Raw genomic sequence first — 70633 nt, 5'->3', positions numbered from 1 at the left:
GCCGATTTTCGGAAAGAAAGGCAAAGCGGAAATACGGGTGCAAAGTGAAGCGATTATAGAGCCAGGGGATTAGGCGACCACGTGAAATATTTTGGGCAAAATTTTCAACGGGGGCCCTTTAAACGGTGCCCTCCTTGGGCCGAGTAATCCCTTAAGGCGCCAAATTATGCCCAGGGCGAAAGAAAGGCTCCCGAAAAAAAGATTTCGCTTATAATTCATCCCGCTAAGTTGAAGTGCGAATGGAATCAATTCAATCTTGCGAATTTTCAGAATACGCCTCGAGAGCTCAGTAAAACCAAGTCAGCCATATTGAATTTTAACGTCAAGGGCGTGTAAATTGCGTGAAATTCCCAACGGGTATTTCGCTGAATTTTTCACGATATTCTCAATGTGTGGATGCACTTGAAATCGATGAATATGGAAAACATATCAGTCCTTCCGTACTTGGTTTAACATTGTATTCATTGTCGGATCGTCGCCTCGGAAATTGAAGACTGTTAAAGAGAAATATTGAAATCTTATACAACTTTCGTTGGAAGTTTAATTCGGACATGGTGTAATAATTTTATAACATTTCCAAACAATATTTATATCGCATGTTATAAATTTAAGACGTTTGTCTCACTTTTTCTACAAAACTTCAGACACTTACAATATTGATGTTACAAAGTTACAAATTTATTTTCAAGTTTATCATGAACGTACAGCAATTCACATTTGAGACGTGAAACTTACAACTTTACCGTAATCTTATGTACCAAAAGTGTATGAATTTTATGAATATTTTAAATAGTGTAACCTCGCCAACGGGCCACTTTTCTCATAGGGATATCTAATTTCGTAGTCTTTATTCGTAAATGTTATTCGCTTCTCATGATATTAGAATTTCACGCAATTTCCCTACTTCTAACGTCAAAATTCAAAATGGCCGACCTTTATTAGCCAACCCTTAACGCATTTTTATCTGGAATAGAGTGAAACGATTATAATAAATTATAATTAGGCTCGTCATCGCATCAATTATATTTTCATTCCACAGAATAATTTTAATTTGACAAGACGATCCTGATTTCACAGGGTAGGAAGGTTTGCAGGACTCGAAAGGACGATGGCCGAGTCATGTATTCGCGGAAATTCTCGTTTCTGCCAGGTAAAATTAATGCCGAAGGCAATTCGCCTTTCGGGCCCCTTGCCGCCTTGAATTTGGGATTATTACTGCACACTTTTGAAGTTTCGTGCTCGGTGCGTCCAGGGGTCCTGGGAATTACCCGGGAGCCTTCTCAGGATATCGAGGTGCGTCCACAGAAGGACCGGAAGACCGATCCTTCCACCTGTTCTCCACGCGTCCACCTGAATCAATTTCGGGCCAATCAGGTCAATTTACTAATCCAAAAATCCCATTTCTAACGCTCTTTCGCGGCCCAATGAGAATTAAAACCGACCATTCGACTTGGGAATGAAGAAAGATAAAAAAGTGATACGAATAAAAATAATTTTTCATACATCTTTCTTTAGCAATTGGTTGAGACATCGAAATCGGATGTTACCTTCGATTGCACATCCAAAATGGGAGGATGTCAATCGATTATCCATTTTCATTGTTCCCGTTATTCTTAGCCACTTGGCTCAAGTAACGGAGGGTCGGAGAGAGAGAAAGAGGAAAGGCAGGTAAAAGGTATTACGATATGTCATTCATCAGGTTTTCACCTGGCGAGTCCACGGACGTGTCCGGACAGGTAATCGCACAGCATGGTTCCTTTTCTACAGTCGACATTGTGCGTAGTATTACTCTGTTTTATAGTACTTCCATTAAGGAACTCGCACCAAAGATGGCCGACTGAGGAACAAGGGAATTGCCAGAATCCCATTAGGAGTTCCGACAACGTTTCTATTAGGCCAGTTTATTTTCATGTATGGTTCGACTTATTTCAGGTGACCCTCTTGTTAGTCTCTGTACATCGCTATCATTACTTTCTAGACATGTCTTGACAGCCGATGTGCAAAGTCGAGGCGTGCCCAATCGAGTTTGCTTGGAAATCGCGGAAGATGATGCCGGGGCATGTTTCGCACTTCATCGTGTAGTATTAATAAATCATTAAAATCCTTTCCCTGAACGTGCAAAAGGAAAATCAAGAATTACACGTATTTTTTACATCACAGGTATTTGTATATCAGTACAATGATAGGTACAATATTTTATTAATAAAATCCGCATACACCCTTCTCCTAACCTGTAAAGTCGCCATTAGGGAAACGCTGTAGCGTTAACTCGCTCTCCAAGAGACCTAAAGTAAAACTCATACAAACGATCATAAAATTAAAACCTTATCTAAAAAGAATGATAAACCATACGTACTAAATGACTTTCGAATATCAAATGTATAAATTTTCTACGCAATTTCATAAAATTCCAACATGATGTTATAAAATTATAAGTTTATTTAGAATCGTATAATAAATGTATGTTAATTCACTGTTAAGACATCAAATTTAGAATTTTACTATAACCTTACGAACTAAAAGTGTATGATATGTATGAATTTTTTGTTAACAGTGTAGTATTAAGAAAGTATTATAAATCCGTTCCCTGAACGTTCAGAAGGAAAATCAAGAATTCCACGTGTCTTTTACATTACAGGCATTTATATATCAGTACAATACTTGACAGATACAATATTATACTAGTAAAATCCGCGTACACTCTTCTCTTAACCTCTAAGCCCGCCACTAGGGAGACGGTCAAGCGTTACCTCGCTCTCCAAGAGACCTGAAATAAAGCAGAAGCTTAAACGTAAGAGTATTCCCTCAAAAGTACCAACACGTAACTCACGTATACCCATACGGGCCTCTGGAAACATCAATAATTCAGCAGATTCTCCGGGAGCACGGTGTGTGCCGTTTACCATTTAACGCCATCCGCGTTATCGAGATTCGAGGCTCGCCGGACAACGGGTTTTCCGAAGAATGGCCGCGATTCGCCCAATGAAATCAACGTTTATTGTCCTGAGATTCTTTTTTCTCGCCCGTTACGGGCGTCCCTCCGATATTTTCGTGCACGCCGAGGGACGTAAAGTAAGGCGGAGACTTAACGATTATGGAACTCTGTTATAGGCACGGAGGCACGCAACCGTGCATGCACGCGAGCACGCACGCACGCGGCCAGGCACGCAGGCACGCAGGCACGCAGGCGGCTACGCACGCACATAGCCCGACACGGCACGCACGGCCCTCCTCGCTCCGTTTTAATTTAACTCTCCAACGGCACGACTCTGGCCTGTCCTCCGTTTCGACGTCCCTTCCGCGAGTTCGCCGAGAAAAGGAGAATCCACGCGATCTCTTCAGACTGCCGAACGCCATTCGGCGGCCATCCTTCAGCCACACTTCAGCGTCTCTCCGCTCGTCGTTCTCTGCGAGGTGCGCACCAACATCCACGTATATCGCCCTACGCCTGATCTAAAGTCAAGATATATACAATCTGGAACACGAGGGAGCTTTTTATCAACTTCTCCTCACCGGTCGTACCCCTGATCAGGGCCCTCGGCCATTGTCCTTCGCCGGCACGGATTTCGTTATTTATCTCGCCAGTTTTCTTCTGCTGTGCATTCATTGTGAATATTCACACTTCTTCATGGAAATCCCAGGGCTGCGTCCCTTGATTCGAACTTCAAGACCGGAAATCGAGATCAGAAGTCGCGAGGTGCGCACGCCGATGCTCGATCGGTGACGCCATTTTGATTCGGAGATGTGCGCGATCGCTGCCGTGACCACGGATTTTTAAATGCATTTATGTGAGCGGATGTGAACGCGCATGGTGTCCATGGTTATGCGTGTTAACTCTTTCCTTTCCTTTCCTTTCCAATCTTTGAATACAGTTTTTGTCTATAAATCGGACTCGTGGTCTACCAACCACCTACCACCGTTTTGACTTTCCAATTCTGAAGCATTAACATATTGTTATCGCGGCTTCAATTCCACGAATCTAATTATTTATGGTGCATGTATTTTTATTCCAGATATAACTCCTGCGCAGAAGATTCTTGATATTACCGGTATCTGCGGAAAGCAGGACTTACAGTTTCCGAGGTAAGCGTCGCAGTTTTTATTGATTCTACGTTCCGAGGCATTAAGAGTTCTGTTTAATATATCAGAATGCTTAAGTATTGTTTAATTCACGCTTATTAACCGATTTCTCTTTTCATTAGATCTCTTAGGGCTAATTCTGGGTTTCTTTCGAAATCGCATTTGAATTAACCGCCGCCGGAGCGAGCGCCGCCATCTTGGTTCTCCAGTCCCAGTATGTTTGTGCGCGGTGGCTGGCGTGACTTTTCTTCCGTGGACGTCGCGTAGAGGCGAGACGCGCGACAGCTCGCGAACGGATCGTCCCGAGGAGGTCACTCGTCGGATTCGGCAGGGTGCGATGTCAAGCCAAATATGCCTCAAGTGGAACAGCTTCTTGAGCAACATCGCCACGAGCTTCGAGAGCCTCTGGGAGGAAGAGGGTCTAGTCGACGTGACCCTGGCGAGTGACGGACAGTGTCTCACCGCTCACAAGGTGATACTCTCAGCGAGCAGTCCCTTCTTCAAGAAGGTTTTTCAGGTGAGAAGTCGTACCTAACCTGTAAATTCCGAGGTTAGAATTGTCAAGAGTTGGTTGTTTCTATCGATTACTCCCTTTTTTGTCGTGTAGCTGCTGATGAAGGTCGAGTTTGACAGCCGGGCATCGGTCGTTTGTTAGGTCGATAAAGCTCGCCACTAGGGCAACCGGGAGGTGACAGCTCGTTTTTAATAACAAATCACCTTCCTGGTCGTCTTGGTGGTCGATAGGAGTGATCCAGTAGAGATCAGAGGATTGTACTTTGGATTTTATATAGAATATGTCCTTCGGAGGAGATAAGATAATATAAGAACTGACTTGGAGCCGCTAATGCTTGTGACCTTTTTGACAGGTTTTGGAAACGAACGAGAATGATAACGTAGATCTTGTTGTTGCAGACCAACCCATGCCAGCATCCAGTGATAATACTTCAAGACGTACACTTCAGCGAATTGGAGGCACTTCTCATATTTATTTACAAGGGCGAGGTGAATATCGAGCAGAAGAACCTGCCAGCCTTGCTAAAAGCTGCAGAGACTCTGCAGATCAGAGGTCTCTCTGGGGGAGATATCTTTGCTAAGGAATCGTATAAGAGGCTCGCCGAACTCGAGCAGCCTTTATCCGAAGAGGCTGCGTCGATACTCGAAGAGACTCCTAAGAAAAAACAGAAAATCAGCAAAGTGCAAAACAATTCTATATTGGAAAAAGCTCTGACGCCACAGATATCGCAGTCTGAAACAGTCAGTGAATCAACAAATAGTGAGAGGAGCTTTAAGGAGCCCGATTTACCTGAATCATTACCGAATCCGGTTAACCAACGATTAGAAATGAAAGTAGGTAGACCTGCATTGTGCTTACGCTAAGTAATGTCATTGTACTCGGTGGTTGTAATGTATTTTTATTTTTAGTTGGAACCATTTGAGATGTCCGTAGAGGATCTTCAAAAACATTCACCAGCAGGAAAAGAACTTGCGGAACGCCTGGACACGGGACAAAGAGACTGCACTATAGGTTGGTTTGAAAAAGATTTCCTTATTCATGCAATATGTTGTAAAAATGTATTTTTTTTCTGGTCTGTGTTGCCTGTCGCAAACATCAGACTAATGTGTTCAATGTTCATGACCAACAATTTATCGAGTGATTTCATTATCTGCATCTTTTGTAATAGTAGAAGAAGTTATATGTAATCGGTGAATATTTTCTCATTGTGATTTATGTCTATTTCGACAGTAATCACTGGGGTAAATTACTTATTAAGCTTTTAAACCTTCATCATTGTAAGAAATATTTATCGAGTACTGTCTTTCCTATTTCTGGTACACGTTTATCCTCTTAACTTAAACTGTGCACAACCTTTCTGTCATTTATCCCTTGTCCATTACATGCACGAAGTGGATTTGGTTTATTTGCCTCCCATGCCTCGCTGCCAGTATTTCGCACAGCCATGCTCCAAAGAGCACTCGGTCACCAAAGCTTCTCTTTGGCACTGTCGCCAAAAACTAGCCAGAGACTTTTAGTTTCGCTTTGGTCAAGCTTACCATTACCTTCGGTTTGTGTCAAGACACTCTTCTTTCATTTGGCATGATTTGGAGAGAATGAGAGAGTGTCTATGAGCAAACGAGAGAATAAGTGTGTGGTAGAGCGAAGCAATGGATGCTATTCAGGCCTCACAGAGAGTTTCCGCTTCTTCCAGATCGTGACACTTTCCCTCATCCCGCTGTAAAATGATCATGAAGTTAAGGTGACATGAAAGTGATATCTAAAAGTATCATCTATGAAACTTTTCTCCAAACTGAGTGTACCGAATCGTTTGAAACTTCACCATGTTAATACAAAGGCCCTAGCGAAAGTCCTGATACCCATGAAATTTTATCCTTTTAAATTTGTTTATAAACAATTTTTTAATTTTCATAAAAAATTAAACCCTTACGGGTGTCGACACCTTCCTTGGAGCCTTAATATTTACATGGTATAATTTCAAACGGTACAGATCGGAGGGTAGTTTCATAAACGATTGGTCCTCCAGATATCACTTTCACATAACCTTAAAATCGTTTCTTAAACTTGTTCGCGTGAGGTAGGAAAATTTGGCAACCGGTGAGGCCTGGAATCTTTAGCATCTATGTTGGCTATTCCCTCCGTCGCCCTGAGCGCTAGTGCGATGCCGCGTCTCGCTAAACCGCTGATGTGTGGCAGGGTCTGGGAACAGCCCTGCTGAAGACATTTCCGGTTTGTCCGGGTTGTCGGGCCTAACCGGATTCTCCGACGTGAAGCCACTGCTTTACGCGTATCAGCAGCTGCCCTACGCGGACCTGCTTCCTAGTCCGGACGTGATCTCTACCTGGGCCTCCTCTCGTCCAATGGACCACCTGGCCTGCGACCTCATGAAGATCCTCTTTACGCCGGAGGAGCGAATACTTTGCAACGTGAATGGCAAGATGGGCAAGCAGCAGTTCGACAGCAACAAGATCCACCTCATACGAGAGGTACTCCTTCACTTTAGTGGCATCGCACCTAACAGCGTAGAATGGGAGGAGGCATGGAAGAACTGCGTCACCAAGATCGACACCAGCAACCGAGGCCTCAAGAGGTATCTGTTTCAGAGGCGCTCCGTCTACCCCCAATGACTAGGGCGTTTCAAGTCAGGGGTCAAACGGAAACGTTTCCACTGGCTGGAATAGAAATGTACCCGTCGTCCTTTCTAGCCGATCTGGATGGGCTTCGAGTGACAGTTTGGTGTCGAGGTCTTTAGGTGGATGTAAGTAACGACTGCAGAGACCGAAGGATTCGCAAGGAGGCAAGTGCAATAGCGTCGACAGGACTGCCAGTTCTGACGGGGATCGGAGAGGTGGTTCCGGTAACCTTGAGGAAGGTGGTGCATCGGTGATCTGGCTTCGTAACAGCAGGTGACAGGTGCTCGCGGAAGTCAGACGTGTTCCGAGGGTGATCGGATTCTTAGTATACGCAGAGGTCGAGTTATTTATACGCTTCCGTTTGCTGCCGATGCAAATGATAGTTCTAAACCCTACGATGTAATTTCTCTCACCGATTTCCTTGTAGTCCTTTGCAAGATGGTAGAATGTTACGCAGTCGTAGACTCGATAGTCTTTTCCTTCGTTCGCTGTGTCTTAGGATGAACTCACCCTTGTGGAAGAGAACAATATAGACTGCATATGGAAACCATGTATATGTATGTGTAGTTTCCTATCTGAATCAGGGCGTTTTATCTAATTTGTATATAATTGAGAGGTTTTATTTAATTTGTAAATAATTTAGAGATTACCAGGAGATTGTTTGGGGAACCGTTTGTATTTTATACGTGAGTTTACACATCTCTGAACACGGATGTGTGGATACGATTATATATGTACGCACGACTTATTTGAAACTCATTTATGGGATACACGTGTTTAGGAAACAACGTATAAATTGTATGCAAATTGGGTATTGCTCTTAGATGATATACTATGAATGAACGTATAAGTATGCTTTGTACACAGGATGCGATGCCAAACTTTATTGTCTCAAATGACTTTCTTATCGTAGCATTGGAAATTTACAGAAAGTCACAAGGTGCAAGTATGTTGTCTTCGGAGCCTCTACTTGGATAACTTGAAATACCTTCCGATGGTTTCCTGGGTGTCGGTTACTTTACATTTGGCTCCATCGAACAACCTTGTGTACGATATGTATTTTTCTACAGTCTGCAACGAGGCGAAAGAGTTATTTGGGGTAATAGGAATTCCACTGGTGATCCTGTAGAATCGACGGGATTTTCTTCTGCACGGGTCGTACCGTCCAATTATTTGTGATCTGGCGTTTCCGAGATTCGCCGAAAGAGACTTGTCCTTCGTTGATCCTTTTTCTAAGGTACCTTAAGTAACGTGTCACATTCCTTTAATGTTTAAAGTACGGTGTTCACGCGAGTATGCACTAACCGTAGAAAGGTATTTTTCTGTAGTACAAGAGGATATACTGCATTCCTTAAGGGGATGTTAAAGTGGCATCCGAAAGATCAATCGTCCATGAAACTTTTCTCCAAACTGGGTGCACCGAATCGTTTGAAACTTTCCACGATAAACATGGAAGCTATAAGGAAGGTCCTGACACTCATAAAATTTCATGTATTATACAAAATTTTGAAAATGTCTATAAACAAATCTAAAAAAAAATTGAAATTTCATGGACGCCAGGATCTTCCTTATAGCTTACGTATTTACATTGCCAAGTTTGAAACGATTTGGTACACCGAGTTCGGAGATATGTTTCATGAAAGAGACCTCTTTGACGCCACTTTCACATCGCCTTAAAGGGGGTTCCTAAATGTATGACGTACATCGGACACATACCACACGAAACGAGAAACTGTTCACGCAGACACAATACGTAGGACACACCGAAGTAAATGTATGCGGGCGCGCGAGCCACTCTGCAAGAGACGTAGGTTGGCTCGGTTAATGTTAAGAAACGTAGCTTTACGAGGAGAATTAGTAACTTAAGGTATGCTTGTAGAATATTTAACTGGAAAGGCGTCTCACGTGTGATGCAGAAACTACTATTAGGTGTAAATGTACAATTCAGTCGCCTCTTTATAAGAGAGCCGGTGTTCTACGTCGCTGTGGAAAGAGCCTAACTTACAAGAGAAACCTTCCGGCATGCGAAAATTAATTTGTGGGTGACAATTTTTATCGTACTCGGCAAAGGATTTATAATTTACAGTCGCAAGATTTGCAGGTTTCGTCGTACGTCGATAGGTTTCCCCTGTGAGTCCCCTCTTGAGGTTATGTTCGGTTATGCCCGACGACCGTTAAAATCGGTACTTGTAGACGAGGTATGGAACTGGTCGCAAATAAACATATTTTACATTTGTAATGGCCTACTCATTTACATCGAGGAGTAGGAGTCAGTCGGTGTGGCCTTTTTTTTCTCACTCTGGAGAGCCATATGTGACGTAACCGAACAATCCTTGCAGGGTCTCCGAAGCCGCAGATAAGCGTGATCGCTGAGGCACGCGAGGTATCGAGTCCAGTTCCTGAAGGAAGTCCTGCAGTCCTGGTTAATGAAAGTGCCCAACAAAATCCTGGAAAAGCTGTTGATCAACCTGGTTCCCTCAACTCTGGTGATGGTAACTCCAGTGAGCTGACGGATTCTCACACGGAGTCGAGGAACTATCTCTTGGAATCCCCGGAGGGTGATCCTGGGGTCTCTGGAACTGTTCCTCCAGGATTTGTCAGTGCCAGTGCTCTTGAGTCGGAGGACTTTCAAGCTATCAGGGAAGGCCCTGTGTACCCGCCGTTTCCTTGTCCCTTTTGTGATAAAGCTTACGCCAGCTGGGGTTTTCGCAGGAGACACATCAAGGCCTGTCACACAATTTCCCCTAAACTCAACTGCAAATGGTGTTTCCAGGTATATTAGTTGGATTGCTTCTAATGAAAATGTACTCAGGGTAGAGATATGGTGAACTTTTTGGATGTCAATTCTCCAGGTCCTTCCGACTCATGCTGCTTGGAGGCGACACGTAATATCAGCTCACAATCTATCAGCCAGTGATGCGCACAATGGACTTCTGATTCTGGAGGAGGCTCACATGGTTCTGCAAAGCTCTCATCCGACAAGACTGGAAACTTTGGTAAACATAATCAAGCAAAGTGCTAAGCATAACTGCGGGCAGGATAGCGGTGGATAAAGTTTGAGGTGATAAGTCTACAGATGGCTTGGAAATGGTGTTTTAACTAACAGCAGTGCACTTAGCCATGTACTCCTGGGTTTTAGCATGTAAAATGTGTATTTGAGGAGCGTTCAAGGTTCGTAAATTCGTCCCTGATAATCGTGGTGGTCTGTTACATCGAAGCTGCTACTGATGAGTATTACTGTACGTACGAGATGCTGTGATTGTAAGGTGTTAGAATAACTGTGATCTGTAAAGCGGATGTGGTTATTTTGTACTTAGATACTTTAGATATATATATACACACATACGACTTTCCCGGTGAAAATGACTGACAATACATTTAGTAGGCTATAATTCGAAGTTAAGTAATTCCTCTTACGCACGGTTTCTGGAGTTCTTCGGCCTCCCTTCCCGTGGCGGAAATAAACGCACATTTAAATTTACAATCGATTTTATTAATTCAACAGCAAGGGGGATTCCCGGGAGGAAGAAGACCAACGCAAGTGGGAGAGAGATCGATTTGAACGACGCAACACCGCCATCCCTGGGAAGTCCGAGGACGGTGTCCTTTCTTCCTTCCGTTCGCGAAGGGAAACCCAGCAGGGGACTGCGTCGAGATGCTCGGCAGAGTCTCGCGCCAAGTACATTTGATTTATATTTGGTTCCGTGCTCAGGAGACCACTTAGAGATCGGCCACGTAGCCTTCGACGACGATCCCCGGGGCTAGTTCCGTGGTGACACTCTCGGGGTTGTTGGACTCGTTGTTCCTCCCCCAGGCCCCTTCCCTGCCGTACTTCTCCGACATCCGGACCATCTCGTTGGGGCTCCACTCGGGGGACTCATCTCGGCGACTTCCACTGCTTCTGTACACGACATTCGACTCGTACATGTCGTCTCGATTCGACGATCGGTAGCCCGACATCGGGGGCGGCGAAGGGGCGTAACTGTCGTAAATGGGGGTGCGTTTCATCGAGGCTCTCTGGTGCGGAGTTTTCCTCAGCATTGCCTGAAATCATTTCCATCCACCACACTCTAACCTTTGTTTCTCGGCAGCACTGAAAGACAAGTGGAAGTAACTGTCTAACCTGGAAGTTAAAAGGCGGACCATCGTTCTCGTGGTTGTCGTTGTTGTTGCGACGTCCCAGCATCTGCAGTTCGTGGATCGGATTCACGCTGTGGATCGGTATCAAACGTGGAATCAGTTATCGATAAGCCTCATCAAGGAACAGAGTCGACCCTGAAAATCCGCGAGTCTTCGGGAACCACTCACCGACTGTTACTAGGGTTGTTCTTGTTGGCATTGTCCTCAAATTCCCAATCGTTGTATCCCTCATTCCTGGCTCGACTGTCCGGATTCTGGCTACGTGCTGAAGGCATCTGGTTGTAGGGTATCGGCGGGGGTGGGGCGGCTTTCCTAGAACGGATTGACCCGGCACCGTCGTAATCATTCTGCAATTAAAAAGGGAATTACTTGCACCATACAGCTCTGTGCCAAGAAGATCCGTTCTAGAGGAAGTTCTAAAGGGATGTGAAAGTGGCATCCGAAAGGTTCATGAAAGTTACCTACGATCTGGGTGTACCGAATCGTTTCAGACTATTAACAAATTAAATAAATAAAAAAAAATTGAAATTTTATGGGCGTCAGGACCTTCCTTATCGCCTAGANTATATCAGAATATTTATAAAACTTATCTCCAAACTGGGGGCGCCGAATTGTAGGAAATTTGAACACGTGATTGTGGAGGCCCTAGGGAAGAGCGCGATACTCATGAAATTTCATTTTTCAAAGGCAACTGATATATCCTAGACTAGAAGCAAGGCCATATTTTTGTTTGAAAAAGTGAAATTTCATGAGCGTAGAGTTCTTCCTTAGGGCGTCCACAATCACGTGGCGAAGTTTCCAATTATACGGTGCACCCTGTTTGGAGAAAAGTTTTATAAATCTTTTTGACGTTTCAGTATATACATACATATATATGCATGTATGTATATACCGAAACGAAAGTGTCATATATATATTTATACATGACACTTTCATATCACCTTAATTCCAGCGATCATTGGAGAATCGCCATCAATCTGGTACACTGGGAGACATCAATGCACTCCCATCCTGCACAGGCGATATCGTATCTGCAGGGGAGGCACTCATGTCCGCTACTGTACTAGCGTTAACGTAGAGGGACTTACTGAGCGAGGAACGTGAGCGTTGGGGCGTCTCGGCGGGCTACTGGGGTTTCGGGGTTGCTGAAAGCTGGGAGCGGCCCTGCCGCGAGACGAGTCTTCCGGGGGACACCGAACGGGGACATTGGGGTCCCTGGAAAACGGAGTGTTGATCAGACTCTGGGCTCCACCGGCGGGCGCGTGGGCTACGCGGTGAGGTGAGTTCGTCGTTTGAACCTCGACGTCTGAAAATCAGAGAATGGTTATGGAGACCCGGGGCGCCCTCCAGGGGGAACCTCTCTCTCGTGCGAGACAGTCGGCAGGAGTCGCGGGGCTGTCTCTGGGAGAGACGCGGGCTAGGAGGGTGATCCGCGCCGGAGAGAGGCGTCTCTACGATAGACCATAATCCGAGCCGGCATACGTTCCGATAGTGATAGGTCTGTACGTATGGCCCAGGCATGCACGATAAGACATTGATTTTTAACATCTCTTTTGTTATCAGGGAATCCCGACCGTCGAATGTGCAACAAGTGATAGGCACCTCTGGTGTGTACGTTGGCGTTGGCCCAAGGCACGGTTTGTCTCCGAAATGGCGTATCCCAGGGCTCGATTTCGTCGTCAGACATCGAGGATGAAATGGATCTGCGGAACGCATTCTCATGGTAACATATGAAGAGGACCAATGTGGGACTTACCAGAGAGAAGAGAGAGAGAGAGAGAGATAAGAGAGAGATAGAGAGAGAGGGGGCTGGGCTGGGTTAGGGTCCAGGTTTGGCCAGGCTCTAGGATCTCGCCCTTTCATTCCTTTTCTACATGTATACTCTCCACTCGCTCCCGATTTCTCGCCTAATCGGCCCGATCATTCTTTCAGGCTCGCCCTCGATGATGTCCTAGCAGGGTCCAGGTTTCCAGCCGGGTTTCGGGAAGAGGTTCTCGTGGATGGTCCGCGACGACACGGGTCGACGCTTACCCGGGACCTCTCTTCGCTTTCGAGGGATCGTTCATGTAGGACGTGTCGAAGAATGGAAGTTCCTGATGCATGTCGAAGGGTAGCTTATGTACTTGCGGTGGTCTCGTCTGGCCTAAGTACGACGACGCCTTTACTCCCGGGTCGATCCTCTCCAGCGGGACGCGTTCATTCGTCCCCTGAAGCGTCCCCACTATCGCCTGATTGAAGAGATGGACCTGAAGACGAGGATAAACGGAGATACGTTAGCTAGGGTTATTTTAAGTGGGGAGTCTCCTGGGACGGAAGAGCACTCACTTGCTGAGAGAACTGGACTAGGTCCTGGTACCGGGCTGCACGGTAGTGTAGGAGGACCTGATAAAGACTCTTCGACCTCCACTTGCTGCTGTAGAACTTCATGAAGTCCTTCGTCTCCTGGCCCATCTGATCCTCTTTCAGAAGGGGGCCGACTTGCTTCCTCGTCGTGTGTCCCCTGTATGCTGTGGAAGCGAGAATTACCGTCGGAAACGAAATCGTGAAGATCTTGAAGAGTACTCTTCACCGTTGTCGGACACATCAGGGCTGATTGCAGATCAAGTGAGCTTTATATTGAATATAAATTTACTATCTGTTTACAGCTCTCCTTGATCCCTGCAATCGTTCGAGTGTCTCTTCGTATTCAAGTTACCTTTCTGCAGGACCAATGCTGCTTCGTCTTGAGACATTTCGCGGCTCTTCTGCCTCTGCATCGACGCTTGCTTCACTGAAAAAATACCCGTTAATCTCATCTAGAAGAGCGAGGCCCGGAGAAGAACCTCGTCTTCTCGGAGAACGAAGGATGGAACTTTGCCCATCCTTTCTATCAAAGTGTTATCGATCTTCCCGTTACCTACCAACTTCCTTTTTAACCTTGACAACTTTCGAGGCCATGCACTTCCTCGCGAGGAAGGCTCTGAGCATGCACTGCACCTTCACGATCTTCTTCACCTGGGTCTCGTATAATCTGGACAAGTACTCCTCGTTGTAGTATTTCAGGAAAACCTTGGTCTTGCCGATTATCCAGCCCTCCATTTTCAAGCGAATCAGCAACAATCGACAATTGTCCTTCGTCAACTCCACGTTCTCGTCGAAGTCAAACGCCAGGAATTTGTACCTGAAGATCGAAATGATTACTCCTAAAAGTAACAAAGATGGCTTGACATTGAATAAATTCAGTGCTCTCTTTAAGGGGATATGAAAGTGGCATCTGAGGCGTCAATCATTCATGAAACTTTTCTATGAACTGAGTGTACCGAATCGTTTCACATTTTACAATGTGAATATAGAGGTTATAAGGAAGGTCCTCACAACCTATGAAATTTCATTTCTTATAACAAATTTGTAAAAGATTTTTATTTCATGGGTGTTAGGACCATTGTTATCACATAAATGAGTTGGGGGCAGAGATGAGGAGGATCCCTGAATTGAGCCCCGTTGGGGGGTATCAGGTGTCAAGTGCGTTAGCCGTCCACATCCTCCGCCAGGGGGTAGTACAGGACGCGATCGCGCGACCCTACCCGTGAGCAATCTCCCAACTCATCTCTGATATTTCTGATTGTCACGTTTTGTCTTGATCAAGTGCTAGTTTTTCACCTTCTTAGGAATTCCTGGAACGGAATCCTATAAGGATATCCACGTTGCCTGGCTTTGGCAGTGTCCAGGACAGCGAGTGCCCTGATTTGTTGTCGGACCACCTCCTTGTAAAATCCTCGGGGACTCCCCTCAAGATCCGCCCTTATGCACCTCACGAAGTGGGTCCCACCACTTCCGCCTCCTATGGAGAGGTTCTTCAGCACCTCCAAACTGGTGGACCTGAAGATCGCCGCACAGGTTCGCATTTTCCGGGTCTGCGAGAACTGCCCCCGAGAAGCCGTGTTGAATCTCTTAAAGAAGGAAGCAAACGTTCTCATTTAGGACAATCATCAATTAGGATAAGATAACCATTAAGGCATTGAATTGATCCTCAAACGATGCCGTTTTTCGCATTTAAAGCAATGTGCAATGAAGAAGTAAAATTGAAGGATATCGATTAATATTGTCTTCTTCGCCGTTGAATTCTTCTCAACGTTCAGATAGTTCTTATAATTCCTTTCCTGAAGAAAATAATGCGATAAAATTTGGATTAAGTAAGCGGCAAAGAAGTTATGGGTCAACTCGATAGGATTTGATGAAGGAACTTTTCTGCTGATCGGCCAAACCTACTCTTAGTTTTGCAACTTCTTGGCCCATTAACGCAGCACCCCATTTGCTCTTGGCAGTGGTCGTCTTCTCCACGGTCTTCGGCTGCTCCACGACGATCGTCAGGTTGCCCGACTTTGACAATTGATTGACGAACAATTGTCGGACGTTCTCCGTCTCGGACAATCTCATGGTCTCGATCATCTCAGGGGGTACGAAGTCTCTGTTCTTTTCGGGCATCTCGCTGGCGTCGTAGATTAATTTCCCGGTGTAATGGGCGACCGTGAACTCGTGGGTACCAACGACTTTTACGTGGACTCCTCGGGTTCTGCTCTTCAGCTTCTCGAGGACATATTGAGCATCCTGGAGCTGGCGCGATGCGTCGTCGATCAGGTGGAACAAGCCATAACTTTTGTCCATCAGCTGATCGATCGCTTCCTTGTTGTCGTAGAAGTGCAACTGTTGCACCGGGATGTCCTCTTCTTGTTGCTCTTGCTGAGGAAAGCGCGAGAAGGATTAATCTCATACCTCTTTAATCCATGAATTAATTCATTTACCATTTCCCAGGCGAAGACTCTCTGGTTGTAATGGCACTGGAGCTGTTCGTTCATGGTGTTCACGACCAGCTGTTCGATCCTGTTCACAGCGAAGCACTCGAAGCCGAAGAGGTCCATGACGCTGATGCTGAATTTGTCACCACTAAGAAAAGAGGCTTTTAAACGTTTCCATCCCTCTTAGGAACTTGAAGAGCTTATATCAAACGTTCATCAGCGAAGGCAGAGTTGTGCCTTTACACTTACAAAAGAGTGCGAGTAGTGGTGAGCTTCAAATTGATGTTGTTGACGACCCAATCAAGGAGTCTCTGATAAATCGTATTTGCCAGGACATCTCTGGCCTCCTTCGCCTCTTCACATGTGTGCTTCCTGCGAACCGCTGCTCCCTTCCTTATCAAGCAATAGTTAACCAGGGACCAGGTGAACTTCTTCGTGTCGACGCTCAACAGATCGGCCACTGAAACGGTTCGTCACTTTCTTATTAACTTACTCGTTTCGATAGAATCCCTTTTTACTGTTGAATTTACCTGCATTGGCCGTGTCCATGTTTTCAATTTCAGCTTCTCCATTGTTGCCCTCCACGAACCTGACCTCACCCAGTATCAGAATAGCCGCCAGGACCTTCCAAACGAACCCTGCGTGTTCCTCCATCTCCAGGACCCTCAAATCCTCCATCAACCTATGGTATTTACTCGTGTTCCCGTGGGGGTCGTTCCTAACTTTGAAGGAACGCTTGTTTCCGGAACTTTTGTCGCCGATTCGAAGATACCGGTACCTTCTTCCGGGTAGAAGAAAATAATTCCGCAACTTTCCAGTGGCGTCCAGGCCGTCGTAGAAGTAGTAGAAGACGTGGTAGTTGGATTGGTTTCTATACAAAGAACATTGGGCTGATTTAGCGATTCTAATCTCGGGAATTACGTTTTATCTTGAATGTTGCAGTTATAAACAATTACCAAACTGTTCTTTCAAGCACTACTCTTCGCAGTTTCCTTACTAAGTAAATTGAATTTCTTGCACAAATGTACTTGGCTCGAAACTCAACCAAATGGTGAAACGCAAGCCCCTGAAAGAGGGCCGTTCATCGTCCTTTCCACAAAGCGTGTGGTATGTTTTTAAGGCGTTAATACATGTATATAATGTAAATATTAATCTATAATGAACATTTTCTTTGTTTGTTTCATTACAGATACTTTCTACCTCCACTGGAATTATCCCCGATTTACATTCTGCACATCCGAATATACCTATCTCTCGTAGAGACCCGCCACTTCTCCATCTGGTAGAGCCACAAAATGGCGCCGGAAGCTTTTCCAGTCGACCCGTAAGTCGTCTGCACTTGCAAAAGGCACCTCGTCGAGTTCGGATTGAGAGGCGTCGCAGCATGCGTGAAGGCCTGGACCACTTTGATCGCCCTCAGGACTCTGGACCCTGCGTCTTGCAAGCTCTGGTAAAAACAGAAATTCATTTGTCCACTTATCCATATCAGCATCTAATTTCCCATCTTGTAATACCTTTCCCAGGTACATGAGGTGCTCGATGATGTACATCATGTTCGTAGTCTTGCCCGAGTTGCTCTCCCCAGCCAGAAGAATATGCTGCGGTTCCTCGTTGTGCAGGACATCCTGATAAGCGCTATCAGCGACCGCATAAACGTGAGGTGCGTTGTCCGACCTGGACTTGCACTGATACTTTGTGTGGAACTGGAAGCACAAGTAAGCTTACAGACCTCTTCGACCTTGAAGACGCCCTCAAATTTAATCATCATCGTAACAAGGTAAATCAAAAAGAAATTATCGTCACCCCTTCTAATAATACTCGTTCTCACGACATTTATATTTTAGGTCTTACATGGGGTCCGTAAATGTCGTGCTCCTCGTTCGGATTAACGACCAGCAAGATGTCGCCTACAAAGGTCTGGAAGTGGCCCTGCCTAAGTCTCTCGTTCATCTCCTCCAAAATGGCGTCCTCGGTGAGGTTCTCCAGGGCCGCGAGGTCCTCGACATACATCTGCTCGGGAGGCGCCGTCTGGTGGGTCTGCAAATATCGATGAATATCATCATTAATAACCGTTAATTCGACTGCGTCTATTCCTTCCTTTAAGAAGGAGACTGGGGGCCGCTGGACGCTTCCTGTACCTTGAGGAACCCTTTCCTGACGATGACTTCCGGCTTCCTCTCGACTCGTCCCTTCTCCTTGACGTTCATCGCCAGGGCCTTGATTTCCTGCGTCAGCTGCGGAAGAATCGCGATCGGTCGTTAATTGCACCTCCACCGATAGTGCCGTAATGCCGGGTTGCACCGTACAAGCCTCTACTTACCGGGTAGTCGTTTTCCGGCAGTTCCGACAGGAACGGATGTTCCATGATTTCCGCCATGAAGGGTCTGTTGTCGGGGTTCTTCTCGAGGCACCTGAAAATGGCCGGGATTAATCGTGTAGATGAAAATTAAGAGCGCGTTGCAGCATCAACAATACTCCTTGTACACGTTTTACAGGTGTCCCACTAACTCGTTGATGAAGTCGTTGAAGTTCTGCGACCAGTTGGCTGGTCTGAAGAGTCCCGGCGGGGGATTCCTGACGATTTGGAAGAGCGCCCTCGTGGGGTGCATATCCTGGAAGGGCGGCCTCCCATCGGCTAACTCGATGGCCGTGATCCCGATTGCCCAGACATCCGCCCGACTTCCGTAACCGGACTCGGGGTCGCCCTTGCTGGTGACCACTTCCGGCGCCATCCAGTTCGGGGACCCTATGCAGGTCTTCCGCTTGCCCATCTCGCCCTTAATCATCCTGGCCAAGCCGAAGTCCACCAGCTTGATCTCGCCCTCCTTCGTCAGCAGGATATTGTTCCCCCGGATGTCGCGGTGGATGACGTTGTTCTCGTGCAAGTGCACCACCGCCTAGAGGAGAAGCGGAGGCTGAGTCGCGGTCAGGCCCAGCAGAAGAGGCCCCACGGGAATGCCACCGGGAGTCTCATGGGGGGACCCAGGGAAACCGGGGAAATTTCGGAATTCGCCGGCCGGCCGGGCGCGGAATTCTCGCGTTTCTCTAGATTTACTGCAAATTGAACGATCTATAATTTGCGGGCCGGGCCTTAACGCGTGTAACAAGCGGGGCCCCGAGGCCCGGGGACGGGGGCTCCACGGAGTGCACCGGTGCAGCATGCGCATGAAATCATTAATACCCGGCTCATCAGCTCGGACTCGAAGGGACCGTTTCTGTCTCCCTCTCTCTCCCCGCCTCCTCTCGGGACTGGGAGGAAGAGAGAGGGAAGAGCGCAGAGAAAGGGGCTCGCAAAGGGGCACCGAGAAGGAGGGAACCACGGAGAAGCGTTCTCTCGGTAACGCGCACTGCACTTCGCGGGGCATTTATTCCGCGTGTAATTTGCCGGCATTAAACGTCAGGGTGGCCTGATTTACCGCAAGAGTGGCCGTGGACGAATCGCTACCGGGCCCCGGGAACACGTAGCGCGGTGCGCATCGTGCCCCGGCATAGCTGGGGCAAACGTGGAGCATAGATGCGCAATAACCGTGGCATAGCTGCGGCATTACCGAGGCATACGAGGATCATAGTTGGGGCATATATAGAATATAACTATGGCAAAAGTATACTGGGAGACATCAATGCCCTCCCATCCTACACAGGCGATGCCGTATCTGCAGGGGAGGCATTCATGTCCGCCATTGTACAGTATACGAGGGTCACCGTCACGAAATATTCAAGACATATTACCACTCATATATTTTGAGACCGTACAAAACGATGACGATACATCTCCTCGAGTAATTTATGTATGTATATACTTAATAGTGCGGAGGATTAGTATACTAAGCCTTCTGAAGAAGTGTAAGAAAAATGTCACAACGGTTAATTCTTTTAAATTAGGAATATTGTCACGTGTCCCAAAGTATATGATCGGTATTGTATGTACAGCATTGCCGCGGCATGTATAGGATCGTAATCAGGGCATATGTAAAGCATGGCATACGACATAGAGCGTAACATCCCACGAAACACGGTTACATAACAATGATATAACCGTTAGATAACGTTTGGAACATATAATGTAACATACATATGACATATAAGGAAAATGTGTATTACCATTTCTTAGACAGCTATATAACACGGTTATAAAGCAAATAATGTAACGTATTCAGAACATATCGTTAACATGTTACATGTTGCCTTAATGTTATATAACTGCAATGCTAACAAGTTTGTAACAATGTTACCGATACGGTAATAATTCGACGTTATATGATATTAATGTATCTTTTGAATATTCGTTATATATCGTGTTATTCCAATGTTATTTCATTGTAACATAAGGTGTTTAGTGGGATAGGTAGACTTGGAAAAGTTTAGGAATATGTCATTTCGATAAGTTTCAAGTTGGGCAAGAAGCGGGTAAATTTCTGGGTCGACTGTAGCCCTGGAGTGGATTGCGCCCGTGGCCTCTCGTAAGGGAGCACGCGAGGTATGGGTTTCATTTGTGAGGAGGTTAATTAGCGGGCCATCTCGGCTGTCTTATTTGTAATTTATACCCGACCCATTGACGCGTCGCTGGGTCCGTCGCGGCCCTAAGATGGCTTCGACTCGGACTTTGATCCGACGCCTATAGGCGTCCCCTGGATGACGAGACAAAGCCCGATGGCCGCCATCGGCCTCGGGACGCACCATCCGGCACGATTATGTTATAATAACCTGGCTGCCGACGCTACCCACCAGGCTCCACGCAGGTGGTATTTATTGCAGGGGGAGCGAGAGAGAAAGAGAGGCCGCGGGAAGACACCTTCGGCTCGTGCTTCGACATTCCTCGGGAGCCATTGGACCCTTGGAGTCCTCCAGACACCCAGGTGAATATTTCCTAGACTTTCGCTACCGACATCCATTTACCTTGATCACTTCCTTCAGGGTGTAGGCTATGTGCTCCTCGCGCATCTTCTTGTCCGCCGCCACCAGACCACGCACCATGTCCATCACCGGCCCGCCCTCGCATAGCTGTGGACAAGTCCTCTCGTCACTCTCTTCTCAATGATTGCATGGTAAGAAATGAATATAAATGAAGAAACGAGGGTGAAAAATGTCCCGCAGGGAGATTACGCCCTGGGAATGCCGTACGATGGCGGAAGCAATCTGGATCTTCAGGGTCTCGGGATTGGATCTTGGTTTGAACTCTTTCCCTCTTCTCGGAGGAATGCATTATTAAATCTCCTTCCTTCCACTCCGGGCATTCCTCGTTTCTTCGTAGCCTAACATCGAGTCGGTTCTTCGGTACTCTTGCGAAGGCAGCGAAATGGAAGGAGAGCGGTCAGGGGGGCCATTTTTTCTTTGGCTATAGCTGTATTGCTGTGCGCAATAATTTTATACAAAAAGAGAAGGAAAAAAGGAAAAAACGGGAAAACAGGCCGTAGGTTTCCTCTCCTTCCGTTTTGCTATCTTCGTAATGTATCGCACAAATGTATTTGGCTCGAAACTCTTACGAGTTTTTTTATCACCCCAGGGGGTGGAATACATATATTCTACGTCCATGCCCATGCATCGAAGTCTCTTCATCTTAACCCCCTACAGGTCCAAAATGGACACGATTATAATTAATTTCTGAAACTCTTGAGAATATGCAAACCGTATAAAGCTTATCGTAACCACCCCTGAAGATTCAGAATTAAAAATTTCGAATCGAGATGAGGAGGATTCGAGCAAAGGTACTCGCACTTAATGGCGGGCTTTGTAAGTCAATCGTTGCAGGCTTGCAGCCGGAGAAAGGAGAGAATCAGGTGGCCGGGGGTAGAAGGGGGTAAAAGGCACGCATAACGACAATGTGGTAGAGATTTATCGCCGGCGATAATTCATATCAAGCGTTTTACGGGCGTACCTGCAACCACGTCGGCGGCGGCGCAACGCCGCGCCAAGTGCACGTCCCGTGCACCTCTTGTGCACTTGGCGCGGCGCGGCAAAAGCAGCTTTTGCCCCCTTCCCCCCAGGAGAGGGGGGGAGGAAAGGAGGGAGGGGGGCCGTTACCTCGCGAGATTTTTAACGTCCCGCAATTAATTCCCGACGACCCCCCCGACTCACCCCGACCCCCTCGGGATCCTCTTTTTACCGGGCGAATCATTCTCCAGAGACATTGTACACCCCGAGTCGTACGTTAAATCGATAAAGAGGAGGGCCAATTACAATTTGCGAGTCGTTATGCTTTTCGACTCCAGCGGAGGTCCGGCTGTAAATTACGACGCGGCTCCTCGGATTTCGGTCACTCTCTTTTCGACGATGTACTCGTCTACCTGGCTGCTGGGATTTACTGGCGACACCTGGGGTTCGATGTTTAGTAAAATTAAATTTAACTTTAACAGGCAGTTCTTTATGTTTCTAGGGTAATGGCGGTTCGAGTAACTTCTTGTGCTTTTGTGAGAAAAAAATTGTTTCATCGGGAGATGAGGAAAGCAAGCGGCCTAGGTCGCGGTCGCGACACTCGGGCAGGGGGTTGGGGGATTTTTTTAAGGTTAAGGGGATGTTTTCACGGGTCGAAGAATTTTTCTCAGGGGGACGGGAATTCTCCGGCACTCCGCGAGTGCTGTCGCGAATTCGTCGCTCGCAATTTAAGGACAAGTCATAATATTTAGGCCCGCCCGTGGAGGTCCGCCCGTAAATTAGGGCCGCGACGTGGCAGGCCTCACCTGCGTATACGAACGAGTTTAATGATTGTTTAATGGCCACGCGTGTCGTAAATTATCCGTGTATTCGACCGTCTCAAATGCTCGAAATTGCCTCGGGCCGAGGGCACGCAGGGGTGGAGGAGCCGCGTCGGACCGAGCGGGGGGAATCCCGAGGGATTACGACGTAAGCTCTCCCGAGCGCGTCCTCCCAGTTCGATTATTATTCCCGGTCACTTATCCCTGTCGAAATATGCCGATTCATGTAGGAGAAAGTATTAATTATGAAAATTAAAATCTGGGGAGAAATTTATCGAGCTCGTTCGTCCTCACGGTTGAAGAAATATGGTCTCGAGGAAAATCAAAATGCGTTCCTGCGATTTTTGTATATATATATATATATATATATAAAAGAAAAAAGGGAAAACAAGCTGAGAATTCGCAACACGTCCTTAGGTTGTTTCACTTTCGATTATTATTCCCGGTCACTTATCCTTGTCGATATATGCCGATTCGTGAAGGAGAATGTATTAATTATAAATATTACAATTTGGAGAGAAATTCATCAAGCTTATTCCTCCTGGCGACATGTGAATTAGAAAATAATGTGAAGTTTTGGGTGAATATGAAAATGTGTCCTTGCAATTTTGTTATACATATAAAAGAAGACAACTGCTCACCTCCATGACGAACCAGATCTGATCATGCTCGGTCTTTTTACCAGATCTCTTCCTGTACATCCCATAAAAGTCCGGGAGATTCGGATGCCCGGCGAAGTCCCGCAGGACTCGGTACTCCTCGACGATCAAGCCCTGCGTGTCCGGGGTTAGTTTTTGGATCTTCACGGCCACCTTTTTATTCCCTGGGTAATCGAAGACAATATCGAGATCATTTTGTATTAATTTCCGACATTTTTTACCCACCAGCCTGAGTGTCAACGGCCTCGTAAACGTCCCCACAGACTCCGGAGCCGATGCAGTCGTTCAGGATGTACCTCTTCCCGGGGTCCTGGATACTATCGAGTCTCTGGAGCGTCCCTTGGCCTTCTCTATTGTCAACTTCTTCCCTCCCCCGCCTGCCGCCCCCGCCACCACGTCTCCCGTAGTCGTCCATCTCTCTACCGACCCTTTACCTCTGCAACGAGATAAAAAATCAATTCAGCACCCCCTTCTTCCTTTTCGCTAATTATTAAAATTCAATACTAGAGTTACCATCCCGGCCTATCTAGAAAAAAATAACCGATGGTCTTACTCCCCGTGAATAGCGAAGGAAAAAATAAAAAATTGAGGAGGTGTGGAGAAGATCAGGGGTGATGATTTGCTACCGGCCCTTTACCTCTGCAACGAGACATTAAAAAATCAATTCAGCCACTCCTTCTTCCTTTTCGCTAATTATTACAATTCGATACTAGAGTCACCATCCCGGCCTACCTAGAAAAAAATAACCGATCGTCTTACACCCCGTGAATAGCGAGGGGGAAAAAAAAAATTGAGAAGGTGCGGGGAAGACCAGGGGCGGAGATTCGGCTTTGTTGAGAGCGACGATATCCAATTTGTTGCATTTACAGAGGTGACATGGACTCGAGAGGATGTTAGAGATGCTGCTTCCGCGTGCAGGGATGCATTCTGCTGCATCCTGGATCGCGAGAGAGGGTCCGGAGGGAACGTGACGAGGTGGAATCCCAAACTCGAGGATCGACACCCTGCGAGAGGGCGAGGAGAGAAAGAGTTACAAAGGCCGAGTGCTAATTATGTATTTCTTCCAGAGTGGCTCGAACACGCCGGGTTACCGTTAATTACCTCGAGAGCTCGGCTCGTTTCCGCCTTTAAGAACCGCCGGGAACCCGAGGATGCACTTCGGGGGCGAGGTCGCCTTGATTTAAGGATGCACATCCCGATTCCCGAGACTCGAGGACACTGCACCCTTTATACAATTCTAACCACAGGTGGATCCATGCCCTTTGAAATCATATTTTCCCTCAAAATTAAAATAACCGTTTCAGTCGAGAGCGTCCTAACATTTGAGACTAGGTTCTTCTGCACAAAATGGCGCTTCTGCATGGATTCAAAGTTAAGGTGGTATGAAAGCGGAATTCCCGGAGTCAATTCTGTGTTTATGAAACTTTTCTCGAGACTAGATGTACCAAATCATCTGAAATTTACCACGTGAATTTGGAGGGCCTTATGAAGGTCTTGACACCCGTGAAATTTAATTTCTTTTTTCTTTTTTATATAAAATTAGAAGACCATTTATGAACAAATGTAAACAAAATAAAATTTCATGGGTATCAGGGCCTTCCTTAGGGCCTCCATAATCTCGTGGTAAGACTTCTTAACGAATCGGTACACTCGACGTGGAAGAAGTCTCATGAAACGCCTCCTTGGGCGTCACTTTCATATCACCTTAAAGTGAAGGATTAGATAAAATATTGACAAACAAATTTGAGGAAACAATGAAATCTCACAGGTGTTAAGACCTTCCTTAAGACCTCCGCATGTCTGTGAAAAAGAAAAAAAAAGAACATGTCAGACGATTCGGCACGCCCAGTTCGCAGAAAAGTTTCATCGCCTTAAGCTTCCTCACTTTTGAGGACGAATCCGATGGGTCATGCAAGTCCTTTTCAGGAACATCGATTGCTTCTTGAAGACCCCAGGACTGGAGGGGTACGGAGAAACAATAATTTCCGAGCTTTCTTATTTAAAAGCATTTTCTTTAGTGAACCGAATTTCTTTAAAGCGCACATTCTTTGCGTCCGAATCGCCAGCCTTGAAGACGTCGCCGCTGTTTTAGACAGCGATCCGCTTATGCATATGCTCGGCGCAAAGCTAATTAGGGGGCCTCTCATTTGCCGACTTATCGTCTGCTTTAATGCGCTTTGAAAGGGCCTCGGGAGCCCCTGAATCCAGAAGCTCGAGGACGCCGTTTTCCCAGGGCCGCGTCGCGACGGCCCGCAAGATGGCGGCGGTCCTCGGCCGCTCGTGCGGTGCACGCCAAGTACGCCGGCAAGTACTTGTGGGGCCTCGTAAACCCATATCCGTTTATCGGCTCTCCGCCGATTACGTAAGGTATTTAGTGCGCGAATCCGTGGTTCTTATTCCCGTTTCCGTGGCCGAGCGAAGGTGCGAGCCCTCGCTCGTTACTTCGAGAAGTCCTCGAGGAGGTTCCCGAGGGACTCGTTCGGTTTGTAGCGGCGAACTACAAGGGACGGGAATCGAGCCTCGTTAATTGGATTCGAACTCGCCTCCCTGGGGAATCCCTCGGCCTTATCGGCACCGAGCACTCGCCGACTCGACCGATAACCAGAGGAAGAGTCGCCGTGGAATCCTCTTCAGGGTGTTCGATCCTCCCTTTCGCTCTTCCGAGTCTTCGCCGACCTCTTCGGCAACTGGCGTCCTTATCGGGGAAGTCCCGACTCCTCCTCGGTCTCTTCCATGCCGGATTAAATCTCGAAGGTCGAGGCCGATTAGCTCCCCCTTTATTGGAGTTCCATTCTTCAAAGTGTCTTCTTCCCTTTGGGTCGCTCACTTAAAGACGTTCAGGAGATCCAGGGAGCTTTGGAAGAAATAATCTATTCTGGATATGCACTGTGGAGAAGTCCATTCGGTGGAGTCTTAAGGGGATGTGAATGTCGCACATGAAGGGCCAATCGTTCGTGAAACTTTTCTTTGTACGAAATTTAATTTTTAAAATTCTTTACGAAAAAGAAAATTTTCTTTATTATTAAGACCTTTAGAATCTCCACGTTAACGCAATAAAGATTGAAACGGTTCGGTACGAAAAAAATGTTTCATAAACAATTGGCCCTTTAAGTGCGACTTTCACATCCCCTTAAGACTTCTCCATAATGCATATCCAGAATGAATTATGTACTGCACTGCTATATAAGCTCATGTGCAGTATGTACATTTCGATATCCTCAACGTATAATCTTAAAACTGCTCCCAAAAGAAATACTAAAATAAATAACGACGTTTAATTTCACTGTTATCAATGACTGCTGTCAGAAATATCGAAAGTGGATTAAATTGCAAAGTTATTGCGTTCATCATTGAAATCTCGAGAAAAGTTCAAATTTAGGGCTCTTTAGGGTTAGGACAAGGGTTATGGTTGAGATAAGAAAAGCGCAGACGCTCTCCTTGAATTCTTCACTGTGAATAATTAATTTTGGGGTAAATTAGAGTTAGAACAGAGCATTAATCAGGCTTAAACCAGGCCTGGAAATACGACTTTCCGATCTATTGCATTTAGGAGACGCTGTTTCTTCTTGGCGCGAATTGCGAAATATACAAAATGGCCGCCTCGTTGGTCAAGACTCTGGAAACTTCTGTCCAGGTTGGCGGGTCGCATAATCCACCGATTTGTCCGCGCGGCGCGTTCCGTGTAACTCGGCTTTTTGCACCTTGTAATCGAGACGCGTCGGTCGGTAAAGAAGGACCCTGTCCCGTTGGTAGCAGTGTCCAGAGCGGTCGCGGTTTCCCGCGCGACGAGACGCCCTCGTCGTCCCGACTCGGCGGGGCGCTAAATTATCAGCGACGCGAGCGCGCGGTCCGTGATTTCAGAAAAACCGATCGCGCCGTTCCGCCGCCCTAACCCCTCGAGGGGATCGCCCGAGGTGTTCGCTTCCCGAAATGCCTGTGGGAAACTTTATATCGGACGAGGTCGCCCGGAATGCACCGCGACCGGTTGCCCCGACCGTGCGAACCCGCCGCCATCTTGCGAGCGCCGCGCGAACCTCCGCGCTTTCTGGGAACGTCTCGGCCGCGTTTTACGGACGATCGAAGATTCGCCGGAGAGTTTGAATTCATTGAAGAGAGTTTCAATTTACGAGGAGGAAGAAGAAGAAGAAAAGGCGAGGAAAAAGAAGCATTCCCCTGAATCATCGAGACAGTTCTCCGTGCTAGATTTGGATCAAGTCTCGTCGATTGGAAGAAGTTAACCTCTCCGAGTTCTTTCAAGAGGAAGATTCGCCGAAGAGTCGGACTTTTCCCGACGAAAAGAGAGAAAAACGAGGAAGAGAAGAAAAATATAAGAAGTGAGGAAGTATTCCCCCGATTCTTCGAGATAGTTCGAGCTATTCGCAGAAATTCTCGTCGGTTGCACGAGGTTGACCTGTCCAATGCGTTCTAGTGGAAGTGCAGAGTGGTGTAGAGGAAGCTTTACAGTGCTCGAAGAGGATCGAACAAGAGGAGGGAAGAAAGCGACCCTGACCCCTGACTCGTGAATTGTAAACGCATTAAACTCCCTGAAGCCCCCAGAAACCGTTGTCGGTATTCTTTCGCGAGGTTATCCCGAGGAACGAGTCCCAAAGAAGTCCGTGGAACCGGTGAACACGGCCGGCGCCGGAATAGGGAGGAAAAAGGGCCAGAATTATGCCGCGAGGTGCGTCGCGCTTCCCAGTCGACGTTTGCCATAATTTTCAAGGAGGCTTAATCGATCCTGGGAATCTCACGGGCCGAGCTCGGGTTCCGCGAAGCTCATGCAACATTTAGCTCGGTGGTAACGCTCGGCTCGGAAATGCCGATATACGTCAAGCGCGTTCTCGGGGGCTGGTGGTCTCCAAGGCCCCGGCGCTGGGCCCGATCGGGCCTCGGTATTGGTATTGGTATCGGTATTGGGCCCGGTATCGGTCCCGGCGTCGGTCTTGGTCTTCCTCTTGCGGACGCGGAGGCAAAACACTGCGGTACACGTGTTCTGGCACCTCTCGGAGACGTATTGCGGAACGCGTAAAACGCGTCCCGCTAGCCGCGGGGGGGACTTGTTAATTGCGGCATTACTGCGATCCGAAAGAGATAAGGTCTTCATGTCCTGTCCTTCCCGAGTCCCGCGGGTCCCGCGGGATTCTTTCACGCGCGCGTCCTCCGCTGAAGAACCCCGTCGCCGAGGAACTCCGAGGTGGACAGCGACTCCGAGGGGTCCGATGGGGGAACTTTTATCGCCAGTGATTAGGCCCTAGGAGGGGGTGCTCGATTACCCTGAGGTATTCGTATTCGTATACACGCATGCCTTGTACAGGTAGTGCAGGTGCAGAATTTCGTCAACGTTCGTATCAAAATGGAAAGCTTCTTATCGTTATTAGACAGTGTTTTACATATCGGCGACGTTACCTATACGTCCAAATATTTTGTTAGAGTCTGATAATAAACGTTCATAACTCTCGGTCGTGATACCGGTAATGGGATATTTAAGTTATTTCTACAATGTTTCGATTCCGATAGGGTGTGGGGCAATATATAACTGAAGTAGTATAAAAAAAGCACCGGTTATCGTTAGTCCACTGAAGTTAAGCTGCCTGGATGAACGATCACCTGGGAGCACCTCACAGGGTTAATTCCATAAAAAGTCAGTAGTACTGGGGCCGGAATTCAACGAAGAAACGGAAATACAAATTTCGGACAAGGTGGTGTTGTACCTACTTCCCCAACGGAACCCTCAGCGACCTCCAGGGTGCATACCCACCCCCGTTAATACGCATGCAGTGCCACTTTGAAACACCATCTACTTATCATAGACTAGAACCAACATGGCGTGGTCCGGGCACGTTTTCGATGTTTTACGCTTCTTGGAAGCTTAGAATCGAAACTGAAGAGTTTCAGGACCTAACTCGAACAATGTAGAATACCGTAGAAATGGAATATTACAGAGTCAGATGGGAAAATGTGGTAAATACTTTCACCAACGATTGCAAGAGAATGCTGGCTTGTTCTGCGGCTAACACGTGGTTTTAAAGGAAAAGTTTAGTTGCAGCTAAACGTCACAGATGGCGACGTTGGTTGGTCAGAATATAAACAGTCATGAATTCATGGGATTTCGGCAGTTTTATGTCCATCTTTTTATCACCACTTCACCGAAATGACACATATAACCCTTCAGTTCGTGTAATTCTCAACGTAGACTGTAAAAGACTTCCCGATAATTATAAATAGGTCGGTAATGGGACGCGCCAGCTTATGTTACCACTTGAGTATTCAAAAGGGCGTTCCCACCAAAAAGGGTACAGATGAATGTTACTTTATCGACGTCGATTAAATTTCTTAGCGCCTTTCATGTCCTCTCGAAGACAGCAACGTTACCAGGGCCGAAGTTATCACAGGAAAATTGAAAAACCGAATTTCGTTCCGAGTAACGATGCACCTACCCCTCGAGCGATCTCGGGGTGCGTGCCCACTCCCGGAAGCACGCGTGCAGTGGCTCCTCGACCCCGCCACCTTGCCGCAGAAGGTGGAAACTTATCTCTGTCCCTGGGGAGGGCTCGGCAGCCGCGAAGGAAGCGGTGCCAGGGCTCGCGAGAGTGCCCTCGGCCCTTCGGTGGTTCTACTCACCTCTAATTAAGACGTCTGGCGGAGCGTCGGTGCAGGCCCCGCGGCGTCCGCCCTCGCAGTGCCAACACCCCGAGGAGTGCGAGCCACCCCTCGTCTCTCGCGGCGGTCCCGCCATCCCCTCTCTGGGTTGGCTTCCATGATCCAATAAGGCCGACTTAATTAACTAACTGCTAACTCGCAAGCCTGTTAGCTCATTGATTCCGTTCCTCGCGCTCTCCTCCGCTCTCGTTTCCTCTCTTCTCGCTTCGCCCCCTCCACCGGGGCGTGACTCTCTTCCGCTCGATTCGCGAGCGAGCAGCGCGCCCGCGAGACGCGATCCGCTCTTTCCCCGGTAAATCCCCTGAGCTTCGACTGCCCGCGGTCTTCGTGTTTGAACCATCCCGACTCCGCTCCCAAGGATCGTCGCTTCCCTAACTGGATTACCCGGAACGATTGCCCGCCGCGGTGAGCGTGCGGTCACCTGGGAGCTTCTTTCTCTATTCGGGAGGGACCTGGGAGGAAATATCAGAAATTCAAGAATTTTAGTGCGATCTTAAGACATTCGCGACCGCTGACGTGAATTCACGTCTTTTCAAATTCTATTCCTGGTTGCCCGCAGACGTGAATTCACGTCATTTTTAATTCCATTCCTGATTGCCGCTGACGTGAATCACGTCCATTACGATACACGATACAAGTTCGCGGCTGCTAGTTTCAGAATTTTATTATTTTCGCCGGTACTCAATAGTTGAGACGGAAAAAATTTGCCGGTCGCGAATGTGTTAACTGATCGAACTAATAATGTGTACAGAACACTGAAGAAAGTTGCCGTGTAAATTTACACCCTAGATCATTGGTTGTTTCGATGCCACTATTAATAACGTAACATTGTCTGGGTAATATCACATCCAGCATCTAAATATATATCGATATATATATGGACGTTCTGACATATATAAATGGCGTTTTTAATTTTTCTTTTTTTTATTTGTTCACACTTAGTTTTAAGTTCTATTTTTTTAGATGAAATAAGAAAACTGTGGATTTTCGTAAACGCATGATTTGAAATGATAATATCATTTTTAGAATAGGCGTACTTGTATTATGTGGAACAAAATGTACAATTTGGCAATAATATCTGATTTGAGTATTTAATAAAATGAAAGTACTAAAATATTTTGTAATTCAAGAAAGAAACAAAAATGTATTTGGTTCTTTCCTATAGCGAATACGTAATTCGGGGAATAAACCCACGTGATACGAAAATGCGAGAAGTGAGCGCGCTCGTCAAAGATACGTAATTAACGCCCAGTTAGTACGTAGGTCAGTGATCTGAAGTTTCGGTAGAGGTGGTAACTCGAGGCTGAAAGGAGTGTCTCTCGGTCTAATAATTATTAAGTACTCCTCGAACTCGTGGAAAAAGCTTCGAGGGTGTCCCTCTGCTTCTCGATCCTGCCGTATGGCACTAAGACCTCGAAAGGTCTCCCTCGGTTCCTCGGTGCCCGATAAATTAACGTGTTTTATCGCGGCTTCTTCGGTCCACCGGCCTGGTAGCTTCTCCTCGTCAAAGGAGCCGCTGCATCGCGGTTAATGTGCGATCCTACAATGCGAAACTACACCTTCTTGTCGTGTAGCCGGCAATGGGACTCCATCCCGTGAATTTGTCGACGAGTATCCCTCCTTACGTTCCCCTGGCCGGCGCTTTTTCTCGGGACCTGTTCCAGGCGCGCGCCATTAGGGTGGCGGGGAAAAAGCATTTATTTTCATTAACCATCGCGACGACGACCTCGCGGTCGTCTTTTCCCTACGTTTTTTTCCCGGGTTAACCGGCCCAATTCCCTAGATTCAAATTGAAAGGAATCTCCCAGCCCCTCTTGACTGAGATTTTCGGGACGCCATTACACAAGAAGCGTTTATTTCTACTAATTAATTACTGACGGATAAACCGAGTAAATGTACTGCAAAATTACTACCTCCAATCATAACCATGGAGAATTACCGGATTTAGAAAAAGAATGGGCAGAGTACAAGTTTCGCCAATTTTCTGGACTCGGGAAAGTCTATGGTGAGGGAAATGCGATATCTGAGAAGTCAATTATATATGATACTTTTCTGCGAATTGGGGGCAATTAATCGTTTTGACGTTTTACTACGCGAATGTGGAGGCCCGAAGGTCTTAATACCTATGAAATTTAATTTCTTATCAAGAAATTCACCTTCTTTAGGGTCTTAGGGACCTTCTTTAGGGTCTCCGTGATTACGTGGGAAAATTTAAAACGATTCTGTACGCTGATTTCGGAAAAGGATTTCACAACGAGACGTCAGATGCTACTTTTTTATCGCCTTAATCCTTTGAACACGGAGCCATTTCGACATATGAGTGAAATTCGTCTCACCGTGCTGGCAATATTGGACCAAACGTCGGGCGCCTTTAGGCACTCTTAGTAGCCAAAGGGTTAAGGTCCTGGAGGTATATCGACGCGCGAGGATCATTTAATTTAATTTTTTATCAATAAACTTAACTATGAAATTAATATTCATGGGTAAGGGACTTTCTTTAGGGTCTCTACGATGGCGTGGTAAAATTTAAAACGATTCTGTACTCTCGAGTCGGAGAAAAGCTTCGTAACGAGGCGTCAGACGGCACTTTTTTACCGCCTTAAAGTCCTGGAGGCATATCGACGCGCGGGGGATCGATCGCCGATTTCCGCGGCGCGGACAAAGTCGCGCCGATACGGCAGCTGCACCTGCGGAGACAAATCGCCGATCCGTCGATAAGCCCTGCACCTGACACTTCGGCGCCCTCCTAAGCGGCGCTGCGAAGAGTCAAAGGCGCGGCGCCGCGATGAAGTCGGGGCCCGATGAATAAACATGACGAACGGAAGTCGTTATACCTTCTGCCTCGGCGTCCTTGCGACCACCGGTGCCGAGATTCTACGAGGAAACCACCGGCGGTGTCGCAGGTGACACTTTTTTTCCCCCACCTTCTTGCACCTGACCCCTTCCCGCGAGAATAATCTCGACACCTGGTTAACTCCTGCGAGAGAACTTTCCCACGGGAAGATTTCCACTCCCTCTCTCTTTCCTGCTTACGATTTTGCAATTTACGCCGTTGAGCGACCATCCTTGAACAAGTAAAGATACCTTGTCTAAAATTTCCCGCAATTTAGAGTGGTGGGTTCAAGACTAAACCGAAAATTGCGACGGGTTTTCCTTTTTTTATTTTCTTTCGTTTTCAGCGTTTCTGCATCTCCCCTCGTTACACATTCGCGCTAAAGCTACTTGAATCTTCAAATTTGGGTTTCCGGATGGGAAGAGCTGCTCTCACCGTCCTCAGCCTCGGTTAGAACCATGATAAGTCCGAAATTTTCAGGAAAATTTGCATTTTCCACAGTCTACCGACCATTCAAATGTTTCTAAAATGCAGTGGGCACAGTTGCGCGGAATTCCGAGCCTTCGTTCGGCAGTGAGACCGAAAACCGCGATGGAGGTCTTCCAGGTCTTGTGTAATTTCTCACTTAGAAGGAAGGTATCCCAGGTCGATCTCTCCGATTTGATTTCTTTTATAATATATTATAGTAGACTAAAAATTAAGCGACACGTATTTTTTTTTCTGCCATTGAACACTTTAAGGGGGCGAAACCACCATCCACAGTAAGGACTATGAGGGGCGGCTCACCCCCGCATTTCTTTTTTTTTTCAATTGAGAAACTTATATTTTTCATTTCTCGTTATGAGAAAGCTTTTCCAGGTGGATTGGTTAAAAAAATATTATGTTCTTGTGGGTGAAACTGCCAAATCGCCCCTTGACATGCCTTACATTGGATCGTGGTTTCACCCCCTTAAAGTATTTAATGGCAGATGAAAAAAAATACGTGTCGCTTAGTTTTTAGTCTACTATGACATATAAAAGAAATCAAATCGGAGAGATCGACCTAGGATACCTTCCTTGTTAGGCGACTAGGAACCTCCGAATTTCTATTTTGAAAGGGGATTTTTAATAGGGGCGCACAAGCGGGCACGGGCCCCAAAAGCCGTCGGTAAACGATACTTTACTCGCATTGGGGGCCCCTCGACAGACTACTCCTGGTGAGCTTCTCTTCGGAGAAGGCGACGTCGTTCGCCCTCGGTCGCCCGAGAAATACCTCGGGGTGGTTCTCTGCACGGATTCGGTGATCCGAGGCTTTGCGATTTCACGGTGGGAAATAGATGTCACGTTCGGTACGGGGATTAAGGTTTCCGGCGGTGATACTTGGAGGGACTCTTTATCGTGCTCGCCGGGTAATGACACTATCGCATTGCACTACTTACTCATTTATTACCGTACAATTTCGTCGGAATAACAAAGTCTTACCCCCACGGCATCGAATCGGCGCACCTGAGTCTTCGCCTAGAAATAGAGATACCCCTAATAATCACAATTTAATATAAAATCAGGGTAATTGAACAGGGGATCAGAAATGGTACTTAAAGGAACTGTTTTATTGTACGTCTTACCATGATACAATTGTGCCGCCCTTTTCTACAGGATTTCATTTCTTTCCCACCTTTTCCTCGAATTTCCACCCCCCTGCGGCTCTAGTAATACTGCGGTGGAGGTGCGCACGGATACTTCCGTGCGCCTCGTTACCTCGGAATTAAATATCAATTAAATAGGCTTCGTTAGAAATAAATTACACGCTTATGTCTAGGGCGTTTAAGGTTAGGTTAGGTCAGTCCCGCGCGCACTTTCGGCCCGTTCCGCGCCCTGCGGTCGATAGTTCACCGATCCGCTGATGGTATCGACATGTTCTTCATGGACATAAGATGTATGGCATTATTTTAATATTCTGAGAGAGAGCGAACAGAGGGGCAATGTTTTCTCCCTCCGGATTTCCACGCGTAACAATTTTATTCAAAGAGAAAAAAGAAAAGAGCAAAAAACAGTTCTTTTTCTTCTCCCATTGAATTTTACTCTCTTCACGGTCGGATCAGTATGCGAGGTCCATACGTCTTACGTTCATGGTGTTCCCTTCGATTTCTATCGATATTTCCCCTCCACTTCCACTCTCCCGGCGAGAAATCCGCCGCGAAGAGAGAGCCGGGATTTAACGAGCGGAAAACGCGGGGTCGCGGCTCCGTTTCCGCTCGTTAATTCGCACTTTTTGCCATACCGGAGGGGGGGAACGGGGGATTGCAATTATACGAACGGTGCCAAATGGCTGTCACCGTGACAGCGATTGGCAGCCACTGTCACCCTCGGGGACTGTTTCTACTTTTTCTTCCGCGTCGCCATTTTGCTCGCTAAACCTCCCAGTCTCTACATTTACCTTCTCCGCGAGCGATGTTTTTCGCTCGCTTTCCGCGTCCCCGCGTCTCTGGAAGGTCTCGGTAAAAGTCTCTTTCCAATTTTCCCAACGCCCGCCGTTCGTTAAACGCGAGATGCACTTTCAGTGCACTTAGAGTGTCCTTTTGCTCGGCCGCACTTCCGTGCTCCCCACTTCTGCGTAATACTCTACTCGGGAAATATCTACTTCGGCCCTTTGGTAAGAAGTTTGGTGTTCACGGGTCGTTCCGCAACCTGGAATCCTCCTGCACCTGGGGTTCACCTCTTCAGGGTTGCGGGAATTCATCCTCTCGTTAATACTTATCTTCACCGGGATTGGTGCCCTGAGGGCTGCGAAACGAGGTTCGAAAGCGTTGGCCAAATTGGAGGCCCTCGACGTAGGTCGCTTCGGCTTCGACCCTCGCCCCAGGTCGACCCTGGGGGGTTAACCTTGGGGTCCTCACTTGCAGACCGTGATCCACTCTTCGACGGTGCAGTTTTGGCACTGGACGAAGCAGCACCAGTGGAACTTGCACCTGCACCTCTCCGTCCGTCTCTGTCTGACGACGTTGTACCCCCTGCCGCAACATAACGCGGCGCACCCGTCGCCGCCCCCGCTGGTCCTGTTGCACCTGCGACCTGCTGTACCGGGGATGTCAGCTGCAGGGTCTCTTTCGCAGAAATTCGGGGATTTCTGATAGTAGAAGAGCTGCTTGGCCAGGTCTCTCGGTCGCCTTCGACGTCCTCCGCGATGCTTGCGCTGTCTCTGCCTATCCGGACGTCGTCTTCTGGACCCCCTAACCCTTGTCAAGGGGGTGACGCTCCCCAGGTTGCTCTGGGCGACCAACACAGCGTTCTTGAATCGATCCTTCAGCGTCTTTCCCACTATCCGGAAGTCTGGGGTCACTTTCCAGCAAGTCTTCAGCTCGCAGCTGCCCGACATCCCGTGGCACTTGCAGCGGACTTGCATGTTGCTGGCGACAGCCTGAAATTAATAGTCAACGACATTTGCACGATTGACGAAATCCTGCGGGGCCAGTATCGGATTTAATAGAGAATTATCAGATGTTATTAATTATTAGTGATTATTCCTTCACGGCATGCCTCCCGACATGCCGTGGCACTTGCAGCGGACTTGCATGTTGCTGGCGACAGCCTGAAATTAATAGTCAACGGGTTAATTGTGTATGTCGACATTTGCACGATTGACGAAATCCTGCGGGGCCAGTATCGGATTTAATAGAGAATTATCAGATGTTATTAATTATTAGTGATTATTCCTTCTCGACATGCCTCCTGACATGCCGTGGTACTTGCAATGGATTTGCATGTTGCTAGCGACCGCTTGAAATTAATAATCAACGAGTGAATTGTGTATGTTGACATTTGCACGATTAAAAAAATCCTTCGTCGCCAGCATCGAATATAATACAGAATCATCAGATGTTATTAATTATTATTGATTATTCTTTCACAATATGCCCCCACGCGTCCGGCGCGTGTATTCGGGATTCTTATTTTTTATTCATCTGCATAATTTTGACATTACTTTGAGTGTCAAACGTTAACCATCGGAATGACGCACTAACGTTTCAGTAGATTCTCGATACCATACACAAAATCGAAAAATTAAATTTTCGTAAATTAAGTCACCTAAAAAACTCGAAAATAAATAAAAACAGTAATTAACCGGAAAATGAAAAAACCAGGTTTCCAGGTTCATACGTGCGAAGTTGTACATTTCACAAAGAGTTTCATTTAAGAAAAGAGAAAACGGAAAAGAATTATGAAAATCGACTGACAACTGAATAACCAGTAAAATGTGTTATCGCCAGATTGTGCAGTGCAAGAGTCATTGATAACACCTGAGCGGTGGCGTAGGTACACCGAGAAAGAAATGTCACCGGCCAGAGAAATATTACTTTAATTCAAATAATAATTACTTGACTCAAACTAGGCTGGCCGAATGCGATATTACTTCAGTAACATTTCAATCTATCAGAGTTCATTTGAGCCAAATAATAATTCCTCGAACTAACCGAATACTTCCTCGGTTAGATTAAAATTAATAATCAATTTCCCTCCGGGTGCAGCACCGTTCAAAGAAATATCCACGACTCGAAGGTACCATTTCTTCGGTCCAGTGCATTTCCTTTCTTTCTCAGGGTGCAACAAACAGCACCTGCAGGATTCCCAGAGGTGCCGAGGGAACCCGGGGACCTGGAGGACGGAAGAGAAGCCCCGTCCTCGAGAGTCGCCGGCCATTTATCGTGCCGTCGTCCTGCCAGGACGTGGGGTCCGGCGTCCTGATCCACCGAGGGGGTCCAGGCAGGTAATTAGGAGTGGAGCCTATCCGGTCCCGTGGGAGAGCTCGCGGGGAACCCCGGCGGAAGGAGGCCGCGGCGCGTCCAATCGCGGATAGGGAAACGAGGGGCCGGGGGTAGGAAGGAGCCGAAGACCGGGAAAAAAGGGCGAATCTAAGCTGGCCCGCAAACAGGAACGCTCGGGAGGCGCGGGAAGGTGGCCGGGAGTTTCTTTTAGACAAAGAGGTGTCGCGTACAAAACAGTTAATGAGTCTACGGCTGGGTGGTCCAGCCCGGGGCTCCGTCTTAATAACGTCGAGGCGAGAGGGAGCGTGGAGATGCACGGAGGAGGACCCGCTCGTCTCCCCTTTCCTCCCCTTTCCTCCCTTGCCCCTCCTCATCGGGCGGGAGCAGGGGAGTACCGGCTAAAAAGCTGAGATGGGGGAACGGGGGAGGTGAAGCGGACCTCGCGAAGGAGGAATGGAGGAGTTAGCCGAGGATTACTTTCGACTAGCGCGCATGCGCTCGATTATTCGCGTGTGGGACTGTAAACGGAAATAGGGGAAAAAAGAGATCGCACTTTTAGAAAAGGGGAGAATTTCTGATAATCTGGTGGGTGGGAATTATTGCACTAATGGCATTGAACACTTGCAGTTGCGACGGATAGAGATAAGAGGAATGGAGGAGTTAGCCGAGGATTACTTTCGACTAGCGCGTATGCGCCCGATTATTCGCACACGGGACTGTAAACGGAAATAGGGGAAAAAAGAGATCGCACTTTTAGGAAAGGGGAGCATTTCTGATAATCTGGTGGGTGGGAATTATTGCACTAATGGCATTGAACGCTTGCAGTTGTGTAGGATTGAAATGTATCCATGAGGAAGCTTCCTTTAGGGAAAGTACTTGGTATGCTCTTTAAACCCTTGTATTAATGTATTTAGCGCGAAACTCTACCGAGTTTCTTAATAACTGAATTTGGACATGAATTTCTAGCAAGAGGGAAAGAAACTGTCGATATTCGGTCGAGTGATGTACAGTTTGCTGTACTGATTCAGGGAAACAATAGGTTTTTGGGGCTAAAACAATAAGAACCACGGCGGAGGGAAATTTGCTTCCACTGATAGAAATGAAAATCTGCATGCTTAATTGTTGGTTATTATGAACTACGGTAAAATGACCCTTCCATCACATCACATTCGACATAAAAATTGAATGAAAGCAAATGACGGTGTAGCCATTACATTCGACTGAAGTAATAAAGGCCCCAATGTAAATATGCATTCTTTAATTTGTTGCATTTTCCATTTTACGTTTTCTTACGTGAAACCACGTACGAGGGGTGCAACAACGTATGTACATTTTTCCTGGATTCTTATCAGTGCTCCTCAGTGCACTCTATCAGTGCTCTTCTCAGGTAATAATCTCTGGGATTCTCAGCTGGACCCGGAGGACCTGGAGGACTAACTCACCAGCCGTCCTGCTTGGTTGTTGTGCAGGTTGACCGTCGACTGGATGTCCCCGGCCTTTTCTCGGCTGTCCAGGAACTCCTTGGAGAACTCCATCCCGTACTCCAGGTTATGCGAGCACCCGCCCCACTTCCACTGGGTCCCGCGGGCTTTGGCAGGAGTCCTGCCCTTGTAGCTGGAGGGGTCGCATCCGCAGGACAGAAGTCGACCCATGCTGCACGCCCTGGCCACGCTGTGAGCGACCCCGGCGGCCGAGATCGCGTAGGCGAATGCCGTCTCCCTGTAACCTGAGGAGAAGGCGCGCAGCCTCGTCAGATTGGTCCAGGGATGCGTAGGTGGGCTGGGCCCTATCCGGAAAGAGCGGACGCGCCGGGTCGGCTGACCCAACGAGGAAACGCCCGCAAGGATTCCGCGTGGGAGGGTGACCCTCCAGGAGAACAAGGATGTCAGGTTGAAGGATGATCGAGGATCGAGGGATCTCTTATCTTTCCCGACTTTTTGCAAATGGGAACGTATATTGAACGGATTTTGCGAAGGACGTTATGAATCTAGGATAATTTCTCAGGGAACAAGAAATAGCCAGAGATACGTAGATTTTGCATCGGGAATCTTAAACCTAAAGAGAAAATCCTAAACCTAAGGAGTTTTGCAGGCTAGAACACCGCGTTGAAGGGTGACCCTCCTGGAGAACGAGGATCGAGGGACCTCTTATTTTTTAGGAAAGGCGCGACTTCTTGCGAATCGGAACGTGGTGGTTCAACATGTACTATATATGATTATGAAACTAATATGGCTGATGAACCTGGGATAAGTGTTAAAAGAACAAGAAGTAAAATACGAAATTAGCGTCTGCATCGGGAACCCCGACTCTAGAAATCAAGTTCTTTCTAGATGAAAACGCTTTCATCGTGGAAGACCGGAAGAAGTTCAGACTAAACCTCCACCCGATCTTCCGCATCCCGGTGGGACCGGCGAAGAACTCTCCCAGGATATTTAATGGACATTGCCAACGGCTTGCGGACAACTCGTTACTGCCGTCTGTCCGGTGCACAATGCTCAATCAAGGCGCGCCATTGCGGGCGCAAATGACGCGTCCGACAATTACTGCGGTGAATCTTCCGGCCATCTCCGATCTCGTCGGGTTTTCTGACCGCTGGGCGTCCTAATGACCGTCACGGGTATTATCAGGCAGAGATTAGAGCGAAAAGTCTGCACGCCCTCGGTTGGCGTCTCGTCGAATGTCGCGGCGTCCAAGGGAGCCGCTGAGTGCCGGCATCGAAGTCTCCGCCGCGACATAAAGTGTCGGCGCTTCCTTACCGCTCGCGGAAAGGACGCGCGGTGTGGACGCGCCGACGTTGTCAAAGGACACCCCCTCGACGTGGCGCGGTACACGAGTGGCGAGGAAATCGCGCGTTTAACAGCGGGAAGTCGGGGCCAGGTCTCCGTAGAAGGGCCCCCGCGGGCCCCGATGCATTCTGATGCCCCGGGATGCCCCGCGAAGGATTATTCAAGCGTCCGTCAAAACAAAAGCACGGCCATCAGCAGCGGCGTCCACCGGCCGCATGTATAAGCGATCTCGCAGTGGGGATCCCGAAGACGCAGTGCCAAAGTCCGAGGGGGGCGACCTCGGGCCCCGATCGCGGACGCGCCATGGGCCCGAAACGTACTTTGTAAACGAAGCGACGTCAAATAGAGTTTTTCTGCCGCCGACTTCTGGAGGACCCGCAATTGACTGCCGATCAGGCCGCGGTGGTGGCTGTCGATTTACAAGGCACGGAACACGCTGGGCCCGATGGGCCTCATCCCGCGGTGGGACTTACACTGCTCGAGGGGGGTCCGTCGGCTAATTCGGAGGCTCGATTCACCTCGATACGGCCGTTGCAGTATTTATGAGGCCGCGGAGCATTATGCGCGATTACGCGGGAAACGCGCGGCTTCGCCGGATATGGGCCCGTCCCCTCGCGGGGCCCGCTCGGAAAAAGTGGCGCCGCGGCCGAGGGGATTGTTTTCGACGATTTGGACACTTTCCGGGAGCCGATTACGCGGACGATGTGTTTAGCTTGCATTAATGCATCTTTGGGCCCGAATGGGCCTTGTGGGAATGGGCATTATCTGGGCCTGAGACTGGAGGAAGGTCGTAAACGCTTCGATACCTCGGAACGGGAATGCCTGCTTAACGATCTGATATCTCGCGAGACATAACGTTGATTTACCCATAAGCTAGTACTCGAGGGGCCTAAGGCCCATTCAGCAATATTCATAAAACGCGTAACGTATGCTCCGTGGGCCCCCGTAACAGCTCCCACTTGTGCCGAGAGTCCACGGGGCTTTGCGTCGATTAATTAATACCCAAATTGTTGTATTACGTCCAGCCGGCACCGATCAGGCCCAATTCTAGGTGGCTTGCATGGTTAGTCTGCAAGGCCCAAATTGGCATACCGTCTTTTGGTCCCGAGAAGATAGCTCGTATTGCGATTTGCTAGTTGACCGACGAGGTCGTCATTTTTATCGTTGGGCCCAAGAGGGGCCTCACGAGTTCCGTTCCGCGATCTGAAAAGTGCCCCCGGAGGCGCTTCTTTGCAAGGCTCGCCTTTTAAGGCCCTCCAAGTCAGAGATCTTGTTCCCCCGGGAGGAAGAAATTCACCGAGGTGTTTGGGCCCATGACGATCTTAAATATGGAAGCGTCGATGTCCATTCTTTAGGTGGAACGATACGGGGCGGCACTCGGGGGTCCATTCAGGCCCATCGAGCAAGGTACAAATAGACTCGGCAGATCGGCACTCCATTGCGGTCCCCGCCGGCAGGAGTACGGGCGAAGGCGAGCTCGATGGCTATCGACGTAAGACCCAATGGGCCCGATCGATCCTGCCGAGGGCAGCGAGTCGACTGGAAGGTGGTGACGTTTCCACCGATCGCGAGGAGATAACTCGTGTCGCGGTCGGTCGATCGACCGCGGCGAGGTTATCATCTTTTTCCCCGGCGGGGCCCGAGCGGGGCCAGGGGCCCCGAGTTGGCGACTCGGAGGGCCCTCGGTAGCCGTTCTTTATAAGGACTCGTCGCGGGGAGGTGACGGGGACTGCTTCCTCTATATACGGCTATTGGCAGCAACTGTTTTATAATGCAGATAGCTACCAGGGCCCAAGTGGACAGACGAGGGACGAGGGGACTCGTAATAAATCCTCCCGCAGGAGTTGTACGTCTCCGGGCCTCTTCTCCTGGACGTTTACCGGGACCGAGGTGGACAGGAGGTGGTTAAGGGGGTGGAGGCGGAGGACAGTCCTTCTCTCTCTAGCCTCCGCCAGGCTCGATAGGGCCCAACCGAGGTAGGACCGTACTACCGGTCGAACCAGGCCCTGTCGAATCCCCGGCTCCAGGACGTGTGTCCGAGATGTCCGCGGACGAGTCCGGCAGCGCGATTTACGTCCTTCTTGCCGCCCTAAGGTGGGCCTGAGGAGGGCCCGAGGTGGGCCCCGAGGTGGGCCTCGGGTTCGACGGTTTTGCTCGAGATCCCTCGACGGCCGAATGGTCGACCCGTGTTGGACGCCACTCCAAGGAATTTCGAGTTTCTCCGTTCGATCGGGCCCAGAAAGCCCAGGATCTAGTCAGGAATGGGCCCTTTTTTCGGCGGTCTGAGAATCGGAGCGCGAGGCGTCCCGGATTGGTCCAACGTCAGTTCGTATCTCTCGTTCTAAAAAATTTCACCGAAGTGAATACCGCTGAGCCCAAAACGCTTCCATCTTAAGGCGGGGCCTTAATATGCAGTAGTTTATGAAACGCGTCGGTTACGTCGTTCTTGGACGTTAGCGAGCGGAGGCGGAGGGCCTTACCGTCTTCCTTTCTCGTAAAGCGCGATGATATTATTCACTCAGAGGACAGTCGATGGAAGTTTGAGTTTTCTCGCGACGTGTGTGGGCCCGACGCGAAAGGGCCCGCTATTTTCGTAATATATTAAGCCGTTTACCGGCCGAGTCTCGCGGCCGAGTTACGACGACGTGGAAGTCCGCCCGTGGCCGAAATACGCAGTGAGAAGAAGAAAGGCCCCGAGTGAGAGCAAAGAGGGACTTAACGACACGCAGCACCTCGGCAGGCCCCGAGATATGGACCCCGACGAATTTGACACGGTGGATTTGTGAGCCCACAGCCAGTATCTCTTTCGGTGCTCTCGGTCGTGCCCACCAGCGAGGAAGATTTAAAGGTTGCCTCGCCGGGAAAGGAGAATGGGCCCCTCTCTTCTCGGAAGCTACTGCCTTTTAAACGGGCCCAATAACGACTCCGATAATCGGCAAATCGGGCCCCCGGCGCCGACTCGTGCACCTTCGCAAATCTGCGAAACGCCGGGACGAGTCCCGTTTCCTCAAAACCCATGGGCAGGTGAGGCCCCGCGAGTGGGCCCGATCCCGGCCCGCGTCGCGGGCCTCATCCTTCGGACCTTCGAAGAACCCTCCCATACCTTCGGTCATACGTCTCTAATCCTACTTTAAACTTCCCTTTAACGCACAAAATCCATCCGAGACGACATACATCCTGAAACGGGCCCAAAATCGCCCACAAAAATGGGCCTCAGTTGGTACCGCGGCTCGATGCATCAAATCCATGGATCTAGGACGAAACCAATCCTGGTAAAGGGCATGAACATTGCAAATGACAGTGATCGTGCACATCGAATAGTTCCCCTAGATCCATTTAAAACCATCGAGATCGTCGTCAACGAAAGATGGCTGCCACTCGTTTTCATCTTTAACATTTGGAGCTTCTGCAAGATCTTTCCATATCTTTTTCCTAAATCCTAAAACCGCGGTTGTGGTGGCGCCGTTTTGCGGCGTCTATGCGAACTATGTGCATCCCCGCTTCGACAATAGCTCGAGCGATGGCGCTGTCGTCGATTGGTCCTCCCGACGCGACGCTGACGGTGTTCTTTGCGCGGTTAGCGACGCTTCGAAACCTCCTGGTAGACGTCATCTCGACACCTCGCGAGTTGGGATGGAACGACACGGAGATAAAGATGGTCCGGCGAAGATAAAGCGGGGCCTTAAGGTTTCAAGTCAGGTGCGAGAAACGTCGAGGCTCGCTCGCTGGTTCTCGCTCCTCCCGATCCCGAAGTGGTCGGCCTGGACGATAAATGTTTCCTCCGCGGTCGCACGTACGTGCAGGACGAATTTATACGTCACGGCACTCTTGTTATGGAACTGGGTCAGGTTTTCGAGCGGGTCTGGTTTTTGATTTAAGGTTTACGCTTAGAGTCGACTTCGTGACGCCTCGCTCCTCTTCCAGGTCCCCCTTCCTCTGAAGGAAGACCATCCTCGAAGACCATCATCGACGGTGCGTCCAGAAAGAAGAGGAACCGACGAGAAGTCAATTTGAAGCATACGAAGAAAAGGATGGAGGTTATCGCTGTGTTACTAAAGATGAATACATAACAGGAAGAAACGGATGGCGGCCATCTTTCTCACCTGGTATAGACGGCTATGAGAACAGTTAGAAGTTTGTGATAACTGTTACTGATCGCGATTATTATGCTCTTAAAAACAACGCCCGACACAATTTTATTATCTTGGTGTCTTAACATCTTTTGGCTTAGTTTACACCGACTACTTGGTTAGCGTACTAAAGAAGTCGATTCGTTAAGCTGTCGGCGTAAACGATCGTGTATCGTCTTGGTACGGTACCTTCGGAAAGTGCATATCGTAAACTGAGAAAAGAAAATTGCTTGACTCAAAGAAATATACATTGCTATAACAACATCCTGCGATAAAATATGCGCAAAGTAATGTTAGATAGAGTGAAGGAAATTAATTTAAATCAACGATATAAGTTTCCTTCTCAACGAAATAATTGTTTCGTGCAATTATATGTTATTCAGGCAATAATATATATATTTGTTTCGGTCAACTGATATTTTTTTCTCAGTGAACCGTCTTGGGACACTGTTGTGTATCAAGAGACGCGGGAGAGTCTCAAACAAGTTTATTGGCATTACCCTGACAATTTGTTAAAACTGAGTCTTTAATAATAAGTGACCGGTGTAAATTTAGCCTTTACGTTTCATCGGTTTCTTTATGGGTCCGTATCGCGGCCGCCATTTTGGAGAGAAGAGAGAAGATGGTTGGAAGGAAGAACTTTTGAAGAGGAACTCTCACCACGCTGAAGAAGGACGCTGCTCTGCTGGTTCCTGCTGCTCGGCGTCAGAGAGGAGCAGTTCCACCTGTGCCAGGTGAACTGATGTTGGCATTCCGAAATGGCCATTTGCAGGCCTTTCAAGGCTGCCACTGTCACGTCGGGGCTCCTGTGGCATAGTTCCCTCTGCTCCTTGGTCAGTCCAGGAATCCCATTGCAGACGACGGCGCTGCCGCTCACCCAGTCGTCCACTGAATTACTCATCAAGCCTGTTGCCCTGTAATCAAAAAGACTTCTTTACCCTCCCATCGTTTTCGCATTTGTCATTTGCACCCTGGACCGCCTACCCCCGTTGATCCCGACCCACGGGGCCGGCGTGGGCCGATAAACCTAACCTCAAATAGCCCGACCACATCTCGAGAAACTTATACTCGTCGAGCTTCGTCCGTCACCGAGTGATTAAAAAGGATGTCCTTCCTGGGACTTTTTCCTAAGGACTCCTGGACCCGGGAAGGACACTCCGAGGAATTCCCCGGGGCTTTCGTGGGGAATATACCGCGAATTCCCGAATCGACGGACCTTCCCACGGGTGCTCGAAAGGGTTCGATCGGTTTGAGTGATTTTAGCTCTCGGGAAGCCTCGGGAATTCGGCTCGGACTCGCAGGAGAGCCGGTAGGAATTCCGCAGTGCGGATGGTATGCGATGATCCTCTCTCTCGGATCCGCCATTTATCGGATACCCGATCGCGAACAAGCCGAGCCGGGGACTCTCGGTGCTTCTGGATCCATCTTCGATTAAATGAATGTCCTCGAGGGCCTTGTGCGCCCTCGAAGGTCGATCCTCGACCTCGGATCCGGAGTGCAAGAAGAGGATTCCCCGGACTCGCCCAAACCACTTCTACCGCCACCTCGACCGAAAGTTCAGCGCTCCTACCTATCCTTATGGAAACACGAGAAGTTGCGAAATCCTTTTGATTTGCGGAATGTCTCTGGATATTAATTCTTTTTAAGAATGGCCTTTTACGGCTCCCGAAAAAATTGAGCCCTAGGTGGGCTTCAAGTACAAATCCATCTGCCTTCCCTCAGGGTTACTTTATGAGGCATAAAATCGACATTCTCCACCTTGATCAAAGGTTTATCATTCCTTAAAAAAAAAAAGGGAAATTGTGAAATCCACCGATTAATTTTTGAAAAATCTCTGGATATTAATACTTTTTAAGAATGGCTTTTTATGGCTCCTGAAAAATCGAGCCCAAGGACAGCTTTTTGCAAGTACGGACACATCTGCCTCTCCATAGGGTTACTTTACGAGGTGTAAGGTCGATAGTCTTCAAATCTATCCAAGGGTCCGTGTTTCTATTCATCTTTCTCTAAACTTGAGAAATTGTGAAATCCATTTTTGGATTATTGAAACATCTCTGGATATTAATAATACTTCTTGAAAATTGCTTGTCGTGGCTCCCGATGGAAGCTAGCCCTAGGTGGACGTTCCTATAAGCACGGGTGCGTCTGCTTTCCCTCGGGGTTACTTTACGAGGCATAAGGTCGAGAGGTGCGAATGCTCAAAGAGCTGATAATAGCTCTGATAGCAGCCCTGATACCGACGTCTTTAGGCACTGGCTCTTAGGGCGGTATCTTAAGCGGCGGTTGCCTGCACTCGCCTAATGGCCGCCCATTGCGTTATCCCGACTAATTAATTTAGGAAAACCGCGGCCAGGGACCCTTCAGCGGGATAACAGGGAACATCGCGCGAAAATTAACAAGATTATCACAATTATCCACCCCCGGAATACAGAGGACGGATAATCGAGATTTTACGCTTTGCGGTGGCCCAACAAGGCTGAGCGCAGCGTCGCTCGGGCGGCCATCTTGAATAAGGAAACTCACTTCGGTTTTTCATCTCTACGGGACTAAACGAGCAACCAAGTGTCTCCTTGGGCCCAAAAATAGCCCGAAAACCATTTCCGTTATCTCTTCTCCCCTTTTTTCAGGGAATCGGTGCATCTTCGCGGTGACTTCTCTAACCTTTTCAGGCCTGGGCCTTCTTCACAACGCGCCGCGGAGTTTGGGCCTTCTAGGGGTGTCGCCGGCTATCCGGGGTACAAATTACCGTGGAACTCGTTCGAAATGAGGCTTGCAGGGAGGAGAAAAAGAGGAAACGGTCGCGGAATCGCAGGGAGAAAGAGTGAGAACGAGTGGCTGGGCCCGCAAGTGTGGGAATGGGCCCGAACGCGGAGGCGCTTCATCGGGCCCAGCCGGGAAGATTATTGAGGGCTCCCATTACCGGTACAACGTGGCCTGGCTATCTTTTGCACTATTGATGATCTACCCTCGGCAGATTAATGATCTCACCGCGAGGAACAAATTGCCGTGGACGCACCTTGTCGCAGGCCCCGACACCTGCACCCGTGTGTGCGCTTTGCTTCTTCGGCAAGACCCACAGTGGGCCCAGAAAATTAACGGGTACTCCGATAAGACTTTTTTAAGAAACACTTCATTCATATTTTTCATGTTTTTTGTCTAAATAAAATAATATTAAATGTTGGACGCGCTAGTTTCAGGAAGTGGGCATTTATCCCTCGATAATGGTGGTCCCATTTCTTGAGCGATTTGGGTTAACCTCTTTTGTAATAATCTTCCTTTATATTTTTTCATTCTTTACCAGCATGAGGAGATTTTATAAGCGGCAAGTCAGACGTGTCATATTTTTCATGTCTTTCCGTAAAAATAAAATAAAATAAAATTATGGACGCGCTAGGTTCAGGAAGTGAACATACATCCCTCAAGAATGGTGGTATTTATTTTTTTCACTCTTTCCGAGCATGAGATTTTATAGGCGGCAAGTCGGATGCGAAAGAAAGCTTTCTTCAGGTTTCTCCATTTCTTTCGGTGAAATCGAGCAGAGAAGTAAGTTTGGGGGCGATAAGCGGCGTCCCGGAAGCGGGCATGCAAAGAGCGTGATTTATGGACCCCTCGGCAGAAGAGTCCGATCTCGGGGGCAATTCGTAATTGGCTCGCTAATAAATCCCGCGAAAGGAGATCGGCCTCGGATCGACGCTCGCGATCGATCCGAGGGGCATTTCTCCGGGGTCGACTTTTTCCTCGGTTTTTGCGGTAACGAGGTACGAGAGCCCGGCCGGGGCGCATGTCCTGCATTTTTGTAATAACGCCGTCCGAAGAATCCAAGATGGCGCTCGCCGTGTTTTATTTACCCCGCGGCCCAGGCGGGGCGAGATGAGAGGAACACGGAATGGAATTTCGCTTTTAATGGGGAATACACCTGGGTGGACTCTCTCGAGAGCCAGATAGAGCGAGAAGGAAGCCGAGCTTCGCGAGCTCGCTCGCAAAAATGCGGACTCCACCGCAAGGTTATGTTCGGAGCGCCCGGGGACCGAGGAGGTTCCATCGATCGCCGACCTAGGGACGCTTCTTCTTCCCTTCTCGATTTATCGATCCCAGAATCCCGGAATCGATAGGTTTAATTTGAAAATATTCAAAACTCTTCTTTCTTTCCACATTTAGATACAATTCGTCTAGCTAACCTTGTGGAAATTTGCATTTTCAGGGAAGTCATTGCAAGGTTATGTTCGGAGCGCCCGGGGACCGAGGAGGTTCCATCGATCGCCGACCTAGGGACGCTTCTTCTTCCCTTCTCGATTTATCGATCCCAGAATCCCGGAATCGAAGGTTTAATTTGAAAATATTCAAATCTCTTCTTTCTTTCCACATTTAGATACAATTCGTCTAGCTAACCTTGTGGAACTTTGCATTTTCAGGGAATCCAAGGCCGTAACATAACCTCATAGACTCTAAGTCGCCCCCGGTGTTACATTCAACGATCCTCGTAAGTACAGTGCCATGAAATAGTACTATTTGTAGATTTATTATGTCGCAGGAGTAACAGAACAATAAGGAGAGACGATTAGTTCCTGCCTTTTACGGAGGACGTCCAGAAGGTGCGCAACTGGTCGAAGGGCCACCATATAAAGTTGATCTGTCACAGTAACGCGTCGGCTAATTGCGATTATAAAGGGCTCGTAAAACACCCGAGATCCCGAGGATAATAAACCCGGGAAAGACGCATTGCCTCGATCCAGGAGCGAAGAGGACTTCTCGATCGCTCGCCATCGCTCAGCCCGGACTTAGAGCAGCTGCGAATCACATCAAGATGTGCTCTCGCCGTGCCTCCCAGCATCTTCGCACCAAAGAATAAGACGTAGAAATAGTTGAACGATATTAATAAAAATAATGAAAAACGAGGCTTTTATTTCCAGTCCCTCCTAGTTCTGCATTTTTAGGAGTTCGTCAGGACCCTGACGACTCGTCTTGTCTCGTTTTCTACCCCGTTCGATCTTCATCCCTCCAGACATTCGTTTCCTCTCTTTTTCTGGGATAAAGAAAAATCGGAAAATCAAGGAAGGACCCGAAACTGTGATCTTTCCTCGATTTTGAACGGGTGTCGCTTTCCGCCTCGAACCGATGGCCTATTTGCGCCTACGCATTGTCCGGAACGTCCTGGACGCTCCTGGAGGTGCCGAGACGTTCCTCGGATGCTCCTGGACGTCCGTCGCGGAAAGAGACGCCTCTATTGACGGATTCTCTCCGCGAGCGGGGCTACCGGCTCGTAAATTTTTCCCCGAGCAAATTGGACACGGGGCCTCGTCCCCTCCGTCCTCAAGGCGAGGGTTCCCGAGGGAGGACGAGTCGGGACCACCGCCGATTTGCCCCGGATCGGTCTCGGGCCCGACGGACACTCGGACAATGTCACCGGACTGACGTTTTGACGTCTCCATTATCCCGCGCCGACTCCTGGACAGGAGAGAGGAGGAATTCCCGAGGGTCCGCGTCCTCCCGCGGGATTCCTCCTACTCTCGGAGTCCCTCCTCTCCCGCGGAAAGTGTCCGCCGTTCCCTCCCATTCGTCTTCCTCCTGTTACAATTTTTTCGACACAAAGTGGATTTACGGAAGCGTCCCCGAGGAAGCACCTGTAACCCGATAGCCAGATATTCCTGAATATTCCTCGATATTTCCGAATTTCTTGAGGAACTGCCTTCTGCCAAAAGTATCCGTCGCTCCCTCCCGTTTATTTTCCTCCTATAACAATTTTTTTAAGGACTCAAATTTACGGAACCATCCCTCAAAAATCACTTCCGACCCAATTTCCAGATATCTCCAGACATCTACAAATTTCCGGGTGCTAAAGACGATCCAGTCAAGATCCAAGATCTCGATCAGACATCACCGATCTAACGTTTCACGATCTCCATTATCCCTACCCAAGCTTTTACCCACTCGAGACAGGGAGTCCCTCGGGATTCGTCTTCCTTAAAGGCCTCGCAACGCGGTCCAGCATCCTAATCGCGCCCAAGCGCCACGCTTCCAGTATCAGGACATTCAAGAGATCATCTCGAGGATCCCTTTCAACTCCCAACAAGATCTTGTCAAAAAGCATCTCGTTAGCTTCGTTATCCAAAAAAAGAATTCTTTTCATTTACCCAAAATCATTTGATAGGCTGCACTTGGTTAATTTCAAAGAAACAAGTGACTGGAATTCTAGTCCACTCGACCAAACATTCCTTCGATCAACTAAAGCGTTTAGTTGAATCATTTCGTGGATTTTTGAAAACGTCGTTGATAATCCAAATATTTCTGTTAAATGCAAATCAAATTAACATTCGGCGTGATCTATCGCAATAGTTGATATGATCAGTGAAAAGTCATTAACCAGAGAATGCCATGTCAACGGAAGGATTTGTCCACACGACAACCATACTTAATAGTTGAAACCATGAGAAGTGATATCGACCCAACCAAATAATTTTCTGCGCGTTCCCAGATCGGGAAGATGTTCAATCCAGAACATGCAAATCCCGTTCCTCACCCCGAAGTATCAACTCACCACTTTTGTTCGAAGAGCATCAGCAGCAAAGCGATGAACAGGAGCAATCTGGGGATCCTTTTCGGGCCCTTCAGGACTCGTCGTCGGGACGGAGGCATCCTGTCATCGTCCTCTGGGTCCTGGCGTCCTCCGGGTCCAGGCAGGAGCAGCTCGAGTCCCGATCCTTCCCCAGGGAACCACGCGTTAGCACCCTCGCACGCGGTTTGTCCACTTTGAGAGCGACGCACCCCTTGGTCCAGAGATGCTGCACCCCTTGGTCCAGGGATGCTGCACCCCAAGCACCGGCACGGAAGGACCCCTCTCTTTCCCTTGGAGACGTCCTTCTCGCGCCTGGGGTATCCCTATCGTCCTGTTTCTGGTGGTCTCTCGTCCTGGGGGCACCGGAGCGGTCTCTCTGATCAGCGCGGCACGCGTCGAGGACCGGCCCCGGGCACCGGCGCTTCTTTGACGGCTGTCAGCTCTCCAAGAGGGTCCCTGCACCCATGCACCGGTGCATCCGGCCTGGAGGGCTTCCCTGGGGAGCCCGAAGACACTTAAGACCAATCGGCAGCACCCAGCTCTATTCCTCGATCGATGCTCCTCGACGATCCTCTGGTTAGGATGCTGGATTTAGACCCTCCAGAGGTCCTGCAGAGGTTGTCCAGGTTTCAGGATGTTCAATGCGGTGAATCCTGGATGGTCGAGCAGGTGATTCCAGATCAAGATCTTAAGATAAAGAATAGATCTGCGGAGAGACTCAAGACGTGGCCCCAGGATCGTCAAACGCTGATTCGTGGGTGATCCTGATCTCAAGTCAAGATGTTGGGTCCAGGATCGTCAAAACGTGCCAGGGTGTTTGCAACGTTGACACTGATATTCAGAACGCTGATTCGTGGATGGTTGAACAGCTGATTGTGGGTCAAGAAGTTGACAGCAGGATAGTCAAGGCCTAGAATTCTAAAAACACCGGCTTCAAGATATTTGATACACTGGATGGAAGATACTCAAACTACTGGCTCCAGGATATCTGATAAGGCGAAGTGATCCTTAATCCTTTTTAACTCGTCGAGTTTCCTTCGTAGCCAAATCCTGGACGACGATCTTCACCACTTCCACCTTCCTTCGGATTTGGCGCTCGAGGAACCGACACCTCCCAAGGTGGAGTCCAGCTCGTGACGAATCCGTCGTCTCATCAGGTCCTCCACTCCCTCGCCATGTTCCTCGCTCCTTCCTCTCCTCGAATCCCGCGGGTTCTAACGGGGTTTCGGCCGAGTTCCGAGATTAGATTACCGATTCCCGGAGGCAAGGCGCGCGACTCGCTAGTCGGTGACTCACTGACATCCGCGGCACTGGATGAGGCTTTCCCGAGCACTCTGGGCGCGCCCTGGTCGAGGTCGCGGGGTCCGCTCCGGAGTTCCGGAGTCCCCTCGTCGGGAGGAGGTCCCGTGGGCGATCCGAGAGAGCACTCATGATCGAAGAAGCCCAGGGCGACCGAAACGGGCCATCGGGATCCAGCCGGACACAGGAGGTAGCTCGAGGTGGCTCCAGGTGGCTCCAGATGGAGCGGCTTCCACCTCCAGGACCTCCAGGAGATTGGCAGGGGAAGGGCGAGTTTCCCACTGGAGGAGACTCCAGGAGCACTTTCGGCTTCCTAGGACTCCAAAGGATCCACCCGGGAAGGGCCAAGTTCTCGCTCGAGGTGGTTCCTAGCGAAACGTCTTCCACCTCCTGGACCTCCAAGATACTCAAAGTTCCAAGAGGTCCGCTCGGGAAGGGCCAAGTTCTCGCTCGAGGTGGCTCCGGACACCTTCCACCTCCTGGACCTCCGAGGGATCGGCAGGAAGAGCGAGGTTCCCGCCGCGCGATTTCCGGTGTGTGCGTCCGCCGCGAGGTGTCAAGCTTAAATAAAATAAAACTCGCCCTCCGGGTCCTCCTACTACGCCTCCTGACTCGACCACCTTCTCCTACTCCTCCTGCTCCTCCTCTGCCTTCCACGGCCCCGAGCGTAGAGCAAACAGCTGATCCGGCGAACCTCTGCCCGATGGACCCGATGACAGCCCCGATGACGGTCGCGACGGTCCCGAGAACGGCGAGCTGGACCCACTGTTTATGGCTCCACCGTTGATGGAAGATCTTCCTTCCTTCCCTCCTTCTCTCCAGTCCAAAATCAGACGTTAAAACAAGCGGCCATCCAGGGTTCCACCTCTGATCTCATCTTCGAAGGTATCTTGAATCATGACGAAGACCTCCAGTTCCGGGGACCAACACCGGGCGCTGATCACCCCAAATCCTCTTGGGTGGTTAATCGCACCAAGGTGCGATTGAGGGGCGGTTTCTGGATGCTAAGTACCAAGAACGAGGCAGGGGAAACACGTCCCTCTTCTGATGGTCCCAAGTTTCAGACGGCCACCAAAATGTCCCTAAGGGAGGTTTCGTCATGGACGGCTCCCCCTTATCGAGGTCTCCTTATCCTGGAGACTGATGTTGCGTAACTATGTCGAATCTTATAGATGCCTAATGTTCAGCGATGGTTTTGTCTATGGCCAGCCCATCCACTGAGTGGTTGACGATGGGGATGGAACTTCAAGTCTACCACCTCGAAGACGAGGTTCCTCAGGCTGGACGGTCACTGGTCGAGCTGGAGGGCCAAGTGGACGGGGCTTTACCTAGCACTTCCTCAGGGTGGACGTCGGTGTGCGGCGAGGGAGATGGACAGAGTCTGATTCCCGTTACGGAGCTGTCAGCCAGATCGGTCTGTCTATGATGAACTCGGTGCGCAGTGCGCGCACCCGGAATCCCTCCTCGCCTCTCATAGGGAGAGAGGAGAGACAGGGAGCGGAGGCTGCGAAGACCAACCCCACCACCGCCTTCACCACCGCCACCACCCCGATGTTCTCGGAGAGAGAAAGAACGAGAGAAAGTGAGAGAGAGGACGAGGCGGAGAAGGAGGGATCCGGACTGCAGAATCCTGCCTCGGTCCAGGTGGAAATAACTTCCCGACAGGACCTGGTCCCAGGTTGACTCGGTCCTGGGACTACGCTAGGACTCCACCAGGACCCCGATCTTGACCAACCCCTGACACCTGCTGCACCCTGACACGTCCACTGTCAGGAATAATCGCTTAACGCTGGAATGTCGCCAAAATTCTACTGACAATTAATTTAGAGCCTCAGGACAAAGGAAAGAAATAGAGATTATCTCGAAGATGATGATGACTATTCGTTTAATCATTAAGTACAGACTCGTAGTTTCATGGACCCAGTTAAACACGGCCATGTACCCCATCCTGTTTCCTGTAAATAATTTTCCTTAATACGATCTCCCTTTCATTAATTTCAATTGGTTAGTATCATGCTTAACCTTCATTTAAGGCGTTGTGAAAGGTCTTTTTTATGAAACTTTCCAAATCGGACTTACCGAATCGTTCCGAACTTTGAACTGTATTTCTGGAGGCTATAAGGGACTATTTTATATCTAATTATCGACTTTTGTGAAACTTCTTATAAACAATGAAACATCGTGGTTCCACTTGTTCACGATAATGAAACTACGTGTCTATTGTTAAGGATGAAGAGATAACCCATCATCCTCGACCGATATCAATGCAGGATTCTATCTTCGATATACTCTTTAATTTCATAATCCGGCAATTATGGGATTCATATTTCAGAGCCTTTTCGGAGTTTTTCGGAGGAAATCTCGACCGACGGTCTTTGACGTTTACGCAAATCGCGCGTCCCTCGCGACATCTTAGTGGATAAAGAGGCGGCGCTGATTAATGATCCAGCCGAAGGAAGGAGGGGCGATTCATCGATCATTTCCGCCGGGCGTATATTTAACTTCGTAGACCCTGAAGAGGCTATCTAGGATCGGAAGGACTCCTAGAGAAAACGTTTAGATCTGATTTCCGACACCTAGCCATGGTTGTCATTGGCGCGACTTCCTCGGCAAGAAGTCGAGCCGAGAGGCTGGAAGGATCGATGATCGATCGCTCGAGAGAGGGATAATTTATCGAGCTCGAGTCCTGCCGATGTGTGTTTCCACTTCTGTAAACTGCCGGCGGAGTTATTTATCGATCGTGTTCGACGCCGGAATCGGTCACGCTTGCGTGTCCGCAAATCGATCATAGATTTATATCGCCGTAGAGCGCTCGTATGACACGCATCAAAGTCCTGTAAATAACCATAAACGTTTAGAACTGCGGATTACGCTGACTTATAGTACCTATCAGCGGTTCTCTCTAACGTTATCAGCTAACTAATGAGTTAACAGAGTGATATTTTACTCCATCGAGTAAGTATATTAATTTTGAGGCCAATTAGGCTTGTTATTGAAAGGACGAGATGGGGAAATTTCCATAAGGTTTTCGGGAGAAAACACCCCTGGTTGGTCGAAGGTCCTGCGGGATGTCCTTCCAGGACCACGTGACTCGGTGGGAGGAGCAACCCCCTCCGGAGGTCAATCCACAAAATCGACGCTCGTCCTCCCCTGGAGGCTGAAGTCCCTCCCTAAGGATGTCAGGTATCCTCCTCTTCCTTGGCCATCGGATAAGGGATGCGATCTCGTCCGTCCTCCTTCTTGGTCCTTTCCTTGCCCTTCTATCTCCGCTCCAAAACTCCGGATCTACCCTCTTCAAATCCTTCAGATTTCCTCCTCAAGCAAGATCCTTCTCTGTCTCACCAGGACTCGCATTTCTTCCCTCGGAATATTTCTTTTACAACTAAATTCGAGCGCCTCCATCTTCTCTCTGTTTACCCCTGACCTACCCTAAAATCAGAGAGATCGATCGAAGAATTTTAGAATTTTTACAAATCTACCTTTTCTTAATTCTGAAAAAGAAAAAGAAGATGAAAGTAAAATCCTTCAGAATTGTCTCCTCAAGCAGGACTCTTCCCACCTCGCTTATCGAGCCGAATCTTATAATCCTTTATCTGAAATAAAGTCGAGCGCCTCCACCCGTTTTAATTCCACCCTAGTCTGACTTAACCTAAAATCAAGGGGAGTTAACCAGGAGATTATGACCTGGAAATTGTTTAATTGTTACGTAGGCACGTAGGGTAAATAAATAAAACTGTCTTCGCCGATCAGGGTAACAGAATCCTGCGGGTCTCCCTACCTTTCATCCCTCTCTCTTGGAGTTTCGAGTCCCTCCAAGGACTCGCCTTCCCCAAAGGCCCTGCAGGAGCTATATTACCTCGTTGGCTCCCACTTCCAGCACTTCCGGTGAGCAGACGAATAGCCGGCTCGGTGTCAACCCCTCGGATCGTGCCCCTGACCCCGAGATCAAACGACCCCCGACAAAGCCCGGCAAAGGGTGGCTCGTTAATAGATTCCCGACCCCGTCTTCCCACTGAATCGCTCGTTGATCTTTGAACAAGGATCCCCCGCGATCAATGGCCGGGCTCCATTGATTCTAAGTGATTGCCAAAGATCGAACGATAACATCGGCCCGAGGGGATGCTCTCTCGACCCCTTCAGAAGGGATTTCAGCGGAATTACTTTAAGCCGAAAAAATTCTTCCAATATAAATATCAATTCCATTTCATATTAATTAATTTTTATTTAATCCTTTGGAATAAAGATTTACTCTTTATCGTTACCTTAAACCGAGAAAATGCTTTACATGTAATAAATCCTCTTTTACGTTAATTTATATTAATTTGACCCTCTCAAAACAAAAAAAAAATTCATGAATAAAAAACGTACTCAGGAACATTCTCGCATTCATCGTTGCTCTAGACCGAAAAAATACTTCATAAATCCCATTTCATATTAATTCACATTAATACGATTCATCCGAACAAAAATTCATGAATGAAAAGTGTACTCAAGATCGATCTCGTACTCATCGTTATATTAACCCGAAAAGATGCTACGCATATAATAAAACTCAATTCGTATTGATAAATGTAAAATTCGATCCTTTGGAAAAAAAATGAATTATTAAAAAGTTTACTCAGGTCCGTCATACGACCTCGTGCTCATCGATGAGAATTATCCGAGCCGATGACTCGATGCATCGGGGGATCATCTTGAGGATCCATCGCGTCGATCGATCGACTCTCAAAGGGGATCGATGACGATCTGGATGACCCCGGAGAGCGGGAGGAGGCAATGGATCCAGTACTCGAGATCCTGGATCCTTGATCGGGTTTCGGGGATCCTCGGGAGCCGAGGGATCGGCTCCCAAAGGGCACTCCCGGGATCTCTCGATCGGGGATCGCGATAGCCGATCGGGATCGATCTTCCAGAACGGAGCAGATGCTCCCTCTCTCTCTCCTGCGCGTGTCATCTCGGAGGCTGCGCCGCTCCTGAACCTATCGGATGTCCTTATCCCGTGATCCTAGCACGCGATCCACGATACCATCGGCCCTCCTCGATCATCCTATCGCCGGGCTATGCGATCGGGATCGGAGATCCTAATTGGTCCTGTAAGCGGGAGGCTGGGATTCAGGATTTCTTCGATCTCCCTTGACCTCGCTCCCTCCCGAAAACTATCTCCCCGTATATAACAAAATTCCATCTGATTAATAACTAATGAATTTCTTATAGAAATTCCCCTTTAAATTCTCATATTCCTCAATCTCGAGAAATCTGAGTTAAGCACATTTAATTCCAGGATTAAATTCTAAAATTAATCCCTCAATCCGTTAATATTAATTCCAGGATCTCGATTACGCGGTTGATTAACACTAATTCCACGATATTAATTCATAAATAGTATTTTAATATTACCCTCCTAAGTCCTTAATCCTCTTCGACTTTCCCGATGTGAGATCTCTGTAGAAGAGGTCGAGATATCGTTCTCGGTACTTTCGAATATTTTATTAACACTCCTCCTTTTTTATTATACCGAGGATTCCCTTTTCCTAAATGGGGATAAACGGTATCCTGAGTGTCTCTTTTATTTCTTCACGATGTCGATTTCCCTTGGTTTTACTGGCTTCGCTCACGGGGCTTAGAATGTTAATGCAAAAGCGCTGTCCTCCCTCTTGTTACTCTCTTTTCCCGTGCAATAAAAAGCTCGTAAAGGTGCCGAACCGAGCCGTGTTAATCGCGGCGGATTCGGTGTTAAAAGTAACACTCTTCCTGGCCGACTCGTCATAAAAATGTCGCCATATTCGGGGAGTACCACTCATTTTCCCGGTCTACCGATCGAGGATCCATGAATCATCCTTCGGATCCTTTCCAGGACGTGAATCATTTAAGATCTCTCCTCAGCTTCCTCCTTTTCGCCGTTAGGAAAATCAATCACCCTCTCAGGGGATTTCTTCTCATCTCTGATCGTGGACCACCGTGTCCTCGGAACACTCGAAATTCCTGAAAAAGGAGAGAAAGAATAAATAAATGTCCTCGTCGCGCAGGAATCCCGGGATGAATATTCATATACGGAGGGGACATCGCCGAGATGGACATTAATCGCGTAAACGCGGTTGTCGGTTGTCGAGTATTGGTAGACGGGGCCTCGATCGACGATTTACGGATCTATAGATCTCCCAAGGATTCCTGACCTCCTCCATTGGCACTCATTATGGATCCTCCGAGGTGGAAGACACTCTTCCGTGGAAAAGAAACGCTACCCAGGAGGTCGCGTTTCTTTTCCAATTAAACGATCCTCGCTTATTAGGAAGGGACACGTGTAGATCCCTGGATCCTTGTAGATCCTGGGTATCCATTCACTCGCTATGGACCGTAATGACAGAGATCTAGAGACGACTTCCTGGTGAAAGAAACCAAAAAGAATGACTTTCCTCTAGTCGATGCCGACTTCGAAATTATCATCTAGATCACTCTGGATCATCACGCGTTATCAGACGTTAGCGGTCAAGGATCGATAACGGGGTCATCGGCGATGTAGTCCTGGCGAGCAATTGATCAAATCGAACGATGGGAGTAAATCGAAGGAAGTGATTTTTTTCCAGTCAATGCTGATGATTTCAGGTTTCATTTCTAGATCATTCTCAGAGTTGGATCATTGTGCGTGCCAGGTGGTATCGATAGGGCAAAAGTTGAAAATCGTGTCGCGAGGTACGAGGTCCTGGAATTCGATTAGTGAAGTCGATCGGTGGGAGAAAATCGAAAATCTCAATCTCCAATGGTGATCTTCAGATTTCGGCAAAAAATCAGATCATCGATCGTCGATCGGAGTGTGGCAATCGATCGGCGTTTCCGCGAACTCTTTCGAGACAGTAAAAACGCTCAACTGTGGAAATCGATAATAGTCGACGGTGCGTATTAGTGATCGATGCGATCGACTTCCTTCGACCGATTGAGACGTCGACCCTGGGGATAAAAAAGGACACAAAGAAAATCCTCCGATCGCTCTCACGGAAGAGAAACGTAAAGTAGATCACTCCTCCCGGAAATAAGTATGTCGGTAATAGCCTCTGCGTTTCCGTTATATCTTCAACAATTTTCTGAATCTCACATTTCGCCTATTTATACACGCGATATTTTCTTATCACTCTTCCCTACGATTTCAATTACCGATATCGATTAAATTAACCGTGAACACGAGTCGAATACATTATTTGAAGAAACTTTGACGGAAAATCAAAAACATTTAATTATATACTGCGAGCGAAAACGTAACAAGCCTTTAAAAAAACAGAAAAAAAAACGCAAATCAGAGAGACTGACATACATCCGTAGTAGCATATAATAATTTCTAAATATTTCTTTGTAATCTTTGTTAAATATCACAAGCGGCAGATTCTTTAAGATTTCTTGTAGATTTCATTCGAAGATATTTGAAATATTCGTTAAAAATCTCAATGACATATTTAGGTTCAATAATTTATAAACATATAGAGAAATTATATTTTNAAAAATATTATGAAAACACATGGAGCTAATATCATATAAATATTATAGAGATAACATTCTAAAGTAAACGTTTTGCAAATATTTCAAATGTCTGCTAAATATTAACAAAATGTACGATATTCGTTAACTATATAGAAAATATAGGACAAATATTTTGCGCTACTAGGGATTATTTAGGGTAACGTAAAAAGTGAACGGTGTGTCAGTGAATGATATAATCAATAATTCATTAATTCTTCAGATGCCAATCATTCCTTCTTTCGAGATTTTCCATTCTCCGATTCAAAACGTAAAGCTTAACCCGAGGAGCGGAATTCCGCGGGACCGCCCCGTCTGAATCGAGATGATAAAATGGTACGAATTTCATTTAGAGATTCCCTGGACGGGAATTCTTCGTCCCGCGGGCAAGATATCCCCGATAAAAATGTCGATCCAAGAGGGAAGCCTGGCGATCCGAGCGATCCCCTCGCGGGGAAATATCCAAAGTTATGAGAGCAGCGGTGGTCCAGGTGGCCCGGAGGCTGAGAGTCCGTGCTACGCAAGGAATGCTTTAATAATGCATTCCTGGAGAACGAATTTTCATAGTTAGTCGGCGGAGCTCGTCTGCAGGGTGTCTCGTTGAGCCTCCCGGAATACCTCCGGATACCGGAACCTCGAGGAGGCCGACGAAAGAAGAAAAAAAAAAGGACGACCCCTCTCGGAAATGAAAGATTTTCCCGAAGCGTTACAAGTATAAATATTTTATCTACTCCGTGAGAGCTCTTATCAAGATCTTTTTATTATTTATGTACACGAAGGCACTTATCAACCCCACGAGGACGAATCTTTCCGAGGACCTGGGAGCCCGATTTGAAGTGATTTAATGAACGTCATAAGCGAGGGTCCTCGCGCGCTGAAGAGCGCACCTCTCGACGAGTCCGCGCGCAAACGAGAGGAGCCTCAAAGAGAGCGGCACTCCGGGTCTTCGGCATCGAAGGCATCCTCGACCTCGAGAGTCGAAGAGGTCCACTTAACACGATTCCGTCGTTAGGCGATCGCGCGGAAACCCGCCCACGCGGATCCGAGCCCGAAGAGTCGACAAGTTGTCGACAAACCGCGGAGGCGGCGTTGCGCGGGAGCTGGAAGGGGCAGAAGGCGGCTAAAAAAGGAGTCTGGAGTAAGAGAGAGAAGGGAAGATAGAGAATGAGGGAGAGAGAAGGGAGGGAAAAAAAAGAAGCGAATCCGCGACGAGGGGCCCGAGATGAAGCCGCGTCCGAGCGGCGCGAAGGCTCGGGCATCTCTGAAGTGGACATCCGATTTGCATACCCGACGAGGTGGGAGCCAGGACCTTATTGGTCGGTCGGCTCGCTCATAACCAATCGATTCGCTCGTTTGTTCCGAAGACTCGGCCTCTCGTCCTGGCCGGACGAAGAGGAGACGCCGGAGGTCGCCTTTCGCCGATGGAAGGACGGGAGGCCCGACCGACGTTTTCTCAGGGATTAATCGTCAAGGAGTGCTCGATTTCGCTTTTGCTTTCGAACTATCCTTGATAAATACCTACTGAAAAGAGAACTCCATTCCTCTTTACGGAAGAAATTGTCCTGCGAGAGTTTTTAAGGAAATATCCTCTTGAGCGGCGGGCCGAAGGGTCTGGTTGACGTTTCTTCACGTGTGGTATTTCTGGAACTATATTAAAGGATTCCTCCTGCAGCTTCTAGGGATATCCTGATGTGTAAGTCGAGACATCGTGCTCTGTGAAATAAAAGGATGCGCTTTTAATATCGAATATTTGAAATTTCGCGGTTACGGCGCGCAAGTGAACTCGGGGACGAAGAAGAGAGCCTCCTCGTTGTCCAGTTCATTCCTGGAGAGTCCTTGCCAAGGACTTCCGGCGGGAATTAGTCCTGGGAATTAATGCGAAGCTTTGAGGACCGAGGTCCTTAGATGTAGGGGAGAAATTCCCGTGGGATTGAGTAAGGGATGCTAACATGGGCGCGCTCGCCCTGTTATTAGGCATTATATCGCGAAGAGGAGGGAAGAAAAGGGTGAAAAAAATCGGAGGAAACAGTGGGACCCACACAGATGTCGCCGACACGCCCTGGGTCCTTTCACGGGCCCGACCGACGTTTCAATAAATGTCCGAAAATAAATGGGACAGCGCGGCGTCGCGCGAGGTCCTCTGAACGGCGAATAACGATCGCATAATAATTCCTCCCCATGAATTCAATTGGATCGAGGGGAGTTTATGCACCCCCGAATATCCAGGCTCGCCGGACCGTATAATTAATCCCGCGATCCTCGTCAACTCCAGGGAGCCTGAATGGGCCTCCTTAGGAAGGAAGTAGTAAGGAAATCTCCGGCCTCCTTGCCCTCGAGGTTCTTGCATTGTTCAATCGTCCTCATTCCCCTTTTTACTCCCTTAATCCGTTCGATAATCGCCTCTCAAACTTTACCTTGCAGAGGCGTCAGCGAAAGGCGCGCCTGATTCTCGCGCCAAGTACGTATACACCAACTTACTTCCACCCGCGGGCACGCGACGGAGTTTCTTTACGGACAAAATTGAAAAATTGAAAAGATATTCCAAGAAACAATTCTATAGAATTCTGAATTCTGCCTCCATTGTGTAGGTTTACCTAACTAAACCCGATAGAACGCATCGTTTTTACGGAAAATAATGGAAGAAAACATCGAAAATATAAGAAATGCCCCCTATAGCTGACTGAGTCGCGCACCAAATGCATGCACCACTGCGCGCGGACGGTACTCGAGGGAGTTTCTTTACGGAAAGAAGGAGGAAAACGTGGAAAATATTCGAAGAAACGTCGCTATAGGTTTCAAGGGTGCGGAATGAGGTTCCTTTGACCGTTTCGCAAAGTCCCAGCCCAAAGAGTTCCCGCCGTGGAAAAAGGACCCGGTATTGAGGAGGACGTCGCGTCGCGGCGTCCCTTCGTTCGGAAAATCGCCCAGTCCCCTTGATTTTCGAGAGATTTCGGATTTTTTGTCGGCTCCTCCATCCCGAGGGATTGTTTCCGGGCATTTCTGGAGATATCCGTTTCACCGATCGCACGCGATCGGGCGAGAGAGGCGAAGCGAGAGCAGTGAAAAGCCACTTGTTGGGGTGCGTCCGAGCGTGTAGCGATTCGCTCGCTAAAGAGCAGCCCGGCTCGCGTAATCCGCTTTCGGGGATGCCGTTAAGAGCGCCGCTTCTTGTGTTCGATATTCCACCCCTCGAGATACATCCCAACCCCTCTCCTTGGTTATTGTTGCTCCTCGTGCGCGCAAGGACGCCATTTACCTGTTCCAGAGCGTCCTGGCTGGTCCCGAATCGTCCTACCTGTCTGGTCCTCCTTCAGCTTCTGTGCATCCTGCAGAAATTGTCCTCCCACCCCCTCGGCACCTCCACCCTCGAAATCCTACGGCGGACGCAAACCCAAAGTACCTCCATAAGAGGATCTTCCTGGATTTCCCTCTCCTCCTGCCTGGCTTTTCCTGTCTCTTCCTGCTTTTTCCCTCGAGCCTTCCCGACATCCATCTTCCATTGTGTTCACGCTGAAGAGCGACCGTTTAACGTCCTGGTATACCGACTGCTCGCTGCATCCCTCCACCTATTTTGCGCCCATCTTGGCTGCAGATAAGTGCAGCTCGAACGCACCTTCGACTGCTTTATCCTCCGTAATTGGCCCTTTTGATCCTCGGACCAGGACCCGGTGCAGGAGATGAGCTCCTTCGGGACTCCCTCGAGAACAGGGGATGTCTTCGCTGGGATGCTCTCTTGTTTTTTTCAATTCTTTTTCTTTCTTCACTTTTTGGGGATCCTTTACTATGTCATAACTGCGGAAGGAGAGGAGATCGAATCTGGCGGCACTTTGTGGACGAAAGTAGACGATATGGTTTCCTGAAGACCATTAAGTTCTCTTCACAGCTGCCCAAGTGACGTCGATCGGTCATTCCTGTCCACCATGATGAAGACTACCGTTCGTTACGGGATTCTCGTCGAAGGCGCAAGAATGGCACCTGCGAGAGGTGCTCGTCGTCGAGGTGTCCACCGTGCTCAAGTTGCAGCGGGGAAAGGAGATGCTAAAGACCTCCGAAGGAGGAAAATTAGGATGCAGTAATGTTTCTAATTCCGAAGCCATTTTCCATTTTTTGACCTCGAGTTTCAGACCGAGGATATCGTAGAAAATCGATATTGACGGCTAGGGGAAGAAGCTGAAGAGGATCCTGACGAGTGCACCAATTCTAGCAAGGAAAAAGGTACTGGAAACCCGCGAAGAAGGAAACTTAAGCTGAAGTGAAATTCTCAGTTCCTGCTTCATTTTCGATTTTTCCTACTGTAGTTTCAAGGCAAGAATGTCTAAGGAAATCGACCTTAACGGCCAGGTGAAGAAGCTGAAGAGGACCCCGAAGACCTCACCCGCGTTCTCCACGCGTGCCGGACACGCGCGATTAGGATCTTCGCGCTTAAGAGGAGCCTCGAGGGTCCTTGAAGGATCCCCGGATCCTCGAAGAGCCGCGCTTATCCCCTCTCCAGAATACTTGAGCTCGTATCGCGGTATCCCTTACACTTCTGCGTTGTCACCACGTAATGCTAAGTGAAAATTAAAAGAAAATAAAAAAAAAATTAAAAGAATTGAAAAGATCCGACAATCAGGAAATGAAAGAAAAAGAGCGATTGCAAAATCGAGAGAAATCGCGGTCGAAAGTGCCCGGGAAGGAGTCCTTCCCTCGGGAGCGGACGCGTTCCTGGGCTAATCAATGGCGGCTCCTCCTTTGCCGGGGTCTATTAACGGTGCTTTTATCGTCCCCGGGCCCCGAAACGATTACGAAATCACGAGGTCCACGGCGGAAGGCGAGGAAGCCGCCGACGAGGACCGGCGACGAGGCCCCCTTGATTTATCGCCCGTAAACGCTCGCAATTAACTCAAGAACGGGCGTTCGTTAATAAAGCCCGGAGTGCGAGCGACGTTGGGCATTAATTAATTTCCCCGCGTGATTTCCTCGAGGCGACTCAGCCAAATGACCAAAATCCGAAAGTCCCCAAGTAGGTCCTTCAAACACTGGAAAATGGATTGCTCCACAAGGATTCTGACAAGAAACATACAATAAAAAATGATTATCAATTAAACAGTGAGTTATGAACATTGCAGTGAGCAGTAAATTCCAATGCGAGAATTGCTGACAACTGTTAAACTCATTGCGACTATTATTCTCAATAGAAAATATATATATACAAATAGTATATACTTGACCAAGTGTTTGAAAATTGAGGTTTTTGCGATTTAAACCGTCTAATCGATCCTCAGAAAACGGATATAAATGTATATTTAGATTTGAAATGAGATTAATTTCAATAAATTTCTGTCTCAAGTCCTCATTTTATTATTTAAATATGAATGTGCCTTCGTGAGGTATAAATGTATATTCGACTCGGGTTGCAGTCCACTGTAAAGGATATTGCGATAATTATCGTCGATAATGAAATTCATTATGGATATTGGCGTTGTAAAATGGGCTATGGAAATAATTATCAATAATAAATGGTATTACAGCTCGAATCCGTTCCCAGGAATGATTTGGAACGGCCGAGAAGTCGGAGACCTGAATGCGCGCACGAGCTCGCTCGTCGGTAACGCAGGTCCCTACAGGAGGGATCGACGAGCAGGATCGATCGATCTCCAGCGAAAGATCCATCGACCGACCCGCGGTGCCGATCGACCGACGGGACCACCTCGGGTCGCCGGGGCCCGAGCTAGATAGGGCCCCTCACGGGCCGGCGTCGCGACGCTGGGGCCCGATCGGTCCCCACCGGCGCCGGTATCGGCGATATCGACGTCTCCCGATAAAAGCCGCGTCATCGTATTTAATAATCGTACAATGACCGCGACCGACTCGCGAGATAGGCGATCGCCGATCCGGGCGGCATCCCGTCTCGATGCGCGTATAATAACGCAATTAACACTTCTTTGTGGGCTCGCGTGCGTGTCCCAGACCATCCTGGAATCCCAAGAATCCGCCCACGAGCCGATCTCTCCCGTGGGAGGATCCTGAGAGACCGGGATCGATGGATCGGCCATCGCCAAGCGCACGCGATCGACTTTCGCCATTTTTTTTCGGGCCCCCCTCCCGAAGTTCAACCGTAACGAAAAATCGTATCGATATTAGCCGCTCATCCTTTAGGCAACGATATTTATTTCGTGGGTATTCAGAAAGCGAGGGTCGGTTCAAAAAATTCTGAAGAGGTTGGGTGCGAGGTTCGATGGCGGGAAGCTGGCGAGCGGTTGAGATCTGCCATTTTTTTTTACCTCTTTTTCCCGGTGTTTGTCGATCGCGAAAAATTGTTTCAATAGTAGGAGGTCTTTTCTTGAGAGGAAGTATTTTTTTAAGGGGGATCCGATTAGAGCGAATTATTTGAAAAAATTACGAAGAGGCTCGGTGCGAGCCTCGGCGACAAGAAGCTGGCGCACGCGATCGTCCTCGTCGCGTCAAGGCCCTAACCGGTCGAGCCGGACCGACGTGTGCTACTCGTCGCCCCGATTAACGTTTTGTTTATACCACTCGATTAGAGGCTAATCGATCCTAAGGCAAGACGAGGCATAATATAGAGCCGAGCCGAATAGTAAATACTCATTTGTGCCTGCGGACCGGACTTTCCGCCAACCGGCTGGCTCGGCTCGTTATCGTTACCCACGTAAGACGAAGGTCCCCGCAAAGCCCACCCTGGGGGACCCACCTAGAAAGGATTCGTTACATTAATTCCTATCCCGAGGGTTTCGCACAAAATTTACGGACTGCCGTCTCCGTGACGTCCGAATTACCCGGCTCATCTAAAAGACGATTAACCGAATTTCTGCAAAAACGTTAATACATAATTAAAACAAGAATGTGAAATTTTCTCGAAATTTTCAGAAGACAAGATTTTAAGAGGAGCGAGAGGAGAGGTCTTAAGAGCTTTCCTTCGGGCCTGGTCCTGGAAATCTGGGAAATCGACAGGATACAGTAACCCGGAGGGACGTCTCCCATTGTTTCGTCCTGTGGGAACCGATCTCCCGAGATACTTCGCGGGGCCCAGGATCTCTTGAATGAAACCGATCCTCTTGTTCTCGCTCAGGGCCCGACAAGCCCATTCAGGTCTTCCGTCTTCCGTTTCGATTTTTTCCTAAGTAGCTTTATCCTTCCAGCGGGCCTGAACGGTCCCCGAATCCGGGGCCCGACGATACCGATCCTCCTTGAGTCCCTCCTTTCATCCTCGGCGATTAATTCGAACTTCTTTCTGAAGTATCTCGGTCTCCAATTAATCGCACAAAATCCGGGATCCTCTTTTTTCCGCCGTCTTGCGGAGACTGTTTTCCCGCGGGAGCCCATCTAGGGCCCCATTAATTCCGGGAGAAAAGGGCCCCGTTAAATTCCGCTCGGATGCTACAAGGATGCATCCTTCGCCGAGCGTATGGTCCCGACTTAATGATCCGACGCGTCGACCACGTGACTCTCCTCCAGGATTTTCCACCTGAAAATAAAAACTGGAAAAGATGAAGCCAACTCCTGGAGGAAGGAATTCCCCCCAGGAATTTTTTATGACATCCTGGATTGGGTCCTTCACGAGGACCCAAACCACCTGTTCGAAGACGCCTATCTTTACGAGCTCGCGCCGTCAAATCCGAGCTTGGACGGGTCGATAAGGCGCCCGAGATTCCGGATTTAGACGGCAGGGCCCAAAATCCGGGCCCGACGAGGCTCCGTTTACTCAGGACACAGGCCCGAGGTCCGAAAAGGATTTCCGTCGACTTTATGGCGCTTATATTCCTACGTTTACACCCAGGTTCGGTTCCTCATCCGCGGGTTTCCCTCCCAGGGTTCTGGGAAATAAGGCCCCGAGATTCCTGGGCCCACCGAGCGGTCCCAGAATTTCGAAGACTACACAACCACCCTTCGCGTTCTCGAAGCGCAAGAATTCGTCCAAACAGTACCTCTTCACTTCCTAGTTTCATTTTTGGGTCCAGAAGCCTGGCGAGTGGGCCCAAAAAGTTACGTTTCATTTTATACCGTTTTAAAGGAAACTAAAAATTCCAGGTCGGGGTGGCCTGGTGGCGATCGAGGTTCATAAGGCCCCAGCGCCTTTGGCAACGGTCCTGGGCCCGTCCATCGGGTTCGGAACGAAGTTGGGCCCGCGTCGCTTCTGGAGAATCTGGGCCCGTCTCGTCTCGTCTCGTCTCGTCCGGTTCGGTCTCGTCTCGGCAGGGCGAGAGGAGCCGGGTTCGTAATTAACAATCCATTTTGTATTCGGCTCACCTGATCGCAACGTGTGCGGTCCAGTGACGTCATAATTCGGGGCTCCTTCGAGGCGTACCGCCCCCTTAATGCGGGCCCCGACACCTCGGCTTGCAATCCACCACGCACTTCCTCCTCTCCTTCGCCGGCGGGCCCCGGGCCGGGGTCCGTGAGCGGGACGAGGAGGCCCGATGTCGGAGAGGCGGGGTGGGAGAGAGACGGGCCCAAAGCGGGGGCCGGCGCGCAGCTCCGAGGCAGCCGAGGGGGATATAATGGCTCGGCTGGACTTCACACGATGCCGACGGTACCAGCCTCCGAAGATGATACAGACCTCAGCTACACGGGATCTCCGATCGCGGGGCCCGAGGTAGCATTAGGGGCCCACCTCTGCCTTAACCTCTCCTTTCCGAAGACTTTAGCCCGGTGCCCTCCTCTTCTTCCGCCCTGGCGGTCCTCCCGGGCCCAAACCAAAGAGGCTCACCGAAGTCCGCGATCAGCAAGAATTTCGTTCCACCTATAAGAGCCTCATCTTCTGATTTTGGGCCTTATATCTCCACGGAAGGAATTAATCCCCGAATGTCCACGTTTCTCTTGGATCTGTATCAGTCGATATTAATTTCGAGTCGATAGCGCAAGCCACGGGATCGACGTCCAAGCGTGGGGCCCAGGGGCATCACAAGGCCCAAAAGTTCCTCGGTGGGCCTGGGAGCCGCTGGTTTTGTGCCGGGCCCCTGTCAGGCCTCGGGGGCCTTATTTCGGGACCGTACCGAATCAGGCACGACAATCGCCCTAATATCCACACGAATAGGTGCCCGAGAAAAAGACAGAGGGCCCAGAAAGGGCCCGGGGCCCGCTCAAAGAGGCGGGATGAGTTAGAGATCTCTTCATAAATGTGAAATCCATGCCCGAAGTCCGCCCCGCTCCTGGCACAATGTCCACCGCCCCGCTCGGGCCCATTGTATGTACCCGGGGCGCCATTAGTGGAAATTTTTACGCTACCATTGCTGGGCCCGTTGGGCCTTTTTTCGCCGGATTCAGGTGAGAATGAGAATCGTTTAGCTGAGGCAGTCCGGCTGGCTCATCGTTGGCCCTCGGCTCACAAAGACCGCCGAATGACGTGTCGTTATGGTGTTTGCGATGCCGTTTAATTGCTTGCTCCTTTTGCCTCCATTTTTTGCACCCGCTCTCACGACCGAGTGGGACATCCTTCTGAATCGAGTCCTGCGATGCGCGACAAAAAAAACCCGAGGACATCCCTTTTTACCCGACCCGAAAACGCTTCGGTAAATCGGGACGATTCTCCCTTCGCGCTTACATTTTCACTTTCTTCCTCGATTTTCACATCTTCGAAACTGCTTTAACCCCACAGAAAGTCCTTACAAAACTCGCAAAAGCCAATCTAACCTCCAATACACCCACCAAACACGGTTACGTAACAATAACATAACGTGTGTGACATTCAATGTAACATACATAAAACATAAGTAAGATTTGTATTACTATTTCCTCCGCAGCTGTATAACCCTGTCATTAGACGAATAATGTAATGTATACATAACATATCGGTAACATGTTATATGTTATGTTAATATTATATAACCGCAATGCTTACGAGTTTGTAACAATGTTACCGAACGATAATAATTCGACGGTATATGACATTAATGTATCTTTTGAATAAGATTCGTTATATGTCATGTTGTTCCAGTGTTATGTAACTGTAAGATAGTGTGTTTGGGGGGAAGCGAGCCTTATCGGAAGCTGAACACACCTCGTCCAGTGAATGGACTCGCCGGAAGACTTTCCCTGCAACTTCGGCACGCAGAGAACATCTAACAAAAGCAAAACAAAGGCAAAACCGAGAACTAAACAAACAAGGCGAGCCGCTATTGCTAGGATTAACACCGCTTTTCGAAACTCGAAGGGACGACGCCTCGTTTGTTGGCCGTCCGGGTAGACTCTTCCGGGCGAGTCCACTATTTCCCGGGCGAGTCTACTGTTCAGTCGGGTGTTTTCCTTCGTTGGGGAGGGAGCTCGGAGAGTTTGCGCTCGGGTTTTCGCCCGACAAGGTCGGAAGGACCCACGGAAGGTGTTCCAGAGGGGCAGGGAGAGTCTGGGAGTCTCGGGGGATCAGGTGGAAGGAAGATGGCTCGGGTGCCGCGGTACCAGGGCGTAATAACAGACTGGTCCGCGACCAGGCCTAGCTGATGACTTCATTGAACTCGGCCGGGAGCCTTCGGGCAGGACCTCCCTGAAACCGCTTCAAATTATAACGCCGAGCCGCTCGTCCTCTCTGCGCCTTCCCGATGGTCCTGGACTGGTCCCGAACACTTGAACGCTGCGGACAGACGACGTGGAGAAACACTTTATTCGACAATAATTAGCATAATCAATTAATAAAATGG

The 70633-nt window shown here is 48.6% G+C and overlaps 3 protein-coding genes across 4 annotated transcripts; 1 reads left to right on the top strand and 2 right to left on the bottom strand.

Annotated features, from left to right (window-relative positions):
- The first annotated feature begins 4319 nt into the window (after positions 1-4319).
- LOC105694247 (protein bric-a-brac 2) lies at positions 4320-10708 on the top strand. Of its 2 annotated transcripts, XM_012414731.1 has the most exons (5): positions 4320-4597; positions 4993-5427; positions 5503-5605; positions 9567-10000; positions 10080-10708. In XM_012414731.1, the coding sequence occupies exons 1-5, from the start codon at positions 4418-4420 to the stop codon at positions 10278-10280; spliced, it is 1353 nt and encodes a 450-aa protein (XP_012270154.1). In that variant the 5' UTR covers positions 4320-4417; the 3' UTR covers positions 10281-10708. The 2 variants fall into 2 exon arrangements, with proteins under 2 accessions (XP_012270154.1, XP_012270155.1); XM_012414732.1 differs by lacking the exons at positions 9567-10000; positions 10080-10708 and adding an exon at positions 6791-8643.
- Positions 10709-10947: 239 nt separating this feature from the next.
- Positions 10948-23908, bottom strand: LOC105704445 (neither inactivation nor afterpotential protein C). Its single transcript, XM_012433660.2, has 23 exons — positions 23719-23908; positions 23476-23657; positions 21039-21143; positions 18651-19039; positions 18463-18553; positions 18281-18376; positions 17994-18179; positions 17657-17845; positions 17390-17589; positions 16673-17013; positions 16392-16602; positions 16149-16290; positions 15616-16086; positions 15007-15296; positions 14268-14527; positions 14063-14137; positions 13693-13874; positions 13399-13613; positions 12970-13070; positions 12456-12673; positions 11536-11714; positions 11351-11438; positions 10948-11271 (listed from the first exon to the last, which is right to left on the bottom strand). The coding sequence occupies exons 1-23, from the start codon at positions 23906-23908 to the stop codon at positions 10948-10950; spliced, it is 4725 nt and encodes a 1574-aa protein (XP_012289083.1).
- An 11950-nt stretch (positions 23909-35858) lies between these two features.
- Positions 35859-51277, bottom strand: LOC105704453 (protein Wnt-10a). Its single transcript, XM_012433670.1, has 4 exons — positions 51180-51277; positions 45305-45558; positions 39171-39454; positions 35859-36383 (listed from the first exon to the last, which is right to left on the bottom strand). Exons 1-4 carry the CDS (start codon positions 51275-51277, stop codon positions 35859-35861), a joined length of 1161 nt encoding a protein of 386 aa, XP_012289093.1.
- Positions 51278-70633: the final 19356 nt, after the last annotated feature.

This window comes from Orussus abietinus, unplaced genomic scaffold, assembly GCF_000612105.2.
Source record: "Orussus abietinus isolate OABI.00-Male unplaced genomic scaffold, Oabi_2.0 scaffold6, whole genome shotgun sequence".
In the NCBI taxonomy this organism is placed as follows: Eukaryota; Metazoa; Arthropoda; class Insecta; order Hymenoptera; family Orussidae; genus Orussus; species Orussus abietinus.
This window is presented reverse-complemented; position numbering and strand designations above follow the sequence as displayed.

Excerpts from the sequence above, each read along its gene's own strand:
- LOC105694247 (XM_012414731.1), top strand. The coding sequence starts at position 4,418 with ATGTCAAGCCAAATATGCCTCAAGTGGAACAGCTTCTTGAGCAACATC. Across the intron at positions 4,598-4,992 it reads TCTTCAAGAAGGTTTTTCAG|ACCAACCCATGCCAGCATCC; the intron begins GTGAGAAGTCGT and ends TTGTTGTTGCAG. Across the intron at positions 10,001-10,079 it reads ACTGCAAATGGTGTTTCCAG|GTCCTTCCGACTCATGCTGC; the intron begins GTATATTAGTTG and ends TCAATTCTCCAG.
- LOC105704445 (XM_012433660.2), bottom strand. The coding sequence starts at position 23,908 with ATGGACGACTACGGGAGACGTGGTGGCGGGGGCGGCAGGCGGGGGAGG. Across the intron at positions 14,138-14,267 it reads CAAGGTTAAAAAGGAAGTTG|TGAAGCAAGCGTCGATGCAG; the intron begins GTAGGTAACGGG and ends GTATTTTTTCAG. Across the intron at positions 13,071-13,398 it reads AAAGCGAAGAGAGGTCCCGG|ATCCATTTCATCCTCGATGT; the intron begins GTAAGCGTCGAC and ends TGCGTTCCGCAG.
- LOC105704453 (XM_012433670.1), bottom strand. The coding sequence starts at position 51,277 with ATGCCTCCGTCCCGACGACGAGTCCTGAAGGGCCCGAAAAGGATCCCC. Across the intron at positions 45,559-51,179 it reads ATGCTCTTCGAACAAAAGTG|GGCAACAGGCTTGATGAGTA; the intron begins GTGAGTTGATAC and ends TTTTGATTACAG. Across the intron at positions 36,384-39,170 it reads ACAACCAAGCAGGACGGCTG|GCTGTCGCCAGCAACATGCA; the intron begins GTGAGTTAGTCC and ends TATTAATTTCAG.